At 50.0% G+C, this 69,974-nt stretch overlaps 3 protein-coding genes across 17 annotated transcripts; 1 reads left to right on the forward strand and 2 right to left on the reverse strand.

Moving 5' to 3' along the window:
• Positions 1–8,063: 8,063 nt before the first annotated feature.
• On the forward strand, positions 8,064–13,321 carry SFRP5 (secreted frizzled related protein 5). The gene is made up of 3 exons (XM_032134938.2): positions 8,064–8,746; positions 10,319–10,396; positions 12,209–13,321. Exons 1-3 carry the CDS (start codon positions 8,224–8,226, stop codon positions 12,553–12,555), a joined length of 948 nt encoding a protein of 315 aa, XP_031990829.1. The 5' UTR covers positions 8,064–8,223; the 3' UTR covers positions 12,556–13,321.
• Positions 13,322–19,206: 5,885 nt separating this feature from the next.
• Positions 19,207–43,009, reverse strand: ZFYVE27 (zinc finger FYVE-type containing 27). Of its 13 annotated transcripts, none has more exons than XM_032134959.2 (13): positions 42,816–43,009; positions 41,462–41,659; positions 36,958–37,028; positions 35,159–35,345; positions 31,987–32,082; positions 30,775–30,887; positions 29,901–30,040; positions 28,933–29,004; positions 27,518–27,538; positions 27,213–27,357; positions 22,766–22,812; positions 22,355–22,436; positions 19,207–20,862 (listed from the first exon to the last, which is right to left on the reverse strand). In XM_032134959.2, the coding sequence occupies exons 2-13, from the start codon at positions 41,656–41,658 to the stop codon at positions 20,798–20,800; spliced, it is 1,236 nt and encodes a 411-aa protein (XP_031990850.1). In that variant the 5' UTR covers position 41,659; positions 42,816–43,009; the 3' UTR covers positions 19,207–20,797. The 13 variants fall into 13 exon arrangements, 11 of the variants coding, with proteins under 11 accessions (XP_031990850.1, XP_031990836.1, XP_031990860.1 ...); XM_032134945.2 differs by having other exon boundaries at positions 28,933–29,019; XM_032134969.2 differs by having other exon boundaries at positions 42,812–43,009.
• A 19,477-nt stretch (positions 43,010–62,486) lies between these two features.
• MARVELD1 (MARVEL domain containing 1) lies at positions 62,487–67,239 on the reverse strand. Of its 3 annotated transcripts, none has more exons than XM_032135030.2 (3): positions 65,547–67,239; positions 64,616–65,274; positions 62,487–63,409 (listed from the first exon to the last, which is right to left on the reverse strand). In XM_032135030.2, exon 1 carries the CDS (start codon positions 66,715–66,717, stop codon positions 66,196–66,198), a length of 522 nt encoding a protein of 173 aa, XP_031990921.1. In that variant the 5' UTR covers positions 66,718–67,239; the 3' UTR covers positions 62,487–63,409; positions 64,616–65,274; positions 65,547–66,195. The 3 variants fall into 3 exon arrangements, with proteins under 3 accessions (XP_031990921.1, XP_031990929.1, XP_031990912.1); XM_032135038.2 differs by having other exon boundaries at positions 62,487–62,978; positions 63,089–63,409; positions 64,616–67,239; XM_032135021.2 differs by having other exon boundaries at positions 64,616–67,239.
• Between the last annotated feature and the right edge of the window lie 2,735 nt (positions 67,240–69,974).

Here is a 69,974-nt window from a genome sequence, read left to right on the forward strand (position 1 = left end):
AAAAAAAAAAAAAAAAAAAAAAGAACTTTACCCTAAGAACAGTAAGAGCCACTGAGGGGCTTGAGCCAAAGGGTGAGACCATCAGGTTTGCAGTTTGAAATGATCTTGTTGGCTCATGCAGAGTGGAAAACTGAGACTGCAGAGGGAGCAGGGAAGATGTGAAGAGAGCAAAGGGAGGGAGAACACTGGGGGATATCAGAGAAACTGGCAGTGAAGAGCTACAGGATTTGGCGATGGTCTCTAAAGACCACTGTCATGCCCACATTAAATAATATTAACTATTGCCTAGGTTTTCTTGTAGGATTTTAATGCTGCTATAAAGACACATGCACACGTATGTTTATTGCGGCACTATTCACAATAGCAAAGACTTGGAACCAACCCAAATGTCCAACAACGATAGACTGGATTAAGAAAATGTGGCACATATACACCATGGAATACCATGCAGCCATAAAAAATGATGAGTTCATGTCCTTTGTAGGGACATGGATGAAACGGGAAAACATCATTCTCAGTAAACTATCGCAAGGACAAAAAACCAAACACCGCATGTTCTGACTCATAGGTGGGAATTGAACTATGAGAACTCATGGACACAGGAAGGGGAACATCACACTCCGGGGACTGTTGTGGGGTGGGGGGAGGGTGGAGGGACAGCATTAGGAGATATACCTAATGCTAAATGATGAGTTAATGGGTGCAGCAAAACAACATGGCACATGGATACATATGTAACAAACCTGCACATTGTGCACATGTACCCTAAAACATAAGTATAATAATAAAATTTAAAATAATAATAATAATGATAATAATAATATTAACTAACAATTATACAGTGCTTACTGTTCACTGTCCTAAACAATTTTTAAAATTAACTCTAATCTCAACAATTCTCTAAGAAATTATTGTTATTAATATCCCCATTTTACAGATGAGGAAACTGGAGCACAAAGAGGTTAAATAACTTGCCCAAGGTCATGTGGCATTGCTAAAATCAGAACCCAGTCTGGCCCCAGAGTTCACGCTCTTAACCAAAACATTAGACAGCCTCTCCAATGTGCTTCTAACCAGTGTTGCCAACTGGCCACAGCCCAGGGACTCCAGGTGCGCTGGGAACCCAGGGAGAAGAGGAGAGCAGTATTCAGCCTTCTCTCCATCCATAGCCCCGACTAGAGAATGCCAGCAGTGCCCATCCCATCCCACCTGCCTGCATGCTTCAGACGGGCACACTTTGAGCTGGACTCAGCCCCAGGCCCAAGAGAAGCCTCGCCTCTGCTTTTGTTCCTCAAGCCATGTGAGATCAGGACAAGTCGGAGAGCCTCTCAGTGGCTAGGCTCATGGAAGGGAGGACCGAGGCTGGCCTCCCTGGTCACTTGATTCAGTGGCCAGTAAGTATCGCTCAAGCCCCTCTGTAACCAGCCTACCCAGCAATGCTGAGCAGGCCTGCCTGAACTGCCAACCAGAGCACAGGCTGCTCAGCAAGGAGGCCCTGCACAGCTGGGGGCCTCTGGGACAGACTTTGCAACTGACAAAAGCTAAAATGCAGGAAAGTAAAACAACTGGAGGTATGGTAGGAAGAGCTTTAGACTGCAGGCTCAGGAAAGCCAATTTCTAGTTTCCTCTTATAGAAAATGGTGGGGGACCAGGAGGGCAATGCTTGGGGACAGTAGGCGCCTGCCAGCACTGATAGTTTCATTAATTAGACCGCTCAACCCAGTTTTTTAATGGGCACTTAATGGCAGCTGCTATGAAGACACCACCCTGGCAGAGGAGCACTGGGATTGTAAAAGGCAGACAATTGGCCGGGCGCGTGGCTCACACCTGTCATCCCAGCACTTTGGGAGGCCGAGGCGGGTGGATCATGAGGTCAAGAGATCAAGACCATCCTGGCCAACATGGTGAAACCCCATCTCTACTAAAAATACAAAAATTAGTTAGGCGTGGTGGCAGGCGCCTGTAGTCCCAGCTACTCAGGAGGCTGAGGCAGGAGAATGGCTTGAACCCAGGAGGCAGAGGTTGCGGTGAGCCAAGATCGTGCCACTGCACTCCAGCCTGGTAACATAGCGAGACTCCGTCTCAAAAAGAAAAAAAATAAAAGGCAGACAATTCCAGGAGTCTGAAATAATGACAAGACCCTGTCTTACCACTTCAGTCATCCCAGCCCTCCTGGGGGCCCAGGCAAGCCTGTGCTGACAAGGCCTCCTCATAGCCCGGGACAGGGGAGGCAACAGCGACCCTGGGGGCCTCCTTCCATTCCTCGGCCCCACCTCCATCATCATCCCAAGCCCCTTCCATTCTCATTGGATCCTCAAGATAAACCCACAGAGAATGCAGGGCAATGTGGTCCCCCCCACCGCACAGATGAGGCAACTGAGACTCAGGGTCTCAGTAAATTAAAAAGTATTTAAATTACTTTTGCTAGTAAATTAAAAAGGTGTAACTCAGGATATTTTGAATCCCAGCTTGGTGCACTCCCCACTGCCCCACACTGCCTCTCCTGGGGGCCTTGTCAGGAGGCATAAACAGGGCAGATCTCCTGGCTGGTGGATCTGCTGCAGCACTGATCACAGTCCTACACAAGACACTCTGCAGGGTGCTGCTGTCACTCATTATCTCAGGAAGCCTTCAGCAACCAGCACTACCAGTACATAGATGCTATTAACTCTATTTTATAGATAAAGAAACTGAGGTTCAAGGTCCAACATACACAGGCCCAAGGACACACCACTAGGAAGTGCTCAGAATTCAGCACAGGTCAGTCTGACTCTAAAGCCTAGACTGTGCCTGCCGCACTACATACGTTGCCTTCCCGTGCCTGTGTACTCCACAACAACAAGGACCAAGTCTCTTTCACATCCATACCTGGCCCATAGCAGGTTCTATTTAAGTGTTGGCTCATGAAATCATTATTCTTAAGGCCTAAGGCATTAAAAGGAACAAAAAAGGATATTTCATACAGATAGAAGTTATAATTCAACCAGAAGCTATAATAATCATGAAGCTTTATACACCTGACAACACAGCATTAAGGTACATAAAGCAAAAATTGATTTTAAAAAAAGGAAAAATTGCCAAACCCATATGCACAGTAGATTTCATATACCTCTATCAGAAATGGACAGATTAAGTAGCCCAGCAGTTCTCAAACATTTTGGTCTCAGAACCTCCTTGCACTCTTAAAAATTGAGACCCCAGGCTGGGCACGGTGGCTCACACCTGTAATCCCAGCAGTTTGGGAGGCTGAGGCGGGTGGATCACCTGAGGTCAGGAGTTTGAGACCAGCCTGGCCAACCAACATGGTGAAACCCCGTCTCTACTAAAAATACGAAAATTAGCCGGACATGGTGGCACGCATCTGTAATCCCAGCTACTCGGGAGGCTGAAGTGGGAGAATCGCTTGAACCCAGGAGGCAGAGGTTGCAGTGAGCTGAGACTGCACCACTACACTCCAGCCTGGGCAACAGAGCGAGACTCCTCAAAAAAAAAAAAAAAATTGAGAATCCCAAAGAGATTTTGTTTACGTGGGTTTATACCTATCATTATTCACCATATTTGGAATTAAAAATGAGGAAAAAGTTAATGCATTAATGCATTTAAAATAATAAATGTTTATATGTTAATATGTTAATGTAAATTTTATGTTTATATGTTAATGTAAATTTTTATGAAAAATAATTGTATTTTTCAAAACAAAAAATAATTTTAGTGAGAAGAGTGACATTGTTTTACATTTTTGCAAATCTCTTTAATGTCTGGCTTAACAGAAAACAGCAGATTCTCATATATGCTTCCACGTTCAGTCTGTTGCCATATGTTGTTTTGGTTGAAGTATATGAAGAAAATTTGGCCTCACACATAAATGTAGTTGGAAAAGGGAGGAGTATTTTGATGGCCTTTTCAGTTAATTGTGAGTATGCTTCTTTGATACTACCCCAAAGATTGACACGTGTAGTTTCTTTCCTTTTTTTTCTTTTTTTCTTGAGACAGGGTGTCGCTCTGTCACCCAGGCTGGAGTGCAGTGGCGTGATCTTGGCTCACTGCAACCTCCACTGCCTCCCCTCAACAAACCCCGCTCCCCAACCTCAACTCAAGTGTTGATCCTCCCACCTCAGCCTCCTGAATAGCTGAGACCACAGGCACACACCACCACGCCTGGATATTTTTTTGTATTTTTAGTAGAAACAGAGTCTCACCATGTTGCCCAGGCTGGTCTCAAAACTCCTGGGCTCAAGCAACCCACCCACCTCGGTCTCCCAAAGTGCTGGGAATACAGGCATGAGCCACCGTGCCTAGCCTGACATGTGTAGTTTCTTAAATGTAATGCAGAATCTGAAACCATATCAATAAGTTTCTCTTACCCAATTACCTTAAAATCCATTGGACTATCTTGTACCTTGAATGGGCATTTGAATTACGTACAGTTTTGACCCTGTGTACCCCTCCGGAAAGAGTCTCGGGGTCCCCCTAGGGAACACTGACCACACTTTGAGAACCATTGAAATAGACAATAAAAGAGTAGAAAAATGTAGAATTTGATAACATAATTAGCAAGTTTGATCTAAGAGGTATTTATATAGAACTTTGCTCACAACAAACCATGAATACACATTTTTTTGAACAAATGGTCCCTTTTATCAGCTGGGGGAAAGGTCTGGACAGGCTGTGGATGCTCCAAGATGGACAGATGCCCAGCACAGTGCCCAGGTGTTCCACCTGCTGCTTAGGCCCTGGTTCAGCCTCAGCAAGAAGGGGCACTACATCAGACAGCAGCCTTCTCCTGCCCAGGCTGCAGAACCAGGTCAAATGGCCACAGAGAGAGAGCTCCCCTGACAACAGCCCCATGGTGCAGCCCTCACCTCAGCTTGGTTCCTGTCAAGTTTCCCTCCTTGCATTCACCCTGTCCTGTGTCAGGGGCCCTCAGGGGTCCCCACGACAGAGCTGCCAGGTAAAGACTGTCCATGCTCTTCTTCCAGGAGGCTTTCATCCAGGCCCCTCTGCCCGTTACAGCCCTCGGAGCTGTCAGGTATGGACTCACAGCTCTCTGGTCATGCGCAGTTCTTACATAACCATCAGTAGAAACAAAGCCCTGCTCTGTCCAGGCCAGGCACTGGGACACCAAGAACAGCACAGCCGACCAGTTGCCCAAGGAGGCAGCACCTTGCACAACCACCTGGGGTGGGGGGGGGGCTCTAACACCCCTGTCAGTGCCCAAGGCCACACCTTCCCTGGAGGGCAGGAGCCTGCCAAGCCTGGAGGAGTGGGAGAGTCAGGGTGCAGGGGCAGAAGTGCTGTTCAGAGCCCCAAACCAGAGCCAGAGCCAAGGAATCCAAGGGCTTTCAGAACACACACCATTTTCTTTTTTTTTTTTGAGACAGAGTCTTGCTCTGTCTCCCAGGCCGCAGTGCAGTGGCATGATCTCAGCTCACTGCAACCTCCGCCTCCTGGGTTCAAGCAATTTTCCTGCCTCAGCCTCCTGAGTAGCTGGGATTACAGGCACGCACCACCATTCCCGGCTAAGTTTTGTATTTTTAGTAGAGACAGGATTTCACCATGTTGGCCAGGCTGGTCTCAAACTCCTGACCTGAGGCGATCTGCCCACCTCGACCTCCCAAAGTGCTGGGATTACAGGCATGAGCCACCATGCCCAGCCACCACTTTCTTGTTTTAAGAGACAGGGTCTTGCTCTGTTGCCCAGGCTGGAGTGCAGTGGTGCAATCACAGCTCACTGTAACCTCGAACTCCTGAACTCAAGCAGTCCTCCCACCTCAGCCTCCTGAGTAGCTGGGATTGCAGGCGCATGCCACCATACCCAGTTAACTTTTCTAATTTTTGTAGAGATGGAGTCTTGCTGTGTTGCCCAGGCTGATCTCAAACTCCAGGGCTCAAACGATCCTCTCACCTCAGCCTCCCAAAGTGCTGGGATTTACGGGCGAGAGCAACTGCACCCAGCCCACACACCACATTTTTACCCCAAAGTCACACGTCCCTTGGGGATCTAACATTCCTAGGTGTTCATTCTGTGTGTTGGCACTGTGCAGGGGGCTTTCTTTCCATTCACCTTATTTGCTTCTCACAGTAACTGCTGAAGAAATTCCATTTTACAAAGAAAGAAATCAGGTTAAGTACTTGCCCAAGGTCATACAGCTAGTATGTGGCCAGGATCTGAACCTGGCTCCATCGTCTGCAGAGCCCAGGCTCTCGCACCATTGCTATACTGCACTGCCTGGCCCTGCAGAGACCAGTCCTTCACCTTCTGAGTGGCCATCTGCATAACCTCTTCCTGCTGGGGGCTGGGAGAGGGAGAGGGGAAAAGAAGGCCAAAGTTTACTCCACCTGGACCCCACTAGGTCATCCTGGACATCAAACACGGCCTGTCCCACCCTTGGGGCTCAGTGGGATGAGGCTTCTCCTGCCTCCTCTGCCTGCCTTGTGTCTTTTTCTTACAACTAGATCAGAAGGAACAGAGCCATGTCTTTTGCACCTCTGTGTCCCCATGCATACCCTACCCCATGCCTTGCAGACAGTAGGTACTCCACGCGTTTTCCATGAAGATTAAGGAGTGGTCCCTCACCCCTCTCCACTACCACTGCAAGGACAGACCCAGAGGAAGACAGGAGCCCTGGAAACATCCATTAGTGGGACTAAGGGGAGAAGCAGAGGGGGAAAGTGCCCAGCACTCCTGCCTTCCAGCAGAGCCAGCCCCCAGCTCCCCACGCCCTTCTAGGAGACACCTCCCCAGGGTACCCTCCCCACCAAAGACTGGGAGGTCAGTTGTCAGGCTAGGCTCTCAGGAAGGAATTCCCCTCTCTTCAAGCCTCCAGTCCAAATTCCACTCTAGGGAGAGCCAATGAAAGGCAGGACTCAGACAGGAGAGAAAGGCACCAAGCATGGGGCTCCTGAAGGTCCCCTCCCTCTGATGCTTGCCTGGGTGCCCCGCTCAGAGACACCATCAATTCCCCCTCCTCCCACCGCGTTCCCTACCATGGGTTGGAAGTTATCTTACCACAGAGTGGTTAAGCCCTGGCCTTTGGAACCCAACACCTGGATTCAAATCCTAGCTCCTTCACATATGAGCTGTGTGGCCAAGGGCCAGTTACTTCACTTCTCTGAACTCCCTATCCCCTTGGTCATTAGGCCTACAGACTCAGAATCCAGGCCTCCTGGTTGTTTCTGGGCTCTGACTCTCGAAACAGACTATCTGGGTTCAAATCCCAGCTCTAATCCGTGCTTAACCTCTCTGCCGCAGGATCTTTATCTGTAAGGTGGGGACAATAATAGTACGTACCCACCATCTAGCATTATTGTGAGAATTAGCTGAGCGAGTTTATGCAGTGTGCTCAGATCAGACTCGGCAGACAATTAGCACCCACTAAGTATTGGCTATCATTAGCAATAGCTGATAAGCTTGGAACGTACCTTGCACCGCACCTTGCACCTTGCACCATCCCTGGCAGGTAGTAAGAGCTCACTAAATAGAAGCTATGATTACCTTCACCCCCACTAGACTATCCTGGGCCTGGAGATGGGTTCTGGGTCATATCCATCTTTGATTCCCCAGCAGCCAGCATGGGGCCTGGCACCAAGCTCAATGAAGACCTGCCAGGAGGACCAGAAGATCCAGGAGGGTGTGGGGTGGCACGAGCCCCTCATCAGGGAGAAGAGGAACCGAGGTGTCGGGGAAGAGAAAACAGAGCAGAGGGAGAAAGGCCAAGGCAGAGAGATAAGCAAGTGAAGTGAGTGAGAAAAGGAACAGGAGAGGCTGTGGCGGAGAGAGATAAGGAGGAAGGATGGAGAAGGCGAGGGTCGACGAAAATGCCCAGGGAGGCAGGGAGACCCGGGGAGAAGCGCTGGGCAAGGCCAGGGACGCTGCAGGGGAGCCGAGCCGGGAGAGGGGCGCAAGACCTGGCGCTGGGCGGGACGCGCGGGCAGGGTGCGGGAGGGGCTGAGGGCCGCCCCCACTGCCTCCCCGCCTTGGAGCTGGGGCCAGGCGGCCGGAGATTGGCTGGGGCGCACGGCGAGGCCCGGGCTGGAGCCCCGAGGTGGGAGGCGCCAGGATTAGTCCGGGCGCCCGGAGCGCAGGCTGCCACCCACCTGGGCGACCTCCGCGGCGGCGGCGGCTGGGTAGAGTCAGGGCCGGGGGCGCACGCCGGGGCACCTGGGCCGCCGGGCACCGAGCGTCGGGGGGCTGCGCGTCGCGCGCCTGGAGAGGGCGCAGCCATGCGGGCAGCGGCAGGGGGCGCGCGGACGGCCGCGCTGGCGCTGCTGCTGGGGGCGCTGCACTGGGCGCCGGCGCGCGGCGAGGAGTACGACTACTATGGCTGGCAGGCCGAGCCGCTGCACGGCCGCTCCTACTCCAAGCCGCCGCAGTGCCTTGACATCCCTGCCGACCTGCCGCTCTGCCACACGGTGGGCTACAAGCGCATGCGGCTGCCCAACCTGCTGGAGCACGAGAGCCTAGCCGAAGTGAAGCAGCAGGCGAGCAGCTGGCTGCCGCTGCTGGCCAAGCGCTGCCACTCGGATACGCAGGTCTTCCTGTGCTCGCTTTTTGCGCCCGTCTGTCTCGACCGGCCCATCTACCCGTGCCGCTCGCTGTGCGAGGCCGTGCGCGCCGGCTGCGCGCCGCTCATGGAGGCCTACGGCTTCCCCTGGCCCGAGATGCTGCACTGCCACAAGTTCCCCCTGGACAACGACCTCTGCATCGCCGTGCAGTTCGGGCACCTGCCCGCCACCGCGCCTCCAGGTAGCGCCGCCGCCGCCGTCCCCGCGCGCTCCGACGGCCCTGCAGCTCCCCTAGCACAGCTCTGCGAACCCCCGAAGAGGTTCAGCTCCCCCACCGCGCACACACACACACACACACACACACACACACACACACACACGCTGTCGTAGCTCAGCCCAGCGCCCCCAGAATTATCTCCTGCAGTCTTCCGCCTTCCCACCTCCCCAGGGAGTGGCAGCGTAGTGCCTCCCTGCGGCTCCAGACCTGGCTCTCGTTCCCTGGAAACCCCTAGCACCCCTCTCAGTACCCACCCAACCAAGCTGCTGACAATCCCCCAGTGCCGTCCCCCAATCCTGGGAAGTCCTGATAAATGCTTTATGACCCCTCTCAGCCCAAGAATGCCTGGGGTCGTTAAACAATGCCTTTCACCTGGATCCCGAGGCACCAAAGCAAGCATCACCCCCACCCCGTGTTGGGACCTTGGGAAGAGAGGAGAGGTGAGGGACGGGATGTGGGGAAAGACTGGGGACTAAGAATGTTCCTGGACTATGATCTGCGTCCGTTTTCTGTACCTGGAACCCTAAGATCTCCACCCTCTTCCCCGGTTCCCCTGGCTGGGAGTCATTTGGGTAAGGCTCAGTGCGGAAGGAAGAGCAGATTAGGCTCTGCCCCTAAAGAGAAGCCCTTAGGCAAGTTGCTTGACTTCACTGAGCCTCAGTTTCCCCATCCATAAAATAGGAAGCCATCCCAGGCTCATGAAACCTATGAGATCCTAAGTCCCTCCTCCCACCCACACCCTCAGTCCCCTGAACCCTAATTTCTCCCTGGTCTCAGCCTCCCCTTTTCTGTACTGGTCCACATAGCTCTTCCAGGCTGGCCCCATGCCCTCTCCCCCTTCCTCCCTGTCTGCTGTCAGACTTGAGTAACCGCTCTGGGCCTCGGTTCCCTTTTCTCCAAAATAGGAATAAGGGCTGGGCACGGTGGTTCACACCTGTAATCCCAGCACTTTAGGAGGCCAAGGTGGGTGAATCACTTGAGGTCAGGAATTCTAGACCAGCCTGGCTAACATGGTGAAACCCCGTCTCTACTGAAAATACAAAAATTAGCCAGGCGCGGTGGCACACGCCTGTAATCTCAGCTACTCGGGAGGCTGAGACAGAAGAATCGCTTAAACCTGGGAGGCGGAAGTTACAGTGAGCTGAGATTAGAGAGCCACTGCACTCCAGTCTGGGTGACAGAGCAAGACTACGTCTCAAAAATAAAATAGGAATAAGAATCCCTACTTCATAGGCTGAGGATGAGAGGAGATAAAATTTAAAAGACAATGCACATCATGGCTGCAGCCGCCAGGGTCGTGGGGCAGTCACTATGCCCACCTGGCAATTTTGTCACTGCACAGCCTGTCTGGTGATTGTCAATCACTCTGTGAGCAGGTAGTGATATGATTGCCATCATCCCATTTCCTGATAAGGAAGTAGAGGCTAGGCAAGGGGAAGTGGCTGGTCAGTGAGGAAGCCTGCACCCCAAGTGGCTCTTGGAACTCCAATCCCCTCACCAACTGTCCCCCAACCCCACCCCACTTTCTCTCTTCAGTGACCAAGATCTGCGCCCAGTGTGAGATGGAGCACAGCGCTGACGGCCTCATGGAGCAGATGTGCTCCAGTGACTTTGGTGAGTGTGGGGCCCACGCTGCCACTGCCCCATCATCACCCCCAGCCCCTCTTTCTTGCCACACACGGGAACATCCATGTCCACATCCATCACAGTGAATCCCAACAGTTTTTGCATCATGGCTCCCGTTTGGAAGCCAGTGATAACCATAAACCCTTTCCCAAGAGAAATGTACCTCTTTCTGCATCATCTCAGGACCATCATAAGTCCCTCAAGGCCATGGGCCTTGGGCCTCAGAAACCACCCCGGCCAGGGCTCCCACAGCCCTCCCTTGGTGTCGTTTTCAGAGGACCCTCCATGACTGGATCATCTCTGTGGATAGTGCAGGCTTAGCCCAGAGATGGATGGAGCCAGGTGGGGAGTGATGGCTCTAGGATGGAAGTGGAGCACCCTTGTCCATGGGTACCTCCACCTGGGACTCAGCACACCTCCTGCCAGCAGAGCTGTGGTCATCTGTCCCCACAGCTTCATCCCAGAGCCTTCCCATTTTCTGGGACAACCCAGCCAAGTTTGGTCAGGACCTGGCTCACACATGGGCCACGCAGTCCAGTGTGTGATCTTTGCCAAGTCAGTTCCCTGTTTTGTGTCTTAGCCTCCCTGTCTATAAAAAAAAAGAAAAAAGGAAAGGATAATGAAGTCCTTTCTTCAGAGGAGTCTTTTATGTTGGTAGCCTGTTTGGAAAGAGAATACTGCTATTCCTAGGGGTGTATGTATGTGTCAGAGAGAGAAAGAGAGGGGGAAGGGGACATAAAGAGAAGGAACAAGATTTTATGACAATTTCCTGCCAAGAGTGGGCAGAGTTATTCTCTGACTTCTCTCTGGCCCCACAGAGATGGGGGCCCAGAAGCCTGAAGAAGGGAGAGACCAGCCCGAGGGACTCCCCACCCCACCCTGAGGCTCAGGACTCCTTAGGCTCTCTACGTCCACTGCAGGGTGACCTGCACCATGGCTCTCTGGCCACAGACCCTGCCTTCATCCTAGCCCCCCAAAGGAAAGGAGTTAGGGTCTCAGTGCCTCCAGCCACACCCCCTGCCCCACTCCTAAACATAGCACAAACACACTCCCACCCACTGTACAATCTCTCTCACACACACAAACACATTACTGTACAGTGGTGTGTTCACACCAGCAAGAGCTGAACTGTGTGAATCTATTCCCAGCTCCACGCCCAGTCATGCAGTCAGTTGTAGTGGGAGTATTTACCCCATGGATGTCAATGAATGCAAAGCAGGGCTCCCTGTCCACAGAGCCGGCTGTTAAATATTTGCCAGCCCATCACTGTTCCAACCACACTCACTGTGTATGCATGCACACACATATACACACCCCATATATACTCCATACCATACACTCACACACAGCCAGAAATCCCAATGGGAATCATCCCCAGAGATCAGGAAGTCCAGCCTCCCTCCATCACAATGATCCCCTTCCAAGCAGTCGGCCCCAGTCCCATCCACTCCTTATCCCCCTCCCTGGGGAGCCCCACACGCTGCTCCATCAAGAGCTCTCCACCCTGCCTTTGGTGTCTCAGAAGGGCTTGGACTCTCGACTCTCACAGGTCACAAGCTCTCTACCCCTCATTTCCCCTCTCCTGTACCTTGAGGATGAAACGTGATGTTGTCCGTGAGAGTGCAGCATGATAAGTGCTTCATAAATATGAAAATGTGCCCTACGAGCTCCATCCTTCCAAGCCCTGCAGGACATCAGGCTCCCCAAGCCCTAAGGTCCAGAACACACCAACTCTGGGCCCACCAGCATCCCACGCAGATCTGACCATTCCCAACTTGCCCCTGTACTTTCTTCCCACAGTGGTCAAAATGCGCATCAAGGAGATCAAGATAGAGAATGGGGACCGGAAGTTGGTTGGAGCCCAGAAAAAGAAGAAGCTGCTCAAGCCGGGCCCCCTGAAGCGCAAGGACACCAAGCGGCTGGTGCTGCACATGAAGAACGGCGCGGGCTGCCCCTGCCCGCAGCTGGACAGCCTGGCGGGCAGCTTCCTGGTCATGGGCCGCAAAGTGGATGGACAGCTGCTGCTCATGGCCGTCTACCGCTGGGACAAGAAGAATAAGGAGATGAAGTTTGCGGTCAAATTCATGTTCTCCTACCCCTGCTCCCTCTACTACCCTTTCTTCTACGGGGCAGCAGAGCCCCACTAAAGGGCACTCCTCCCTGCCCTGCCAGCTGTGCCTTGCTTGCCCTCTGGCCCCGCCCCAACTTCCAGGCTGACCCGGCCCTACCAGAGGGTGTTTTCACGAATGCTGTTACTGGCACAGGGCCCAAGGGATGGGCACGGAGCCCAGGCTGTCCTTTTTGACCCAGGGGTCCTGGGGTCCCTGGGATGTTGGGCTTCCTCTCTCAGGAGCAGGGCTTCTTCATCTGGGAGAAGACCCCAGGGTCTCAGAAAGCAGGCAGGGGAGGAGAGGGTGAGGGAAGGGTGGAGGGGCTCAAGGCACCCTGAGGCAAAGGTTTCAGAGTAGATGGTGGTGTCAGCTCCAGCTCCCCTCTGTCGGTGGTGGGGCCTCACCTTGAAGAGGGAAGTCTCAATATTAGGCTAAGCTATTTGGGAGACAGTTCTCCCCACCGCCCCTGTATGTGTCATCCTAGCCCCCCAAAGGAAAGGAGTTAGGGTCTCAGTGCCTCCAGCCACACCCCCCTGCCTTCCCCAGCTTGCCCATTTCCCTGCCCCAAGGCCCAGAGCGCCCCCCAGACTGGAGAGCAAGCCTAGCCCAGCCTCGGCATAGACCCCCCTCCGGTCCGCCCGCAGCTCGCTTCCCGGGGTTCATTCCTCAGCCTCTGCTTCTCCCTTTTATCCCGATAAGTTATTGCTACTGCTGTGAGGCCATAGGTACTAGACAACCAATACATGCAAGGTTGGGTTTTCTAATTTTTTTAACTTTTTAATTAAATCAAAGAAAACAATAATTGGTTTAGACCAGGTGGTTTCTTTGTCAGCTGGTTCCCAAGAGGTTGGGGGAGAGGGAGGTTTAGAATGGAGCTTCAGAAAGAAGCCCCTATCTTAACCCATGGCCTGGCCACATAGACCTCCTTGGAATGCCTAAGAAAAGCAAGACCTGTGTTTTTGTAGTACATAGCAAGGGTCACCCTGTCATTCTGACCGCTAAGTGAGGGATGGAGATGGCCGTTCTTTTGTCCCTGAGGAGGAATGGAGGTGCCAAGTTCCCCAGCTTTCTCCTACAGTCAGAAGACTCCCATGATCCTGCAGCAGCTCCCCGAGGAGGTCAGGGCCCGATCGGAGGAGTCCAAGAAGGTGGGGCCACAGGGAACTATCGTGAAAAGCCTGAGGCCGAAGACGTGTCACACCTCCCCTTCGGTTTTCACACACCGAGGACACTGCTCCTTACCTGTCCCTGGTCCAGCAGCATGAGCATCACCTGGGAGCTGGTTAGAAAGGCAGCATCTGGCCGGGGGCGCGGTTGCTCATGCCCGTAATTCCAGCAGCTTGGGAGGCTGAAGTGGGAGGATCCCTTAAGCCCAGGAGTTCAAGACCAGCCTGGGCAACATAGTGAGACCCTAACTCAACAACAACAACAAAGAAATGCAGACCTGCTGTATCTGAATCTGCATTTGAACACATAAACATTAGAATCATCTAGGGAGCTTTTACAGAATCCTGCACCCTACTCTAATGCAATTAAATCAGAATCTCTGTAGGGTGTCCAGGAGTTGGTGTTTTTAGATGCTCCCTGGGGTGATGTGTAGCCAGGATTGAGAACTACTATCTAGATAAGGTGACAACTGAGACAGGGAGAGGGCAAGGGGCTGAGGGGGTGCCCCAGTGGGCTCAGAGCAGATGGAGGCTGCTGCCTTGAGGTGGATAGGCAGGGAGCGGAGACAGCTTGGGAGACGAGAAGCCACCCCCACTCTAATGGGCAGACTATGGACAGGGCAGTGCCAGGAAGGAGCTCCCTGGGCGGGGGGTCTGTCAGCAGATGCCAGATGTACCCAGAGCAGGGGGCTGGGGCACCCCCTGAGGGGCTCTCCCCACCAGTGGGGGTAAAGCTGGGATGCTGTCCAGTCAAGGCCTGGTGTTCCTCCAAGACAAAGGAGCCTCGTTCTCTGGAGCTGAGGAAAGCCTTGGCTTCCGCTCCCAGAGGCGAACGTCACCTCAGGGAAATGACTCCAGAGGGGCCAGGGGCTGAGTTCTGCTGTGGGCCATGAGCACGCATTCCCCTGAGGTCTCGCTAGCAGGTGGTCCAACAGCACGCCCATAAATCACCCCGGGCAGGCAGGTGGCCTCACCGCAGGTCAGCAGCCGCACAGGCCGCCTTGTTCCTCCCTCACCCACCCGCGCCCAAACCCTGCCCAGCACACCTGGCTCCCTGAATCTGCGCCTTGTCTCCCAGCCTCCTACCCTGACCAAATGTTTATGGACACTTCTGTGGTCAACCAGGACCAGGGATGATTTTCCATGGCACACACAGGACTGGGTCTGCCCTGGCTGAAGTACTATGCTGACTTCTGCCAGATGCTGGCAGCCGTGGGGCAGCAGGGAGAGGGGAGGACTCCCTTAGTCCATCCCGTGAAGCCCAGGAAGGCACTCCCCTACCCCCACAAGGAGTCAGGGCCCAGCTTGAAACATCTGCTGTCCCCCAACATCTGCTGTCAGACTCACCAAGAATCTCTTTTCTGGGACCAAGAAGAATCTTCCCAAAGACCAGGGAGGTCCTTCCAGGCTCGAGCCCCACCCTTCATTCCCTTCAGTCACACAAGGCTCCCTCCCGCTGGCTGGAGACCCAGCAGCTGTGCTGTCCCAAGAGCACCTGCGTGCAGTGAATGATGCGGCCCCCAACCACACATAACAGAAACCCCAGGAACCAAAACCCCAGCTTCTCCACACAAGAGGGGTGGAGGTGGACAGGTGGGAGGTCTATGTCCAACTGCCTTCCTGCTCTGCCATGGGGTGACATTTGCTCTCGTGGTTATAGACAATGCCTCCTTCCAACTTCACCGCATTCCAGACAGCAAGGCGGGGAAGGGCGAGGAGCACAGCTTGTCAGCTGCCCCTGGCCCCTTTGATCAGGAAAACAGAAATTTCCCCAGCAATCCCACCTAGTAGATTTCCACTTCTAGCTCACTGGCCAAAACTAAGTCACATGGCCACCCCTAGGTGCAAGAGAGCAAAGGAAGTCAAGCTTTTTCAGCTGGGGACAAAATCAGAGTTCTAATAGAGAACAGGACAGACTGGAGAGGAGGCAGCTGAACACTCCAGGTTGGGGTGAGAAGAGGCAGATACAGTCCAGTCCTGGCTTCTAATCCTGTGACTTAGTGACTGCGTGACATCGGGAATAGTGCCCAGCTGTAAAATGGAGTAAAAATGTCTACTTCACAGGGTTGCTGAGGGTTAAGTGGGAAAATGCATGAAAAGTACAACACATAGCATGTAGATGTCCATTAAATAGTAATGAGTATTTTTATTAACCAAAAGCCATGACCTAGCAGTGCCTGTCCATAGTAGGTGCTCAGTAAAATTCCTAACTGATTAATTAATCAACTAAGAAACAATACTGGCAGGAAGGCAGGGAAAAGACAAGAGTATCTTATCTAAAAGCCAGAACACTACTTTCAGAAGAGAGCTAGAACCTACATTTGGGGTTTTGCTTCAGAAATACAGGTGGTGGTGTAAGCCAGTATCAAGCCAGTATCAATAAATATCAAGGCCATGATGGGTGGCAGGCACTACTCAAAACACTTTTGCATTCTCTGATCTTTTCTCTTTTTTCCTTTTTTTTTTTTTTTTTTTTTTTTTTTTTTTTGAGACAGGGTCTCACTGTGTTGCCCGGGCTAAACACAGTATTACAATCGTGGCTCACTGTATTCTCAACCTGCCAGGCTCAAGCGATCCCACTGCCTCAGCCTCCCAAGTAGCTGGGACCACAGGAGCATGCCACTATGCCTGGCTAATTTCTTATTTTTTGTAGAGTTGAAGTCTCATTATGTTGCCCAGGCTGCTCTCAAAACTCCTGGACACAAGCAATCCTCCCTCCTTGGCCTCCCAAAGTGGTGGGATTACAGGCATGAGCCACTGTGCCTCACCCAGCTTTTGCATTCTAATTTAAGCCTCCCAACAGCCATTTCAGGTAGTGGCATTTCAGTGATGGTGGCTGAGGCTCAGAGAGGTTAAGGAACTTGTTGGAGGTCACACAGCTTGCACATGGCAGTGCTAGAATTTGACTTCATGCTCTTAACCACTATACTACTGTCGGTAGTGGCAAAGCCAAGGTCGGGGGGTGCAGGCAGCCATGCTTCTGCCAGCCTGCCTCACAGGAAGATTTCTGGGAGCCCTGTTCCAATCCCACTCCAAGGATCCTGACAGAGGCAGAGGAGCCAGTGGCTTTTCTCCTAATTCCCAAAGACAGCCCACCCCCAACCCCTTCTCCCCTCTCAGCCCTGCCAGCATCCAGCCTTAGGTCTCCACAAAGGAAGCTCACATCCCACAACTGTTTAGTCGGCTGTAATCCTGGCTGAAGTTCACTCCTGGGGAAATGCAACGTGGGGGATGGTTGCTGCTGGAATGTGTGTGGCTGGGACCCCATGTCCCAGCCCAGACAGCAGGCTGTGCTGGGGCTGTGAAGAACACAGGCAGCCAGGGGAATCCGGAATCCCCAGCCCCCAGCTGTGCCAGAGAATGGAATGTGCTGCTCTGGGGTGTTGAAACATACCCAACCAGGCCGGAGGTGGGGTTGCTGGGAGCTGGGGGAGCTCCGGCCACAAGGCTGCCTCTGTTCTTGAGGCTGAGCCTGCTTCGCTAGGGCTGGGGGTGGGAGGGAGGAGAGGAGAGAGGCCATGCTTAGTGGGTAGGCCTTCTTGTTAGCTCAGTGGCTAGCTCCTGGAGCCAGTGGGGGCCAGGCAGACAGAGGGGAGGGTGACACCCAGGATTGCTCTGTTCCTCCAAAGTTTCTCTTATGAGGCCTCTACAAGCGCACGTGGCATAATTCACATCCCGGCTCCACGACTTACTAGCTATGTGACCTTGGGCAGGTTCCCTAACCTCCCCACACCTCCTTTTATTCATCAGTTAAACAGAGTTAACAACAGAACCTACTTTTGGAGACTGTCATGAGGTCTCGATGAGACGATGCACTCAGCATGGTGCCTGGCACAGGTGCTCCATCCATGTAGGTGTTACCCTGAGGGCCACCAGCTGTAAGACAGATGCTGGGCCAGGGCCTCTCTTAGGGGGAGCCTCAAAGGTTCCAGGGAGACAAGGGGATGAAGACAGAACTTCATATGGCTTCAGCCCCAAGGGCTGAAAATCCTGAAGATCCCAGAAACCACTGCCAGCTCAAGGTCGGCCATGGCTCACAGGAGGCTGCTCAACACAACCAACCACAAAAAGGATCGGCAGAGCCCTCAGCCCACACCAGGCTGTGGGAGCTGGAGCCCCAGACCTGTCCCAGCAGACGCCAGGGCTGCAGCAGAGTCTGGTTCCCCATCCCCTCCCTCAGGGACCTGAGAACAAATTTTTTTTTTTTCAAACATGGACAGTTTGTCTTCCAGGCCACCCGTGTGCAGGTCCTCTCCATGCTGTGGATGCAGCCAGTTGTAAAGCACAATCCCTCCGTGACTTCGCTTCCCAGTGGTACCTGCAATTTAAAGTTATGTCCCCTGCCTACTCTCAGGGGTGCCTCAAGGGGACAAGGCCCTCTAGCGTCCCCTTCTCTAAGGCTGTTACCCAAGGATGGAAACTCATGCTTCTCCCATCTCTGTAATCCATGCCTGCAGGCACAGGCTTCAAGTTACTGCTGTTACGGTCGAGATTTCACCAACATTTGGCATTTTCATTTTCCAAAAATAAAATGCATTGACTGCTCTTCCAAACTACACTCGTGCCTCTCTGATACTCTTCTCTGAAGAATAATCTAAAATTACTCTCTGGTTAAAAAAAAAATAAATCACTGCTCTAAGCCACCCAGGACAGAGCTGTTTGTCCCCTGAAGGTGGCCAGGATGACAGGAGCCAGCGTGTCCAGCATGCCAGGCACCGGGTCCCATGCCTCCTGTGGACTCTCATTTCTCTCACAGCACCCGCACGAGCTATGCATCACCATCAGGTGCACTTTCCAGAGGAGGAAAGCACAGTAAGCCTGGGGGCAGCACCCCATGCCAATGGGCCCCAGCACCGCTCCAACAGATGGTAAAGGAGGCCAAGCATGGAGCTGGGCCACAGCATGCACCAGGCACCACCCTCTATTGCTGCGGGGACTCTGCTCCTACTTCAGGGGAACAGTGCCTACCTCAGAGTTGTTGCGAGCAATAAATGAGATACTGCACGCAAAGCCCTCACCAGTGCCCAGCACCCAGCCACCCACCACCCACCTGCCCCAGCTCAGGGCATGGCTTGCACTTCCCGTCTCACGTCCAATCTTCTTTCCTGCCGCTCTCAGCCTCCCTGAAGGCTGATCCTTTCTGGCTTTCTCAGAGGGATTAGTTAAAATCTTTCCATTGTAAAGCCTGCATTGTTTGGCGTTTACCAAGTTCTAGTCCCAACCCCAACCCCCAGTGCTGGGCCCTCACAATTTGGTCACAAGACTGGGCCTCAAGTCAATCCGACAAGCATGTGCTGAGCCTCTCCAGCGTGCAAGGCACAGCTTTCCTCCTCTTGGCCCCCAGCTCACACCCAGACCAGGCTGCAGCCCCCACGCCCCTGCCACCACGGTGCCCCAAAGGCCCACCCCTCAGCCTGGTCCTGCAGGAACTGCCCAGGCCTGCAAAACTCCAGCAGTGCCAGAGAGATCTGGTCTTCCAGCCTCAGGGAAAATGCCAACACAAAGACATGACAAAAACAAGAAGCTTGAGGCCTTTTTATTGACAATTCTCCATAGACACAGAGATCCTTTTAGTTCCTCTCCAGTGTAAAGAAAGCACGGGGTACTGAACTCTCCTCTCTTAACAGGACACAGAGGCGATACGATACCAAAGACTGCCTGGCTCCCCAGGGCTGTGGCACCTCCACTGGCCTGGGTAGGCCCCTGGCTGCACAGCCCCAGCTATAACTGCTTGGCTCAGCAAGAAAGTGGGCCTAGGATGGGTCCCTTGCCTCCCCAACCTGCCTCTCTGGACCCCTGCTCCTTGAGTGTAGAAACCTCTCAGTCCCCTCATGGGTCCTGGGTCTCAGGCAGCCCATGACTCCAGGGAAGATCCTAGGTAGGAGACCCCCACCCCCAATTCCTCCTCATCCCATTACTTGTACTACATGTTCCCAGGAACCATGCAATAAATAAATAAATACTTTAGAAAGGCAGGGCAGCTCCAGGGAAGGGAAGGGATGCCTGAGCCAGCTCATGGCTAAGGGAGAGATACTGAGCCCGTAAGAGTCCAGCAGTGAACATGAAACTGTTGGAAAGAAAATGGAGACCCCCAAGGGGCCTTATCCCATAACTGAGACTGTCCTCCAGGGAATAGCCCTGGAATCCAGGACCCAGCCCAGCGAGATCCTACACTTCCCAGGCCCCCAGGGGTCAAGGGCTTCAGGACCTCTGCTCCACTCACCTGGCCTCCCACTCCATGGGACAAGAGGCAGGGAAAGGAAACTGGAGTGCTGGGCCAGTGGAGGACTGCCCTAGACTCTGGGCAGAGGGTGCAGAAGTTGTGATCCGAGTGCCGTGCAGCTGCTCCAGGGGAGCTGGGGACACTAGGGCATTGTGTGGGCTCAGAGTCTGTGAATTGAGGTGTCTTCGAGGGGAGGCTGAGGTCTGTCCAGCTGTTGGGGCTTCCCCAAGCTTTCCTCCACTTAACGCTGAAGGACTCAGCCAAACCCTCCTACACACGTTCTCCTCTCGGAGAATCTGGGAACTTCAACCCTGTTTCTAGAAGCACCCATGGTCTTGTTAGGCCTGGCCACACCCTCTGATGGGGAAATGATGAGATCCTGGTGCCTGGAGGGACATTCAATCAGCAGAGATGGGGTGTGGCACTCCCCAGCCCTTCTGCAGCTCTGAGGCTGAAGGCCTGGCCCAGTACCCTGCAGGAGAAAAACCTCTTTTCCCAACCTCAGGTCTGGAATTCCCAGGCATAGCCACACTGACCCTGGTCATCAGACCCCAGTCAGACCTGGCCTAGTTCGCTGCTGCCCTCTGGTGGCTACTGCCTGCCCAGCCCTGAGTCCACTCGCTCAGTCCCAGGCAGAGCAGGGCAAACATGCCAGGCCCTCCAGGGGCTCCTCTCCCCAGGGGATTGAGAGCAGCCATTGCCAGATACTCTCAGGGGTGGAGAACAGCTCCAGAATCCAGTTGGAGAGAGCGAGGAAGGAAGAGGAAGCCTACCTAGCATTCAGGCCACATTTGCCCAGCACACACCACAGAGAGCCAGGGGTGGGGAGGGTGGGGGGCCTACTGCTGGCCCCAAGGACGGGTGCCTGGTTGGACCCTGGCCTCTCTCCTCACTTGCTCAAGGTCTGGTTACACGAGGCGCACACAAACACAGTCTCCCTCTGGGCTTCAGGGGCTGAAAAGGAGGAAGAACTTGGTGAGACATTTCCTGGCGCCCTTTGGTTCATGGCCCCAACTACTAGAACCACCCTCCCAAACGCCCCACACAGACCCCCCACCCAGCCCAGACCCTCCCTGCCCAGCTTGCTAGCCTGCCTGCAGACTCTTCTTTCCATGGGAACTAGGGATCCTGGGGGTGATAATGCCAACAGCAGGCCGCTTCTGTGCTATGAATTAGACATTATTGTGGCACCAACAGAACACCTTCAAAAATTTTTAAATAAAACATCAAATACAAAAATTAGCCAGGCGTGGTGGTGCACGCTTGTAATCCCAGCTACTCAGGAGGCTTAAGCACAAGAATTCTTTGAACCCAAGAGGCGGAGGTTGCAGTGAGCCGAGATGGTGCCACTGCACTCCAGGCTGGGCGACAGAGCGAGACTCTGTCTCAAAAAAATAGAATAGTAAAATATCACAGTGAAATTTCCCAAAATGTTTTAACAGTGGTTACCTCTGGGTGGTAAGATTACAGGGTTATTTTTCTCTTCCTTCTTCTTCTGTATAATAATTTCCAAATTTTCTAGTTAGTAAGCATATGTTACTTGCATCGGAAGAAAAAAGAACTTGGGCTGGGGGCTGTGGCTCACGCCTGTAATCCCAGCACTTTGGGAGGCCGAGGCGGGCAGATCACCTGAGGTCAGGAGTTCGAAACCAGCCTGATCAACATGGAGAAACACCGTCTCTACTAAACACAAAATTAGCCGGGTGTGGTGGCACATGCCTGTAATCCCAGCTACTCAGGAGGCTGAGGCAGGAGAATCGCTTGAACCCAGAAGGCAGAGGTTGTGGCGAGCTAAGGTCGTACCACTGCACTCCAGCCTGGGCAACAAGAGCGAAACTCCGTCTCAAAAAAAAAAAAAAAACTTGGTTTAACATTATATTACAAAACGGTACATGAAATGTGACCACATTTTTCAGGAATATGCATGCGCTTTTATTCTACATGCAAGCTAATGAGCAGCAGGGTCCACGCCCGATTGTTCTCTCAGGAAGAGATCAGGAATATTTTTTTTCCTTTTGCTTATCTGTGTTTTTTATTTACAATATGTATGTACAGCTTTTATAAAAGGAAAAAAAGGAATTTTTAATTTTGTTCAAAGTGCCAAGGAAATAAAAGATTAAAATTGCGGCTGGTGATTGACTCCAGAAAGGCAGGAGCAGTGCTGGGAGCTGCGGGGGTGTTGCCAGGGCTCTTGTTTTTCAACTTTAGTGAATCGGCCACAGGTATTCATCTTATTACCCTTCACAATTCACAGGTACATCATATCTATTCTTCGGCATGTACCAAACGTTTCAGGATTTTGCTAAAGGGGATGGAGGAAACGTTCCCGTAGGCCTGACTACAATCCCAAGTTCCCTTGACCTCTGACACCCTTGCCCCTTTGCCACAATGTGGCATCCCCTCGGCGGGATACCAACCAAGCCCTCCCACCACCTGCACCACTCACCTGTGGCCCCCATGGAGGACTTGGGCACCTTAAAGGAGCAGCATCGAGAGCAGAAGCTGTTTCCACAATTACTGCAGCTCCGCTGCAGACAAGAGCCAAGGTCAGATGTGTCCCCCACCCTCAGGCACCTGGAGTTCTCAGCACCTCCCTCCTTTCCACCAGCTGATCCCACCCAAGGAAACTGGGACTGGGGGGTGCCCAAGTGAAGCAGGAAAGAGAGCAAATGGAATGCCCCCTGGGGAGGCTGGAAAAGGTGGCACAGGACCAGGGGAGGGCACACTCATTCCAGAAAGCCACTGCCAGGCCCAATGTGACCCGAGCCAGACTTCCTCAATGACTCCCCTCAACTCCTCCCCACATGACAGCCCCAAAGACACTGTCCCCAACAAATGCACCCTCACAGACACTCACCCTCTTCTTCAGCACTGAGAAGGTGGCCGAGCAGCCCGTGCAGTTCCCTGAGAAACAGAGGCAGCAACTCAGACCCCGCTCATCCCAGGACTCTCACGCTCACCTGCTCCTGGCGCTTCTAAATGGGACACTCAGGACACCAGCCCAGCCTCCTTGGCTGAACACAGTGAGCCAGGGAGCAAGGCCAGATTCGGAGCCAGAAAGAAGGACTCAAACTAAGAAGACTGATAGCCCCTGAGGACTGATGTCTCCAGCCATACATAGCTACCAGTCCCTGAACCCTTCCAGAGCTGAGTGGCCCCACCTGCAGGTTCAACAGAAATCAAAGAGCACCCAGCAGAATCCACTCCTGGAAAGCCAGCTAAGCTGGCAGGGGCCTGACCACAGGCATCCCCAAATGACACCTGCCTAACATGACCCTTTCCGGAGCAATGCCTTACAAATACTCCACCCACAGGCTAAAGACAGAAACTCCTAAAAACCCAAACTCCTGCTTTCTGTCCCCTGAAGACTGCAGGAGAGAAACTCAGAGCCAGGCACATTCCGAGAAGACATGAAGAGTAGAATGCTCAACTGTGAAGACACGAAGGGTAGAATGCTCAATTGTGGTGGGCAGTGAGTGGCATGGGGGGATGCAGAGCAGGGCGAGGTCCTGCCTAAACCACCAGAGATGCCAAGATGGCCAAGTGCCCAGCAACAGTGGAGGGGCAACAGCAGCTTAGAAAATGGCTAGAAGACAACAAGGGGGTGTAAGGGGAGAGGAAAGATAGGGAAGGAGGAGGTTTCGGGGATGTGGGGCCCATAGGCCTGCTGTGACCCAGCCAGACCACCTGTCTGGGCAAGTACAGAACACCAGGCCTCACTTTCACAGAAAGGCCCCAAAGCTTTATTGATGGCTACATGTGGTCCCTTCCTCTGTTCAGCCAAAATCACTTGAAGTTCTTGCTAAAGGAGACTCCCTAGGTTCAGGAAAAGGAAGACCTCAGCTAGAGCCAGGGGAAATCTGAGGCCCAGGTGCTTCAGGTAAATGCCCACCCTGTCAGTCAGCCAGGGAAAGAGAAGCCTACTGCTGGTGCCAAACCAGGAAACTGGTTGCTCCAAGATTCTGTCCCTACACTAAGAATTTGGGGAAGGCAGCCTGCCCCAGCCTCTCCTTAGCAAGGGACGCAGGGGAATGGGACAGGCAAAAGGAGCTACTCAAAGACTGACACTGGCCTGAGCCCAAAGGCTCCTCTAAACTGAATGGAATTTCAGGGCCAAGTACCCCAGGGCAGCCAAGTGGGCTGGTGAGACAGCTGTGAACCCACCCACAGGCTGGAGCCAGGGAGGGCTCTGGGAGCTAAGAGCAGCTCAGCCAGGTGATGTTCCCTTCCAACACCTACCAACTCTTTCTGCCCCTTCTCGGCAACAGCCTGGATTCACCCATCCTCACTCACCACGTGACGATGCCACTGAAGCCATGACAGCAGGGGCACTAAGGCCCAGTGGGGCCTGCCAGGGCAACAGTCATGGAGCCTCCAGGACAAAGCAGGGCCCTCCCCACCAAGACCTCTCCCATACGGAGGCCACAGAGAAGCTCCTGTGCAGTCTGCCCTCATTCTCCCCATGCACCCCCTCATCCACTGGCAGGGGTAAATAGAATAGCCCCCATTACAGTCCCCCAACATTCACATGTGGAATCCTAACACCCAAAGCAGGGCCCCTGGGAGGTGACTGGGTCATGAGGGTGGAGCCCTCGTGAATGGGATTAGTGCCCTTATAAAAGAGGCCCCAGAGAACTGCCGTGACCCTCCCACCTTCTCGTGAGGACACAGTGAGAAGGTGCCGTCTATGACGACGGAAATGGACCTCACCAGAACCTGATCCTGCTGACACCCTGATCTTGGACTTCCAGCCTCCAGAACTGTGATGAGAGATTTCCATTATTTAAAAGCCACCCATGGCCGGGCGAGGTGGCTCACGCTTGTAATCCCAGCACTTTGGGAGGCCGAGGCGGGCGGATCACAAGGTCAGGAGATCGAGACCACGGTGAAACCCCGTCTCTAATAAAAATACAAAAAAATTAGCTGGGTGCGGTGGCAGGCGCCTGTAGTCCCAGCTACTTGGAGAGGCTGAGGCAGGAGAATGGCCTGAACCCGGGAGGCGGAGCTTGCAGTGAGCCGAGATTGCGCCACTGCACTCCAGCCTGGGCGACAGCGCGAGACTCCATCTCAAAAAAAAAAAAAAAAAAGCCACCCAGCTTAGTGTATTTCGTTATAGTCGCTGAAATGGAGAAAGACAGCCCCCAAAGCAGCTCCCCTCGCCCTGCTCTCAGGACCCAGATTCAGGAGCAGAGGCCGCAGGAGCAGAGCTGCTACACCTACCCTCACGGCAAAGGGCTTGGGAACATCTCAGAAAATGGAAAGTAGTGAGTGGTCTTGAAGGATGAGGAACTAAGAGGAGTTGAGGAAAAGAAGCACTTTCTGCCTTTGCCATCCTTGAGGGAGCCTGAAAAGGCCTCTGCCCATGCTGGTAGAGATTATCCAAATCAAAAATCAAATACAAAAGCGGGACAGGCATAAAACAAGGGACTTCACACACGAGGGCAAAGGGAAAACGGAGAGGGAGGATGAAGAGGTAGAAAGAAGACAAGAGTCGAATCAGACAACCTGAATTTGAGTCACAGCTCCATCATTTCCAGGCTAAAGTCTCTGGGCAAAGCACTCTTTTTACCTCAGGTTACTCATCTGTAAAATGGGAACAGCTAAGTACCTTTACTTAGAAGTTGTAGAAATAGACAAATTATTTGCTGGACCAGGGTAATACTTCTTGTGTGTAGTGTTACTGGGCACTGCTGGAACCTGGCTGCTCTGAGCCCTTAAGAACTGCCTGCTCCTGTCACACCTATGGTAAGGATGAAATGAGATCACACATGTGCAAGTATGGAGGGTAAACAGATCACTGAACATACAGAATGCCCTACAGAAGTCAGCGGCAGCATAAATAAAAGAAAGGGGCCGGGCGTGGTAGCTCACATTTGTAATCCTAACACTTTGGAAGACCAAGGTACAAGGATCACTTGAACCCAGGAGTTCGAGACCAGCCCGAGGAACAAAGTAAGACCCTGTCTCTACAAAAAAAAAAAATCAAAAAATTAGCCAGGCATGGTGCTGCATGCCTGTAGTCCCAGCTACTCGGGAGGCTGAGCTGTGAGGATCACTTGAGCCCAGGAAGTCGAGGCTGCAGTGAGCTGTGATCATGCCACTGCACTCCAGCCTGGGAGACACAGTGAGACCTTGTCTCAAAAAAAAAAAAAAAAAAGAAAGAGATCTTGAATAACTGGGGAACATTCACACAGCAGAAGGAAAGAGCCTGTCCAGGACATCTAATCCTGAGAAAACAACTACCCTGGCTGCCGCAGGGGTAGGAAGGCAGGACCCTGGGGGCCCTGGGTCAAATTCCTCAAGATAAACTCCATTGTCTTCTTCCAGGGCACAGACCCTGTAACTCACTTGACACCAGAACACACAGTACTGCCCCCCCTCCCCTGCTCCCATCTGACAGCAGGCAGGAGGGCCCTTCCTCAGGAGCACAGCAGCTCCCAGGTCAACCTAGCTACTCTAGGTTTCCACCATAATTGTACAAGACTCAGCTTCCAGCGCTGCTGATCTAAGCCAGGTCTCCAAGCTGTGCTAACTGTCAAGTCCACCCTTCTCCAAAGCTGCCTTCCTTGACCGCTCTCCCCCGACCCTCAGTAAAATAAGGACTGGCTAGGGAGAGGTGAACTCAGGGCTCTATCACGTCCAGAGAAACAATGTTTGCTTCAACTTGCTTCCAGCTGGATCAGAAAGACCAAGACAGGATCCTAGGAACCCACACAGGGTGGGTCAGGGCCTCCCACATTAACCACACCCACTACTCACTATGAACCAACCAGCACTGTGCTAGCCCTTCATAAGTACTACAGTCTCATTTGACATGAGACCTGTAACAACCCTATGAGGTAAGAATGATGATCCCTCTTTTACAGAAGGGGAAACTGAGGCACGGGGTGTGAAATAATTTGCTCAAGGACACCTGGCTGAGCTGGGATTTGCAGCAGGTAGTGAGACTCTACTCTGTTCCTCACCATCATGCTACACTGCCTTCTGAAGTTCTGTCAGGATTACAGTTCTCTGCAGTCCTGGGATGGCATTTCCCAAACTGAGTTCCTTGTCTTCCCACAAGTGAATATCCAATCAGGACGGAGGGACAAGAAGGAACCCACACCCACTCCCTCAGCAGTCCTGCCGGGCATCTGCTAGCTCCCCGGGGTCCCACGCTGTGGACACACCTTCACTCCCTGCTCTTGTCACAAGTCAGTACCCACAGTTCTGAGACTCTGCCCCTGTGGCTGGGTGTCCCCCGCTAGAGTCCCAGAAGTCCACCCCCACTCCCCCGCCAGCCCAGCCCTGTCCCCTGGCCGCACCGAAGTTGTTGGTGGGGTAGCGCTTGCGGAGCCGCTCTGTGAGCCGAGACACCTTGCTGCGCAGCACCTCATTCTTGCTCAGGAACCCGTTGTCCTGCAGGGCCAGCTCATCCTCCGCTGGGCACGGGGCGCCCTCATCATCCTCCTGTGGGAACAGCTCCTTCCAGTCCTGCCCACCTCTTGCAAAGCTGCAGGACCCGTGTGCAGAGGCATCCTGCTCGGCAGCCCCCACGAGGTGTGGCAGCAGCCGGTTCAGCCACCCTCCCTAGCCCAGCCCCTGCCCACCCACCAAGGCTTCCACTTACCAGCACCACCAAGTGGGTCTCCTGCCTCCCAAGGTGCGGGGAAGAGGAGAGAAAACAGAGAGAAAAAGATAGCAAGAAGAAAGAAGCTGCCTGGAGGGGCCCCCAAGCAGAGGGAAGCATGGAAGCGCTGCTCTGAGCTCTGCACACTTCCCAAATGGTGACGTTGACAGACACCCCCCACAAGAGGATCCCAGCATCAAACAGCCTTGAAGAAAGCTGGGTACTACTGTTTCTCAAACTGGGTGAAATTAATTTAGTAGGTCTTTATTTGAATAGAACAGAAAAAGAAATAAAATATCCCTTACAACGTATTTTCAGGAAACTTTTGTTTCACTTAAGTTTTACATATTTTATAGACCTAAGTGTGAACTGGGTCAAGATGCAAAATGTGTTCCTTACTATGGGTCATGAACAAAAATGCTTGAAAATCCCTGCTCTACATATTCCCTCCACCAAGATTCACAGTCTACAATCATATATCAAAGTTTTGGAGCAATCTTTTAGCCATCAGAAAGTCAAATGCCTGCGTGGCCTGGGCTGATGTATGATTGAGGTGAGTTGGGGTAAATCACAGGCCTGGTGGAAATCCATGAGGTGTTTTTCTTATATCTCAATTTCCCATTTTACAAAGAGAAATAAATAAAGAGAAATGATATCCTACTCTAAGAAAAACAAAAACGCAAATGTGACAAATGGCAACTGCCACTTGACCTCAGTGACAAAATACAGCAGGTGGTGTTGAGGACCACCTGTAGCCACAGCATGTGACCTGCGTAAAGGCGACAGCAGCTCCTTAGCTACACCTACCGCTGCAGACTCAGGGCTACCAGAGAAACTGGAAACCTGCAGTTCTAACAAAAATCTCTCCATATTTAAACATTGCTCAAAAAATTATTTTGAAACTTTGCATGCCAAATAAAAACACTTCTGCAAACTACCAATTTGAATTACCATCCTAAAATCAAGAAGGCTGTTTCACTTCCCCTGACCTAGCACTTGGCCATGCAACTACTTTCTCCAACCTCCCCTCCCTGCCCTGCAAAGGGACATCTTACGAAACTCACTCTGCAGAAGAGCGGAGACCCAGGGCAGTAGCCTCCTCAAAAGCTGCCTTTCCTATATCAAAGGCACCAAGCCCACGGTCTCCAGCAAAGGCCAGAAATCATCCAGCTCCCCTAGCAGGGCATTAACCGGAGACTTCCAGAGCCACTCTTGCCCTGGGCACCCAGGACAGCTGGCTCAACCAGAAACAGGAGTGGGGAGGGGTTCAGTGGCACTCTTTCAATCAGTGAGTTCTAGCTCACAGCAAGTTTTAGCTTCTCACTTGCACATTAAAAAACAAAAACAAAAAACAGCTCCAGGACCACCCAATTTCTGGCCTGCTCAGTAGAGGATGCTGGGGAAGGGCCACCCACCTCAATCGCATCTTTAAACTCCTCATCTGGCTCAGCCTCCTCAGCCTCCTCCACGCTGCCCGGCGTGAGGTCCTGGGAAGAGAGACTCTATGACAGAAGGAGAAGGATGGCAGCGCTGCTCCCTAAGGTAGAGGACCACCTCCCCGAGCCAGCATCCAGGCTACCCAAAACACCACAAAATGGCACAACTGCAAGAAAGAAGAACTCACAGGAAGGAGCAACCTCTAGCCTGGCAGGGCAGGGGAGATGGAAGCACGAGCACGACTGGCCCTACAGCGGCCACATCGCACAGTGGTTGAGGGCACGAGCTCTAGAACCACAGGGCTGGGGTCTTAGACCCAGCCCTGCCACTTAACAGCCACTCCGTGCCTCAGCCTTCTCTTCCACAAATGAGAATGATCTCCTTCTCAGAAATAACCAGCCTGGTGCGGTGGCTCACGCCTGTAATCCCAGCACTTTGGGAGGCCGAGGCAGGCACATCACTTGAGCCCAGGAGTTTGAGACCAGCCTGGGCAACGTGGCAAAACCTCACCTCTACTAAAAATACAAAAAAAATTAGCTGGGCGTGGTGGCACCTGCCTGCAGTCCCAGCTACCTAAGAGGCTGAGGTGGGAGGACTGCCTGAGCCCAGGAGGTGGAGGTTGTAGTGAGCTGTGATTGCCCCACTGCACTCTAGCCTGGGCGACAGAGGGAGACCCTATCTCAAAAAAAAAAGAAAAGGAAAGAAAGAACCTGATGTGAATATCTATCTATAAAGCACTTGGAGCAGCATCTGACACAGGGTAAGCACTCAATGAAGCATGGAGTAGCTGTTTTTATTACAATTATTATTATTGAACACTTCAGGGGAGATAAGGCCTGGGAAACACAGGAACTACAACAGACGCCAGCCCAGGAGCCAAAAACAAGCTGATAACGGGGGGCCCACAAGCGGCCACAGCAGGCTCTGCCCTGACAGTGGCACTTACCTCCGTGGGTGTGAGGGCAGGCGTGCTGTCCATCAGATCACCCTTCCCCCCAACATCTGGTGGTGGAGGACTCTCAAAGGCATGCTCTTCCTGCTTTGGGTTCATCCTCTGCTGCAGAGATGCCCTGTACTCAGACACAACTACCCAGGGAACGGAGAACAGGGTAGGAGGCAAAAATGAGACACTGTGAGTGGCACTTTGGGGGTATCCACTTCTGCAGCTGGCTGGCCTCTCTTCCCTCCACTACAGGAAAGAGTCACCCTCCTAACTCTGAACGAGTCACCTAACTTAAGCCTCTTAAACAAAACTTAGATACCACCACCTGCCCCAGACAGCTACAGAGATTAAATGTAGTAATGCTCAATAAATCATGGCTTCTGTAATTAATAACTCTACCACAGGGAGGAAAACAAATACAGCAATCACCCAAACATATGTACAGACTCAGGCCTCTGTGACTCAGTGCCTCTCCAGACTGCCTCAGCGCTTTAGAAGCCAGACAACAGACGGGTACTCTGGGATCACACAGAGATGTGGTAGCAACTACAGGTGGCTGCACCCCAGGGGATGGGTGGCAGCTTTGGGAAAACATCCTTCCCTCATCTTCCAGAAGCCATCATATCATGTAAGCGGTGATGCATCTGCCTTGGGAAGGGAGATGGGGGCCCAATGGTAGCAGCCTCCCCTGGTGAGACTCCAGCTTCATCTAACATCTCAGAGATGCAGAGCCCATGGGAGAGGACCCCAGTGTGGTGCTGCCCCTTGTGGAGACACAGCAAACTGATGATTAGCTATAGAGACAGAAGAACTGGGGAAACTAGCCTAGCCCTCAGAGCCAGCTTGAGCCCTGTCTTTCAGGCCCTTCAGGGCTTACCTCGGAAGAACTCCACATTCCCCAGGAAGAGCGTGCTGTTTAAAAGGGTGAGGACCCAGCAGAGTGGCAGCAAATACAGCATGCAGACTGTGCCCAGAAGAGCTCCATAGAACCTGGATGACACGGAAGAACCACAAGAACAGAAATTCATAACAGCAGAAGGAGACGAGTTTGGAGCACACCCACAGCAGGGTCCAGGTGAGACACAGCTCCGGGCACATTAATAAACTGACAAGAGCCGCTCATCAAACCAGCGGAAAATGGCGATGAAGACTGAAAACTACCAGTCACCGGTGCAAACACCTGATGCTGGTGAGGCCAAGGTGGTGTCAGCTGGTGGCACATAAACTGGTTCAACCATCATCACTCCTCAAGGTCTAGACTCTGAAGTCTAGAGTTAGACAGACTGGGATTTGAACCCAGCTCTGCCACTTCTCATTCTGAGAAGTCTCTTGGTTCTCTGGGCATGGCTCCCTTCCCGTGTAAGATGGGGACTAAAGTAGCGCCTACCTAATGGAGTTACTGTAAGAGTGAGATAATACAGAGGAAGTGTTGAGCAGTGCCTGGCACCAGGTGAAGACAACAAATATTAGTTATCACTATTATTCATATTAAAGAGCCTCAAAAACACCCATTCTGTTTGATATGGTAGTTTCATCCTTGAATTTATTCTAAGAAAAATTTTCTAAAAGATTAAAGCTAAATCCACAAAAATGTTTACCATGGGGTTAGTAATGAAAAGAGAAACTGACTAAATCTGTAACAGAATGGTTCCATAAATTATATTTGCCATCTATGTTAATCTGGCATTATAAATAATTCCAAAGGCTATACAGGAACAAAGAAAATCACCTTTAATATAATAAGTGGAAAACAAAAGAAAAATTGAACATACACTATGAAACTCTACATCCATAAAGCAGATGCATATGACAAATTCTAGCAGGCAAAACAAGAGATTCGGCTGCATGGTGGATTATATGGTGAGTTATTTTTCTATTATTATTTTTACCACACATAAAAGAAAGCATCTAAACAAAAGCAGTACATTAGAGCCCACAAGCATATGTGCAGATATACACACAAGAGCCCAGGAGACGAGCTCTTCCCCTGAGGTAGGTGGGGCAGAGGTCCTCTCATGGCAGCTGGCTTTGCCCGGGTTCAAGCTGCAAATTCCTATAGGGTAGTGGCAGGAGAGGAGGGGTCACTCACTGTGAGGACACGACGGGGTTCTCCCAGTGCAGCACGCGGTAGGCGGCTTCACAGGTGCAGCACAGGCGGCTCAGGAAGGCCTCCAGCTGGATCAAGCTACAGACACAGGGGCTTTGGTGAGTGGGCAGGACAGAAGCCCTGGGAAGTGGAGCCTGGGGCCTTGCAGGTGCAGTTGGCTAGGGATGGTCAATCTCTTTAAACACACTCACCATGTGCTTAAAGAGAGAGCGGTCGAGAGAGCATGGGAGAAACCGGCCTGGCTAAGCCACCCCAGCTACATTTCAGTCCCCTTTTTGGAGCCTCTTGCTGCGGTGGAAACAGTATAAATGTTCCTGCTTTGGTCTCTTCCTAACTGTGGATGTCAGGCAGGCTACTGAGTTTCTCCGGGGCTGTGGCTTCCGCATCTATAAAATGAGGATCAGAGGACCCACCTCACGGGTACACAGCAGCTGTCAGAATAAATGGCATGATATTCTCCACCTGGGATGTGAAACAGACTCACTTGGGGAGTTCTGGTTGTTGTTCTTTTAAACATGGGTGAACCACAGAAGCCATGAGCACAATCTGAACCCAGATCTGGGTTTCTGAAGGGAAACCAGGAAACATGGAGACAAGTTGATTCCAGGGCTGGGGCAGGGAAGTATAAGATGAATTTGACCATCCTGCTGTACCATAAAGAAAGGAAGCATTCAAAAATGACAGGGACCGATGCAAACAAGAGCCAACTCAAAAGAGCTCCTACTGGCCAAATCTAGGACAATTTGAGATCAAAATAAATAATGACAGTAATAGATTCTAACTTATCAAATGAAATATACATCTATGAGTTCATACTGATAAATAAGAAGGAAGAACTTTCTTATAGTAGAAAGCCAGCTAAAAAAAAAATGTAGATAGAATAATTAGAAGATCATCTTTGCAACCATCATAGTAATAAACTGATTAAGGCAAGACCCATCAATGGATTTTTAAAGCAGTGGATAAATGTTTGATGAGGAACAAGATATTTACATAGTCTCAAAGTATCTCCCCTCAAATTACACTAATGAAGAGTAAAATGATAATTTACAGTATGGATGCCTTAACCAAGTGATCAAAGTCAGTATTTCCTGACATCAGGTGCCTCCTGATACAGATGTACTGAACATGACACATCACTTGTCACACCCTAAATCTGATCACAAGGAACCAAACAATCCAAAAATTAGGGAGATTCTACAAAATAATAAGCTTGTACTATTCAAAAATGTCAAGGTCACAAGAAACAAGGACTGAGGAACTGCTCCAGATTAAAGAAGACTAAAGAGACATAAAAAAATTAAACGTGATGTATAATCCTCAACTGGATCCCAGATCAGGGAAACTGATACAAAGAACTTTATTAGGACACCCACACTGGCTTACATCTGTAGTTCCGGCACTTTGGGAGGCTGAGGCAGGAGGATTGCTAGAGCCTAGGAATTCGAGGCCAGCCTGGGCAAGACAGTGAGACCCTATCTCTACAAAAAAATTGTTTTAATTAGCAGGGCATGGTGCATGTGCCTGTGGTCCCAGCTACTCAGGAGGCTGAGGCAGAAGGATCATTTGAGTCCAGGAGGTCGAGGCTGCAGTGAGCCATGATCATACCACTGCATTCCAGCCTGGATGACAGAGCAAAACTCCGTCTCAAAAAGTAAAAAAAAGAAAAAAATTAATAAAAGAAGAAAAAGAACTTTAATAATACAACTGGTAAAATCTGATTACGAATTATACATTAGTTATCAATGTTAAGTTTCCTAATTTTGATTACAGTTCTGAGGATATGTAAGAGAATGTCCTTGTTCTTAGGAAATACACGCTGAAGTATTTGGGATAAACAGTCACGTTTGCAACTTACTTTCAAATGGTTTAAGAAAAAAGAAAAGAATATGTATATGTAGAGAGATAGACGAAGCCAACATGGCAAAATGTTAATAATTGTTCTATTTGGGTAAAAGGCATTCTTGGTATTATTCTTGCACTTCTTTAAGTTTAAAACTATTTCAGCCTGGGTGCGGTGGCTCATGCCTGCAATCCCAGCACTTTGGGAGGCCAAGGCAGGCAGATCACTTGAGGCTGAAGTTTGAGACCAGCCTGGCCAACATGATGAAACCTCATCGCTACTAAAAATACAAAAATTAGCTGGACGTGGTGGCACACGCCTGTAATCCCAGCTACTCTGGAGGCTGAGGCACAAGAATCGCTTGAACACAGGAGGCAGAGGTTGCAGTGAGCCAAGATCGCGCCACTGCATTCCAGCCTGGGTGACATAACAAGACTGTCTCAAAAAAAAAAAAAAAAAAATATATATATATATATATATGTAAAAAAATAAAAAATATATATCTATAATATATATATAATATAAAACTATTTCAAAGTAAGAAAGTATTTTTTTAAAAAACTACATATCCAGGCCCCACTCCAGACAACTGATTCGGAATTTCTGGGGTGAGGCCCAGCCATCTGTTTATAACTTTTCTTGCCCCTACTCTATCTCAAGAGAATTTACACCTCCCTTCCCTGGAGACCCCACTCCAAGGAAGGGAGGTGTAAATGCCCGCTGCTACTGAAGTTGTTGGATGAATATTTTTCAAGTCTTAAAATGCTTCCTCAGAAGTACCAACTCTGTCATGTTTAGGAAGTTTCTCCACAGTGTAGTGATGATAACTAATATCTACTCAACACTTCCCCGGTACCAGACACCTGTTCAATCTTCACAACCACCTTCTGAGTAAGCCCTATTATCATTCCATTTAACAGATGAGAAACCTGAGACACAGAGAGGCTAAGCAACTTGCCCAATGTTACACAGCAAGTAAATGGAAGAGCTGGGATTTGAACCCAGGCAGTGGCTTATACATGCACATGCTTAGTCAAGACCCTAAAATGTCTCTCCAGCAGAAAGAACAGAAGCTGTGAAAACAGCTAGATCTAGATTCTCATCCCAGCTTGGCCACTTTCTAGCTAAGTAAGCCAGCCTTTTTCTTTACCCATAAATGGAATATTAGCTACCTCCCAGAACTGTTAAAAAGGTTAAATGAAATAACAGCTGTGGTTTGCCTAATATGATGTCGAGCACACAAAGCTAGCACTTAGTGTCATGGCTGCTGTTACTGTTCCCCCACCTCCCTGGCCTCTCTTCCATACTCACAAGCTCTTCACCTCAGCCACGGCCTCAGGACGAGACAGGCGAACTCTCTGCAGGTCCTCCTGCCTCACGCTATGATACTTCCTCCGCATCAGCTCGGACTCAGGCAGTCGTGCCCGGCAAACCTCCTGAATGTAGCCCAGCAGGGCGGGCACTGAAATCATCAGGGCACCTACTGAGTACCACGCACCTACAGAATCAAAAACACTGCAGGTAACACAGGTAAGCAAAGACCAGGAGTCGGCCCACCCAGACGCCCACTGCTTGTTCCTCCCCTCCTCCAGGGCTCTGCCAGTCAGGCCTTCCCTGATGGCCCTGTATGACACAGTGTCTAACCCCTACTCTCCAGCCCCCTTAACCCAGCTTCACTCCTCATAGACCTTATCACCACATGACACATTGCAGGCATGTCTGTTGTCTCCTCTACTGAAGTAAGCTCTTGAGGGCTGGGATCTTTGGTCACTGCTGTGGCCCCATCCTCACTTTTAATACATTTTAAGATGCTGCTAGCACACAGGAGGCTCACGCTGGAGTGTGACTGCCAGGAGCTCCTGATGCCTGACACTTGGACCTCTGGGCCACTAAGGAAGACTGGAAGCCTTTCGTTCAGCTTTTAGGACACTGCAGACGACTGTGCCTTGAGAAATGGCGAAGCCGAGATAAAATTCAAAGAAGGAACTTCTTCCATATAACATGGCACCCCAACAACAAGCTAACAGAGCAGCAGGCCCATAATAAATGCTTATTAAACATCTGTCATAGGAACTGATTTACTTTGGGAGCATATATAGAAAAATCAATAAATAAAACTTTATTTTAATATATTAAAATAAAATCTTTTTATTTTATTTTAATAAACCTAGGAAGTTTTGAACAGGTAAAAATGAGTCCAACTAAGAAACAGAAAATGAGATCTTATATGAACTGGATTTATTTTCAACCTACTCAATCCCTATCTCCAGAAGAAACAAAGAAGACACCTGAGAAATACAAGGTAAGTATAAGAACAAACACATGAATAATGGCCCAGCTCCTCCAAACATTCTGTCCCAGACTCTTTATTCTCACCCTGAGGGGTTTGGCTTTTTATGTGGCCATCTGCCAGCACCAACCACAGATAGGGTAGGGTCACGGTATGCACTGTAGTAAGAGGTTCATAGGAGACATTACCCAGGACCCCAACAGACACCCATGTGTCCACACTTCTATCTCAAAGGCTTCATGCCACCCTTCACTGCTGGTGACTGACCAGCAGCTCCCGCTAGGCTCACTAGCTGAACCAGAGAAAAGCAATAGATATGGCAAAAATCCCTTATCAGCTCCTCATCCCAGTACCTTTACCCATGCCATGTCCCCAGATGACCCTTGAATCAGCTTGAAAACCAAAATGGAAAAAGGTCAATGCATCCTCAGCAGGAAGTCAAGAAGGAAACAACAATAATACTGAGAGCAGCTATAATGCACTGGCTGCCTCTTCCACGCCAGGCACTGTGCTAAGTATTATGCCTAGACTGTCGCATTCCTCACAAATACTCTAGGAGGAAAGCATCATTTTTATCCTCCCTCTAGAGGTAAGGAAAATTAGGCCTTAACAGGGGAGTTCAATAATCTGCCCAAGGTCACAGGAGGCAGCTCAGCCTGGATCGTCACTCTGGAGCCTGTTTCTGACTCCAAGCAGACACAGAGGATCACTAACTCCAGGGCAACAAGGGCAGCTCCCACACACAGGGTGGGGCTGCATCCAGGTGTTCTTCCCCCACATTCATTTACAAAAACCACTGGTCCCTGAAGGCAGTTCTTACCCTCATTCAAAGTGAGGAACAAGACGTTGAGGCCCAGGCAGGTCAGCAAGGAACACAAAGGCATCTGCCACCTACAATACAGAGAGTCCTGATCACTACAGAGAGCCACTCCTCCAGCTGGGGAGGGGAGACCGGGCAGCACAGATGGGACATCAAACCAGAGGAGGAGGCCTGGAACACAGAAGGTGAAAGAGAAACGAAAATGGGGCCTCTCACTTGGACTGGTGACCAGGAGAGGTGGTAAGATGTCACACATTAGCACCTGGGGTGAGGAAACTGGTTGGTCTGTAGTGCTTTCTCCCAAAAGGAATAAGAATTTATAAAATATCAGTTAAGAAACCCAGTTAATACCATTTAACCTGTGTTTTGTAAGGTTGTATTCTCCTTAAGAGGTGACACTGACAAACATTCTTAATATTTTCCTCTATTCTTTTTTATAATTTCATAAGAATATATAATCATTGCACAAGATTCAACTAACACGGAAATCAAGAAAGAACAAATTGTGGACTTCTTTGACCCCATTTATGCCTTTATCTTCTTATGTCTGTGTTTTTGAAAATTTGAGAGTTTATCTGAGAGCTTATTTTGAATACCTATTAATTCAAAAGGAGAAACAATAATAAAGATTTTATTTTAATATATTAAAAATCAAGATGAAAGCAGGGTGCAGCATTCACTTAGCAATCACACCTTAAGTGAGCTGGAACAGACGGAAGCAAACACAGATACATCACTGCCGCCACCACCACCACCACCAAATGGCAGTGCAGAAACCCCCAAATGGGGAAGAAGGAAGACCAGAGACTCAGGTTGCTGAGAACAAGCAAACGCTGATGGCTCCGTCCCTGATAAAGGACATTTAGTAGGGAAAGAGGAGCACAGATGCAACAATGAAGCCACGACACCCAAATTCTAAAGGCAGTGTCAATATATAGGTGAGCCATTAGGAGAGAGACAAATATCAGAAAAATAAACAGGTAAATTGCTGGCAAGCAAAGCAATGAATGTATTTTCTTTTTTTTTTTTTCTTTTGAGACAGAGTCTCACTCTGTTGCCCAGACTAGAGTGCAGTGGCGCAATCTTGGCTTACTACCACCTCCGCCTCCTGATTTCAAGCGATTCTCCTGTTTCAGCCTCCCTAGTAGCTGGGATTATAGGGGCACACCACCACACCTGGCCAGTTTTTGTGTTTTCAGTAGGGATGGGGTGTTTCACTATGTTGGCCAGGCTGGTCTCAAAACTCCTGACCTCAGGTGATCTGCCCACCTTGGCCTCCCAAAGTGCTGGGATTAAAGGCGTAAGCTACCGTGCTGGGGCTAAATATATGTTCTTGTGCTCTAATTGGAGTATTTCAGAGTTACTGAATGAGGTTAACTAATTTATGCAGGGCTTTTACTTTTTATTATTATTATACTTTAAGTTCTGGGATACATGTGCAGAACGTGCAGGTTTGTTACACAGGTATACACATGCCATGGTGGTTTGCTGCACCCATCGACCCATCATCTACCTTAGGTATTTCTCCTAATGCTATCCCTCCCCTAGCTCCCACCCCTCAATAGGCCCCGGTGTGTGATGTTCCCCTTCCTGTGTCCATGTGTTCTCGCTGTTCAATTCCCACTTACGAGTGAGAACATGTGGTGTTTGGTTTTCTGTTCCTGTGTTAGTTTGCTGAGAATGATGGATTCCAGCTTCATCCATGCCCCTGCAAAGGACATGAACTCATCCTTTTTCATGGCTGCATAGTATTCCATGGTGTATATGTGCCACATTTTCTTTATCCAGTCTATCATTGATGGACATTTAGGTTGGTTCCAAGTCTTTGCTACTGTGAATAGTGCTGCAACAAACATACAGGTGCATGTGTCTTTATAGTAGAATGATTTATAATCCTTTGGATAGATACCCAGTAATGGGATTGTTGGGTCAAATGGTATTTCTGCTTCCAGATCCTTGAGGAATCGCTACACTGTCTTCCACAATGGTTGAACTAATTTACATTGCCACCAACAGTGTAAAAGGGCTTTTACTTTTTAATAAAATTTATGAGTAAGGGAATGAAATGACATCTCTGTCTTTCTCCTGAAATTCAACACACTCCACCTGTACCACCCTAATTAGGCCTCAGAACCTCTAGTGGCAGCTACCAGGGTAAAAGCGAAATAAAAGCCAATCCCATTTTGGAAATAAGAACATCACACCACCACTCAAGTCACTTTCATTTTAAAGCTTCTTCCCTTCTATAAAATGTCTTTACTGACACTTTGGTCCCAGGAGACCCAAGCAGTAGAGTAGCTGATCCCAGTAGTCTGTTAACAATTTACTGCAGCTCTAGGCTCCAGACCTAATAGCCAGAGCCCAAGATTAGGTCCCTCTTCAAAGTCAAATCCTCTTTACTAAGAAAAAAACAATCAAAAGCACAAACTAATGTGACAGCCACTTTCACAGACCAGTGCTCCCTCTCCCAGCAGCACAGAAACCGCAGGCTCCTGGGGGCTTTTAGGTCCAATGCTCCTCCTGCATCCAGCTTTAACCAATCCTACTACATCCTCCAATTTCTAATTCCATAAAATGGAAAAACCCTAACACATTAGTGTGCTAAGACACACTACGGACTAGTAGAGGAAAAGGAGAAGGGCAGGGCAGGATACACTTAACTTTCGTACTTTGCCACAAAAGGGCAATACACACACATACAAAGAATGTGCCAGGGGGCACAGCCTCTCTCCTAAAGAAGACCAAACTTCACATCATGCTGAGATTATAAAAGCAGAAAACAGCCTCTCCTCATACTGTCTCCCTACCCCTTGTGCCAAGAGCACAGTGATCTTACAGTAGAGAACACAGCTCTGGACCACTGACTAGCTCACCTCTATGGATACAGACATAAATTAGGTGAACAAGAAAAATGTAGGGCCTTCGCCAGAGAACTAGTAACAAATCATCCACTATTTCCAGGCTGAGGCATGGATAAATACTCAATGGCATCCTCAGAGGTTAACATAACTCCACTCACCCTGCTTCCTACCAGTCTCTCTCATGTATTTTAGAGGATTGAGGGCCTTTATGAGAATCTGATGAAAACTAGAAGCTTTTCCCTAGAAATATACACATGTGCAGACACACAATTTTACGTGCAGTTTCAGGGGATTCACTGATCCCTAAAACTCACCCATAGGCTCCAAGTTAAAAACCTCTGCTCTTTAGGACAGTCAGGTATTTGTATGACTCCTGATGCAATGCAACACCAGGGGCACAACATCTACCTCTGCAAAAAAAAAAAACAAAAAACACTTTTCTAACTTGAATCAAATCCAACCTTTAAATCTAACTTCTAGTCTGCACCACGAGGAAGAAACCAGACAAATCTCGGTAGTAAATTCTCCAGGAAAGTCAGTTCAGGCTCAGTCTCTTCAGCAAATCAGTGTCATGCGAGAGACTGTTTTAGACTGAAAAAAGACTTAAAAGACATAACTACAAACAATGCACACTCCTGGACTGAAATGTGATTTAGCCAAAATAGATGGTACAACTGAGGAAATGGAATATGAACTGAGTATAGGATGATATCAAGGAGTTATTAATGTTGTTAGGTATGGTATTACTTTGATCTTGAAAGAAATGTCCTTATTTAGAGATAAAAACTGACATATTTAGAGAGTAGAATGCCATATAAGTAATTTAAAATAATTTTAACATAATAAAATGAGCCAAAAGAAAAAAAGAAAATTATAGAGAATGAAAATCAAAGCAGGATAGGAGGGAAAAAATTAAGATCCATAATCTCTATAAATGAGTGAAAATGGGCTGGGCACAGTGGCTCACACCTGTAATCCCAGCACTTTGGGAGGCTGAGGCAGGAGGATCGCTTGAGCCCAACAGTTCAAGACCAGCCTGGGCAACACAGCGAGACCCTCTCTACAAATTTTAATTTTTTTTAATTAGCCAGGCATGGTGGCTGAGGTAGGAGGATCGCTTGAGCCGAAGAGGTTGAGGCTACAGTGAGCCATGATCACACTACTGCATTCCAGCCAGGACAACAGAGCAAGAGTCTATCTCAAAAAAAAAAAAAAATAGTGAAAATGGTATCTGCTTATTCACAGGTTTTTGTGTTTCTTTAATTTTTGTTCAAAATTATATCCTAATTTTTTAATATTAATTATGCTAATATTGGGTGCAAAGGAAAAAATTAAGCCTGCTGTAAGCTGTAGAAGGCCTGATGTTCAAGGTTGTCCAGCAGTCCAGAGGAAGGAGCTTATTCAGTCACAAAGAAGAACCTGGCTGAAAGGCAGGATCATTCCCAGTATCTGCCTTTCCTGGGCTGGGCCTGAGGCACAGGGTAGGCCTAGATAAACCCAGAGGCTGAACAGACCTCCCAGAACTGCTCCTCACTAGGGCAGAGAGGACAGCCCAGCCACTGCCTAAATGGTCAGTGTTAAGTTACTACAGAGCAGGACGGCAGAAGGCAGAGGAGAACAGAGCAACTCCACAAAGTCTGTACCTGAGCAGGTATCGAACACCATCACCTGCATCCTTCAAGGGTTCCAGGTAGATCTCCAGCCTCTTGTAGGAGAGAACCAAGTTGAAAAGGTCAAACGCTGGGGACTTGGTAGGAAAAGGTGGAGACTCCAGGGGAGCCTCGAGCATCACGCTGGGGCTCAGCTCCGGCCCACTCCCCTCACGTTCTGATGCCTGCATCCTGCAACCATAATAATTCCCAACATTTGCATTGCACGTCTAGTCCTCAACACACTTCTACCTACTGCTTCAGGTGGTGCCCACAGTAAACCTGTGAGCAAGGCAAAGTGAATTATTCAGACCTAAAATCCTGTTCTTTGGACTCTCCATCCAATGCTCTTTTCCCCAAAGATCCACCAAAACTAAAAATCATAAAAACCAAGCATAAATGATCGCCGCAGCGAGGCAGCCCATGGGCTGAAATGAAATGATGTCCTGGAACATTTTTCTCCCACTCTTTACCTGGTTAATTCCTACTCATCCTTCAGGTATCAGCTTAAACATCACTCCCTTACTCTGGGAAGTCTCTGCCAACACCCCCAACTCTGGACTGGGAGACCCTCCCCAATGCTGCCAAAGGATCACGTACTCACCCTAACAGAGCACTTATCACATCACATCGCTTCTTGGCCTTGTGGCTAAGATCAAGTGCAGGGCACTTACCACGTCAAAGTAAAACTCCCTGCTCTTAACTGGCCTCCATTCACGACTGTTTCTGTACACAGTGGGTGCTTAACAAATGCCTGCTGAATGAGTGAATGAAATACCGTGCTCCAGGACTCCCGCCCCATCTCTAACCCTTTCCACTCCCTTCGGTGCCCAACAACTTCCTGGGCCATCTCTGCCCAGGGCAGTCAGCATCAGAACGCCCCATTCCCGTCTGCCCTCTCTGATAAGGAAACTCAGGAGCCTTTACGGTCTTTCCCAGTTCAAAGTCCTACCCTCAACGCTAAGCAGCAAACGAGGGGGCGGAACCCCGGCGAAGAGCAACATAAACCAGTCCCAGGCAATTAGCCGCGACCTGATGGGAGGGTGAGGGGATGGGACAAAGGGGCTAACGGGAGCCCGAAATCCCCGCAGGCCGAGCCAGGGCGAAAGGGCACAGAGCGGCGCCAGGTTCCAGGAGCCCAGGAAGGGGTGAGGTAGGTCGGCGCCCGCACTGGCTTTGGCCAATACCTCTGCAGCCAGGGGAGCCTGATGGAACCCGTGCGGCTGGACAGGGAAGGCCACGCCCAACGTCGCGGGGCCAGCAGGTGGCGGCCCTAGCTGCGCCCAAGCGCCCAACTACACACAGCCTGCGGAGACTCTGGGACGCGGGGGGGCAGCACCTCACCTACCCGGCCGCTGGCTCAGTGACGGAGGTGGCAGGGTCGGGCAGGAGCAGGAGGAGAGCCACTGGGCCCCGGAGCTTTTCCTCAGGCCCGCCGCGGCCGAACGCCGCTCCTACCGCCAGAGCCGTTCTGAAGTCGCAGGTCCGAAAACCTCCTCCGCCTACGCCGCTGCCGCCACCGCCGCTTCCGGGACGCGAATCGCTCTGCGGCTGCGTCCTCATGACGTCATCCAGCTCGGGGTTTAGCTCCGCCCACCCCAGCACAGGTGAGCACCCTTGCCAGCAGTGCGCCTGCGTGCCTTTCCCCGCGCGCTCCAGGCTGGAGTTAACTCTGTCCTTGGCAGGACGCGATTCACAAAGCCCTGAGGACCCTTGGGAGCACGTGCTTGGCGACCTTGCACCTCGTTGCCCTGCCTCGCCGCAGGGAACAGTTGGCGAGAGGCTTAACTGCAGAATTTACGTCTTCATCCTCTTTCCAACTTTGGAACTGAACTGGGAACTGTGTGTGAGCCCAGGAAAGACGGAAACTGTACCCTGTATGAGATGCCCAGCAGAGCATGCAGTTGTTTCCTGAGTAGCTAGTGTGTACAAGGTCCTGTGCAGGCTTCTCCCAGCTCAGTTCACTTCACACCGTGTGGCCCAGTTAATTTCCCTTAAAGCACACATCCGATGACTTTACATTAGTGACTTATCGCTCAGGCACGGAGGAGCCAAGCACTGGACCGGACTGAGCTCTTTTTAGACGTTATCTAGTCCTCCTCCAACAACCTATTAGGGTTGTCGCCATTTTACAGATGGGGAATCTCAGACGTGTTAAGGAACTTCTTCAGTGTCGCAGCTAAGAAGCAACTGGGAGCTGGAATTTGAAGCTTATGTGTCATCTGACCCCAGCGCCCCAACCATACCACCACCCACCTTGGTCTGCATTTCCTGGTCTCATCCCCTGCCATCTTTCAGCTGCCTTTAACTTTGGCCAACTGAACCCTTCCATTGTTACCCTCAAATGCCCCTGGCACTCAAATGTCTGTATCCCTTCCTTGAGTGCCCCAGCTGGAAGTAATCACTTCCCTCTTCAAGCAGCCACAGAGCTTTATCTGCACCTCTTCCTCCATTATCTCCTTTCAGAAAGACAGGCCCACCCCTCCAGCCAGGACTTAGCTGTGCTCCAGGGTCCAACTCTTATTTCCTTGGGGCTTTGCTCTAACAGGCCTGAAATCTTGACTCTTGCTAACTCTTTTTTTTTTTTTTTTTTTTTTGAGACGGAGTCTCGCTCTGTCACCCAGGCTGGAGTGCAGTGGCGCAATCTCGGCTCACTGCAAGCTCTGCCTCCCGGGTTCACGCCATTCTCCTGCCTCAGCCTCTCCGAGTAGCTGGGACTACAGGCGCCCGCCACCACGCCTGGCTAATTTTTTTGTATTTTTAGTAGAGACGGGGTTTCACTGTGGTCTCGATCTCCTGACCTCGTGATCCGCCCGCCTCGGCCTCCCAAAGTGCTGGGATTACAAGCGTGAGCCACCGCGCCCGGCCTACTCTTGCAAACTCTTAATCATCATGAGAGACAAAATTCATGGAAAATTTCTCCTTTAGCCTAACTTTACCCCCTTTTTCCTACCTGAGTTGGAAGACTCACTGTAAAGTGCTCTCTACCGCTGCTTCCTCGCCCAATTCACTACTCACTGCACTGTGGTCCTGCTCCCCTCCATATTTCTGGGCTACCTGCCTGCTCACCTGTGACATCCTGGCTGCTAAATCCAATGGACACTTCCCAGTCCTCCTTGCAGATGACCTCGGAAGCATCCGACTCTCTTTCCTTCTTGGCACCATTGTCCACCTTAGCTTCCATGACACCACCCTCTCCTTCTCTCTTTCTGACCTTCAAGGTCTCCTTAGGGCTTTTCTTCCTACCCCTCAAATGCTGGGGCTCCTTTTGCCACCCTTCTTTCTCAAGACACTCCCTGAGGATCTCATTCACTCTTGTGGCTTCTGTCGGCTAATGTTTCCCGTGTCTATGTCTCCAGCACCCAAAGCAGTACCTGGCACATAGTAGGTATTCTGTTAAGAAGGGTTGCAAGATGTTACCATTGGGGGGTAGTCTGTGGGATCACCCTGTGTTAGTTCTTATAACTACGTATAAATTGACGATTGTCCCAAAATTAAATGCTTACCCTATGTAGGTATTTTTCTCAAAGCTCCCTGCTTTAGTTGACTTTGTCAATTACCTGGCATGCGCCAGTCCCAACATGAGTAAGGTAGGAGGGCTTCTCCTCAGATGAGTTGCTTGGTTGGTTTTTCCAGCTGTAAAATGAGGATAACCATAGTGGTAACCTCAGTGTGGGGCTGTGATGAGAATTAAATGAGCTAAAGTATGTAAATTCCTGGCATGTTATAAGTGTTCAAAAATTGTTAGCAATCATTGTGATTTTTATTTTTACTCAAAGCCCTACCACCACCACCCCAGCCCAAAAATCAGACAAGAATCCACGAAAGGCCAAAATGTAGAAAGATCCAATTCCCACACATACCACTAAGCCATATACAGAAATCCACTCACCACCCCTTAGAGAAATGGACTGAGCTTTGTGGCTGGGCCAGGCCCATCTGCTGGACTCTGCCTCTCCTCCCTTAGGATGAGTCTTTTCCCTAAAGGCTCCTGGGTCTCTCATGCAGATAGCCTCTGAAGGCCCCTCTTCTTCGTTTCCTAACCTGGCCTCTGGTCTGAATTCCAGGGTAGGCCATCACCACTCCCCACCCACTCCCATCCCCCACCCTGTCCACCCCTCTGTATCTTTCTCAGACCACTGTCTTGCTGGATAGTTTCAGTGGCACCCTGTGACCTCCAGGATAAAACCAAAGCCTGGTGTATTCAACTCTGGCAGTTCCCGGATGTGTCACATCTTCTCCCATTACTGTACCTTTCTACAGACTACTCTCATTTTTTTTTTTTTTTTGAGATGGAGTTTCGCTCTTGTTGCGCAGGCTGGAGTGCAATGGAGAATGAAGAAATCTTGGCTCACTGCAACTTTTGCCTCCCAGGTTCAAGTGATTCTTCCGCCTCAGCCTCCCAAGTAGCTGGGATTACAGGCATGCACCACCATGCCTGGCTAATTTTTTGTATTTAGTAGAGATGGGGTTTCACCATGTTGGCTAGACTGGTCTCAAACTCCTTACCTCAGGTGATCCACCTGCCTCGACCTCCCAAAGCACTGGGATTACAGACGTGAGCCACTGCGCCCAGCCCCATATTCTTTAGTTGGCCAGCTCTTATTCTTCCTCCAAAATTCAGCTCAGATCTCACCCCTGAAGAAAGACTTCTCTGACACCTTCACCATCAGCAGCCACTGTCTGGATTAGGTGCCCTTCTGATTTGGCTCTGTGGGCCTGCCCCACCCCAGCACTTGGTGGCTCCTCCTCTCTCTAGACAGTGAGAGTCCTGAGGGAACTGCCTATAATTTCTGTATGTCCAGCATCTAGTACAAAGGAGGTACCAACAAATGTTCCTTGAATGAGCGCATGTGTGTCAATTTCCTCTTGGAGCACAGTATTCACATCTCTTTCAACAAAAGCCCCAGAACAATGCCCATTTCTTTTTTCTTTTTCTTTTCTTTCTTTTTTAAATGTAATTTTACTTTATTTTTGAGATAGGGTCTTCTGCTGCTGCCCAGGCTGCAGTGCAATGGTGCAATCATAGCTCACTCTAATTCCTGGGCTCAAACAATCCTCCTGCCCCAGCATCCAGAGGAGCTGGGACTACAGGTACACAACTCTACACCCAGCTATTTAATTTTTTTTTTTTTTTTGAAACGGAGTCTCACTCTGTCGTCAGGCTGGAGTGCAGTGCCACGATCTCGGCTCACTGCAAGCTCCGCCTCCCGTGTTCAAGCGATTCTCCTGCCTCAGCCTCCTGAGTAGCTGGGACTACAGGCACACACCACCACGCCCAGCTAATTTTTGTATTTTTAGTAGAGATGGGGTTTCACCATGTTGGCCAGGATGGTCTCGATCTCTTGACCTCGTGATCCGCCTGCCTCAGCCTCCCAAAGTGCTGGGATTACAAGCGTAAGCCACCGTGCCTGGCCAATTTTTTTTTTTTTTTTTTTTTTTTTTTTTTTTGTGGAATGAGGTGTCGCTATGTTGCCCAGGCTGGTCATGAATCATTTCTTAAAACAATGACTGTGAAACCAGCAAGAATGAACTGGACAGAAATTCTACCCTCTGTGAACTCTTAGTTCAACAGAAGACGCTGACTTGACTGAGCCATGATACAAAGCAGGGGATCCTATTGTAACAGTAGGAGCAGAGAGAAGAGACAGACTTAATCTAAGTGAGAGGATGGGGAAAGTTTTCTGTTCAACAATGTAGTATTTAAGCTAAGGAATCCCCACCCTTCTTAAGAAGAATAAATTTTTTTTCTTTAATAACCTAAGTACCAGTCAGGCACAGTGGCTCACACGTGTAATCCCAGCACTTTGAGAGGCTGAGGCGGGCAGATCACCTGAGGTCAAGAGTTTGAGACCAGCCTGGCCAACAAGGTGAAACCCCGTCTCTACTAAAAATATAAAAATTAGGCCAGGAGCAGTGGCTCACGCCTGTAATCCCAGCACTTTGGGAGGCCAAGGCAGGCAGATCACAAGGTCAAGAGATTGAGACCATTCTGGCTAACATGGTGAAACCTGGGCTCTACTAAAAATACAAAAAAATTAGCCGGGCGTGGTGGTGGGCGCCTGTAGTCCCAGCTACTCCAGAGGCTGAGGCAGGAGAATGGCGTGAACCTGGGAGGCGGAGACTGCAGTGAGCCGAGATCGTGCCACTGCACTCCTGCCTGGGCGACAGAGCTAGACTCCGTCTCAAAATAAATAAATACATAAAAATAAAAATTAGCCGGGTGTGGTGGCACGTGCCTGTAATTCCAGCTACTTAGGAGGCTGAGACAGGAGAATTGCTTGAACCCAGGAGGCAGGGGTTGCAGTGAGCAGAGATCATGCCACTGCACTCCAGCCTGGGCGACAGAACAAGACTCTGTCTCGAACGAATAATAATAATATATATATCCCAAGTAACTGAAATTCTCCCACTGGTAATTTACTCCAAAGGTAAATTTTAGTTTCTTTGCAATTCCTCCTCCTTGGCCTCAGGCTGACAGTGGAGAGTAGTAGTATTTGTTTTCTCTTCCAGCAGCTATAGAATTGAGGGATATTATTCAAGAACTTCTAGACATTATTTGGAGGGAACATTGGAGGATATAAGAAGGCTCTAAAAATCAGAAAGGGACAATAGTCGTGGCCAGTAGCAATGAACAAAGGCCTCCCGTTATAATTAAGAGACGGACCAGCTTGACTGTGCTCTCTCAAGTCTAATTCTGATTTTTCCATAATCAAGTTCTAGTTCCTTCTTTCCCTCCTCCAGCATTCTGCCTCAACTCCGGGTGCTACTGATGTTTTCCCCTAGGTAGCAGACAGGTGGAAGAGACTAAGGGAGAAAATTAAATAATCGCTGAAGATAATATCTTACCTTGACATTTGCAGAGGTTAGTATTTGCTTCAATAAGCAAGTGTGCTTATGGCCCACATACTTGACTCATAAACCTCACTGTGGCCCTTGGAGAAATACTAGATGGAAATGCTGAGAACAGGCTGGAGAAATCAGCGAAGACAGAAGGGAATGTTTAAGCATGCCTCCTCCACCAGATGGCTCCCTTGCCCACTCTTATGGAGAAACATGGCGTTTCAGAAGCTTTCACCTCCAAGTTTCCAGCTTTAACCTCTCGTGCCAGCCTCAATGCATTTCTCGCCATTTCCACACTATGCCAGATATTTTCATGCTTCTAGCTGCATTGGTTATCTCTTGCTGTGTAATGAAGTATTTCAAAACTTAATTACTTAAAACAACATTAAGCATGTATTATCTCACAGTTTTTTGGGTTCTGGGTGTTTTTAGTCAGAAAATCAAGAGTAGCTTGGTGATGGTTTTGGCTCAAGCGCTTTCATAAGGTTGCAGTCACATGTTGGCCAAGGCTGCAATCATCTGAAGGCTTAGTGGGGCTGGAGGATCGGCTCCCAGGGTGGCTTCCTCACACAGCTGACAAGGTGATGCTGGCACTCTCTCATAGTGACAAGATGGCAGAAGATGCCAGGTCTTCTCGCTTGGGGCTCTCCTGAGGGCCTCTTGAGTGTCCTTCTGACATGGCGGATGCCTTAACCCAGAACAAGAGATCCACCAGGGAGCCAGGAAGGAAGCCAAAGATCTCTTCTGATGCATCCTCAGAAATCACACACCGTGTTTTGTTGTTGTTGTTGTTGTTGTTGAGATGGAGTCTAACTCTGTTGCCCAGGCTGGAGAGCAGTGGCATGATCTCGACTCACTGCAACCTCTGCCTCCTGGGTTCAAGCGATTCTCCAGCCTTAGCCTCCTGGGTAGCTGGGATTACAGGTGCCTGCCACCATGCCTGGCTAATTTTTGTATTTTTAGTAGAGATGGGGTTTCACCATGTTGGCTAGGCTGGTCTCGAACTCCTGACCTCAGGTGATCCGCCCACCTCGGCCTCCCAAAGTGCTGAGATTACAGGCGTGAGCCACCACACCTGGCCTCCATCTCTCTCTCTTTTTTTTAACTTTTATTTTTGTTTTAGGGGTACATGTGCGGGTTGGTTCCATAGATAAATTCCATGTCATGGGGATTCAGTGTCCATATTATTTTGTCATCCAGTTAACAGGTATAGTATCTGTGTATTTATAGGTAGTTTTTCAATCCTTAGCCTCCTTCAGTTTTCCATCCTCAAGTAGGCCCTGGTGTCTCCCTGGTGTCTGTTCCCTTCTTTGTGTCCATGTGTATTCAGTATTTAGCTCCCATTTATAAGAACATGCAGTGTTTGGTTTTCTGCTCCTGTGTTAGCTCACTTAGGATAATGGCCTCCAGCTCCATCCATTTTGCCGCAAAGGCTACGATCTCATTCTTTTTACAGCCTTGGTATATATGTACCATATTTTCTTCTTTTTTTTTTTTTTTTTTGAGACAGGGTCTCACTGTGTCACCCAGGCTGGAGTACAGTGACACAATCATGGTTCACTGCAGCCTTCACCTCCTTGGACTCAGGGGATCCTCCCACCTCAGTCTCCCAGGTAGCTGGGACTACAGGCACGCATCAACAAGCCCAGCTAATATTTGTATTTTTTTTGTAGAGCTGGGATTTCACCATGTTTCTCAGGCTGGTCTCGAACGCCTGGGCTCAGGCTATCCACCTGCCTGGGCCTCCCAAAGTGTTAGGATTACAAGCGTGAGCCACAGCACCCGGCCTGTACCACATTTTCTTTATCCAATCTACCATTGATTCCGTCTCTATTAGGCACCTATCACCTTGCATTCACTCTATCTCTTGAACATGACTGTATCTCCATTGTTTCCTAAGTTCCTAAGGACAGGGAAACACATTTAACATTTTGGCAGCCTCAGTTTCTACCAAGTATAGAGCTGTGGCATAGTAGTGTGTATAGAGTATGTGGCATTCATACTCAATGAATGCTTGTTTCAAAATGAATAAATAACATGGAAAATAAGAAGTTGGTGGGGGCTGGGCACGGTGGCTCATGCCTGTAATCCCAGCACTTTGGGAGGCTGAGGCGGGCAGATCATGAGGTCAGGAGTTCGAGACCAGCCTGACCAACATGGTGAAAGCCCGTCTCTACTAAAAATACAAAAATTAGCTGGTCATGGTGGCACACGCCTGTAATCCCAGCTACTCAGGAGGCTGAGGCAGGAGAACTGCTTGAACCTGGGAGGCAGAAGGTTGCAGTGCCACTGCACTCCAGCCCAGACAACAGAGTGAGACTCTGTCTTAAAAAAAAAAAAAAGAAAGAAAGAAAGAAATTGGGGATGTGGAGAAATTGGAACCCTTGTGCAGTGTCAATGAAAATGTAAAATGGTATAGAAAGCATTGTGGCAGTTCCTTAAAAAACAGAATTACCATTTGATCCAGCAATTCCACTTCAAAGAATTTAAAGCAAGGTCTCAAAGAGATATTTGTACACCCATGTTCAGTCGCAGATTATTCACGATAACCAAAAGGTGGAAGCAACCCAGGTGTCCATCAATGGATGAGTGGATAAACAAAATGCGGTATAAACAGAAGATGGAACATTATTCAGCCTTAAAAATGAAGGACATTCTGACACATGCTACAGCATGGATGACCCTTGAATACATTATGCTAAATGAAATAAGCTAGTGACAAAAAGATAAGTACTGTATGATTCCACTTCTATGAAGTACCTAGCATATTCAAATTCAGAGACTGAAAGTCGACTGGTGGTTGCCAGGGGCTGTGGGGAGGAGGAAATGGGGAGTTATTGTTTCCTGGTTCAGGATTTTAGTTTTGCAAGATGAGAAGAGCCATGGAGATGGATGGTGGTGATGGTTGCACAACGGTCAGTATAGACCATGTTGTTTAACAGTATGAATGGACTTAATACCATCGAACTGTACACTTGAAAATGGTCAATTTTATGTTATGTGTATGTTACTACAATTAAAAAAATTTTAAGAGGCTGGGCGGTGTGGCTCATGCCTGTAATCCCAGCACTCTGGGAGGCAAAGGCCTGCGGATCACTTGAGGCCAGGAGTTCGAGACCAGCCTGGCCAACATGGTGAAACCCCATTTCTACTAAAAATACAAAAATTAACCAGGCATGGTGGCGCTTGCTTGTAATCTCAGCTACTCAGGAGGCTGAGGCACAAGCATTGCTTGAGCCTGGAAAGTGGAGGTTGCAGTGAGCTGAGATAGCGCCATTGCACTCCAGCCTAGGTGACAGAAGGAAACTCTGACTCAAAAAAAAAAAAAAAAAAAAAAAATTAAAGCTGGGCACGGTGGGTCACACCTGTAATCCCAGCACTTTGGGAGGCTGAGGCGGGTGGATCACGAGGTCAGGAGATTGAGACCAACCCCATCTCTACTAAAAATACAAAAAATTAGCTGGGTGTGGTGGTGGGCGCCTGTAGTCCCAGCTACTCGGGAGGCTGAGGCAGGAGAATGGCGTGAACCTGGGAGGCGGAGCTTGCAGTGAGCCGAGATCACACCACTGCACTCCAGCCTGGGCGACTGAGCAAGACTCCGTCTCAAAAAAAAAAAAATTAAAAATTAGTGAATGATATAAACAAAATATATTCTATCCGTTCACTGGAATATTATTCACCATAAAAATGAGTCTTGAGATCATATTGGAAGACAAAAAAAAGAAATGAGTTATTAATACATGCTACAACATGAATGAACCTTAAAAACATTGTGCTAAGTGAAAGAAACCAGACATAAAAGCCACATATTATTCCATTTATGTAAAATGTCCAGAATAAACAAATCTTTTTTTTTTTTTTTTTGAGACAGAGTCTCTGTCACCTAGGCTGGAGTGCAGTGGCATGATCTTGGCTCACTGCAACCTCCGCCTCCCGGGTTCAAGCAATTCTTCTGCCTCAGCCTCCTGAGTAGCTGAGATTACCAGGCGCCTGCCACCACACCTGGCTAATTTTTTTGTATTTTTACTAGAGATGGGGTTTCACCATGTTGGCCAGGCTGGTCTTGAACTCCTGACCTCAGGTGATCTTCCCACCTCAGCCTCCCAAAGTGCTGGGATTAAGGCATGAGCCACTGCACCCAGCCAGAATGAGCAAATCTATAGAGACAGAGTAAATTAGTGGTTGCTAGAGACTGGGGGGAGGGAGGAACTGGGAGTGACTGCTAACAGGTACAGGGTTTCTCTTTGGGGTGATGGAAATGTCCTCGAATTAGATGGTGGTGATAGTTGTACAACCTTCTGAATATACTGAAAACTACTGAATTGTACACTAAAACTGGGAATTTTTGGCCAGGTGCAATGGCTCACGCCTGTAATCCCAGCACTTTGGAAGGCTGAGGCGGGTGGATCACCTGAGGTCAGGAGTTCAAGACCAGCCTGGCCAACATGGTGAAACCCCATCTCTATGAAAAATACAAAAATTAGCCTGGCATGGTGGTGAGTGCCTGTAATCCCAGCTACTCAGGAGGCTGAGGCAGGAGAATCTACTGAACCCGAGAGGCGGACGTTGCAGTAAGCTGAAATCGCACCACTGCACTCCATCCAGGGTGACAGAGCAAGACTCTGTCTCTAAATAAATAAATAAAAATAAAACCGGGAATTTTTATGTTATATTATGTGAAATTTTATGGTATATGAATTAGGTTTCCATTTTTAAAATGAATAGATGCAACAAAACAAAAAAAGAAAGAAAAAACGAACAGACAAATGAAAGAAATATTTGACTGGTATGTATCTTTAAATTCTCCTTAATATTTGGATTTTCTTATCGTTTGACCAGTGTATATTTTTGGATTAACAGTTCGGTGTCATTGCCCTAAAAAGTGTTCAATAAATACATCTTTATGTTCTTGTACCTGGGAAAGAAGTACTCATGAGTAGTGAGTTTTCCAGCTGTGAGACAGTGGTTGTTGGACAAACACAGCAAGGAAATGACTGTCTGCAGTTACATTCTTACCCAACAGCTCTTGGCAGCCATGAAAACAACCATTCATCAAACACTGGCACTAAAAGAGTCTCACAGAGCAAGGCAATGAAAACCTCAGCAATAAAACCTTGTGCCTCCCTTGAAAGCGACGATTAACTGTCCACCAAAAAGTCCTGTGCCCCCTACCATGATATAGAGTTGTTGCTAAGCAGCAGCTGCCTGGCTAGGGACTACATTTCCCAGCCTCCTCTGCTTGTAGGTCAGGTCCTGTTACTCCCAAGGAGGTAACCTTCTCCTGCCTCTCCTCCCTCACCTGAGAGCTCAATGCAGAGCAGATGGCCAAGCCACAGGGTGGAAGGAGCCTGGATCCTTGACTCACCCTATGGTGGAGCATCTCCCTCTGCCCCAGAGTAGCCACAGTGGGCAATTATGTAAGGAAGAAATAGATTTGCATATGAATAACAAATAGATTTTCATTATATGAAGCTGCTGAAATGCTGAGGTGTATTTGTTATAGCAGCTAGCCATCAGCATTTATTCATTCCACCAAATGACTACGTATCATGTGCCTTTCATGTGATTATAGAGATCAAGAGCCTGGAATTCTTTCCTGAAAAGCTTACAGCCTAGTGGGACAGACACCCTGAATAAATATACCACCAATGGGAGAGCAGTATGTGACCCACCAAAAAACCTGAATACACCAATTATCATTTACAAAATTGAAAGAATTAAAAATAAAAAGAAATAAAAATGTAAAACCCAAAAGGCATCAGGCCCAGATTATTTCATAGACAAATTTTATCGAACCCATTTTTTTTTTTGAGGCAGAGTCTGTCTCTGTTGCCCAGGCTGGAGTGCAGTGGTACGATCTCAGCTCACTGCAACCTCTGCCTCCTGGGTTCAAGCGGTTCTCCTGCCTCAGCCTCCCGAGTAGCTGGGATTACAGGTGCCCGCCACCACAACCAGCTAATTTTTCTGTTTTTTTGGAGAGGCAGGGTTGATCTCTACTAAACTTATTGGTCTAGTAAATAAATACATAAAGATATATTTATCGAACACTTGTTGACCAGGCTGGTCTCGAACTCCTGACCTCAGATTATTTGCCCCCCTTAGCCTCCCAAAGTGCTGGGATTACAGGTGTGAGCCACCGTGCCAGCCAGAACCCATTTTTTAAAATGATATAGTTAAACTATTCCAGAGCATAGAACAGTATGAAAAACTTCCTAATTTAGTCTGTGAGTCCAGAATCACCCCCTGTGGTACGAATGCCAACCAAGAACACGCACACGCACACACACACATACATACACACACACACACACACACACACACACCAGATTTCATCTGAAATACAGACAATTTTAAAATAATAAAAACAGGCCGGGCGCGGTGGCTCACGCTTGTAATCCCAGCACTTTGGGAGGCCGAGGCGGGCAGATCACGAGGTCAGGAGATCGAGACCACAGTGAAACCCCGTCCCTACTAAAAATACAAAAAATTAGCCGGGCGTGGTGGCGGGTGCCTGTAGTCCCAGCTACTCGGAGAGGCTGAGGCAGGAGAATGGCGTGAACCCAAGAGGCGGAGCTTGCAGTGAGCCGAGATCACGCCACTGCACTCCAGCCTGGGCGACAGAGCGAGACTCCGTCTCAAAAATAAAAAAATAAATAAATAAAATAAAATAATAAAAACAATAAGCCTACCACACAAATGAGCCATTCCACTGCTAGCTATCTACCCAAGAGAAATTAAAGCATATGTGTCCATACAAAGACATGTACATGAACGTTCGAAGCAGCTATATTTGCAATAACCAAAAATTTGAAACAACAGAAATGTCCATCAACAGGCTAAACAAATTATAGTATATGTATATATTGACTCAGCAATGAAAATGAACTACTGTTACTTCAGCATCATGAATGAATCTCAAAATAATTAAGCTGAGTGAAAGAAGCCAGATACCGCCCTCTCCCAAAAGGAGCACATACTATACATTTCATTTATATAAAACTCTAGAATTCTATAGTCATAAAAGAAAGCAGATCAGTGGTTCCCTGGGGTGGGGGAGATGGGAAGGAAAGAAGAGGGAGTACAAAGAGCACAGGGAAGCCTTTGGACATTATGAATATGTTTTTTTTCTCTCTTTTTTTTTTTTTTTTTTTTGAGACAGGGTCTTGCTGGAGTGCAGTGGCATGGTCATAGCTCACTGCAACCTCAAACTCCTGGGCTCAAGTGATCCTCCTGCCTCAGCCTCCATAGTGGCAGTGAGCTGAGATGACTCCATTGCACTCCAGCCTGGGTGACAAGAGTGAAACTCCGTCTCAAAAAAAAAGAACACAAGAAAGAACAGTAGACACCAGTGAGAAAGAAGGATCAGCCTAGGCTGGTGAGATTATCATTCCTTAGGTGAGGGAGACCCAGAGTGGAACGGGGTAGGAGGGAATTCACATTTATGGGCACTAACTATGACTGTGGGTCAGGCATTGAGCCCAGCATTTTGTGTATATCTTATGAAATCCTCCCAACAAACATATACTGCTGAGGGCTGAATTGCACTGACGAAATTGCCAGGCACGCCTCATCTCATGAAGCTCTTTCAACAGCCCAGTGAGGTAGGTACTAATATTATCCCTGTTTACTAAGTGAGGAAGCTAAGAGGCAAAGAGGTTTCATAAATTGCCTAAGACTGGACAACTAACAAGAGATAGAGCTCACCTCTGACGTCACAGCCTGAGCTCACCCAAAAATTAGAACAAGTCATGCTAACTGCCTGGGAGACACAAAAGGAGACAGAACAGAGTACAGGACAAGATTGCAAAAGGCAGAGGCTTTAGTATCCAGAGTTTGGAGTCAGGTCAGGTGTCCACACCTCTGGCACAGGGCCACGAGAGGGAGGAGGGGCTGGGAGGCCTTCTGACATATCCTTCTCACATCCTGCGGACAGAAGGACGGTCTCCAGGGAATGGGAGAGTGACCTCGGCATAATAAGCTGATTATACCTAAAGGTAACTAGCTAACTTCATTATAGCCTGGGAAGAGAGAAGTGACATAATTCAGATTTGTAATAACTTTTTTTTAAATATATACAGGTTCTTGCTCTGTCACTCAGGCTGGAGTGCAGTGGTGCACTTATAGCTCACTACAGCCTCAACCTCCTGGGCTCAAGCAACCCTCTCACTTCAGCCACCCATGTAGCTGGGACTACTGCTGCGTGCCACCATGCCCAGCTAATTTTTTTATTTTCTGTAGAGATGGAGTCTTGCTATGTTGCTCAGGCTGGTCTCGAAATACTGAGCTCAAGCAATCCCCCTGCCTTGGCCTCTTCAAGTGTTGGGATTATAGGTGTGAGTCACCACGCCCAGCCTATCACCCAGACTGGAGTGCAGTGGCACGATCTCAGCTCACTGCAACCTCTGGCTTCCGAGTTCAAGCGATTCTCCTGCCTCAGCCTCCTGAGTAGCTAGGATTACAGATGCCCGCCACCATGCCCAGGCAATTTTGTGTGTGTGTGTGTGTGTGTGTGTGTGTGTGTGTGTGTGTGTGGTAGTAGTAGTAGTAGTAGTAGTAGTAGTAGTAGTAGTAGTAGAGACGGGGTTTCACCATGTTGGCCAGGCTGGTGTTGAATTCCTGACCTCAAGTGATCTACCTGCCTCAGCCTCCCAAAGTGCTGGGGTGACAGCCATGAGGCACCGCGCCCAGCCTCCTGGCCTATTCTTTAGTCTTTCTTTCCTGCATTAGCTCAAGATGTAAATATTTCAAAACTCAGATGAAGTTTGGATGAAGTATTCGGATGGCTGGGGAAAAGCTTGTCTGCTGGGAAATCCTTGAAGCAGCATGGTGGCATGGTGGCACAGACCTGAGTTTGAATCTTGTTTCGGTCACTACGTATTCAAGTGCCAGGGCACATCATCCTACCCCTGTGAGCCTGTTTCCACGACTGTTAAATGGGGGTATTTGCTACTTCGTGGAAATAAGAGGATAAGTGATGTTATATAAGGCACCCATTATGTTCTTGGCTCGTGGTAGGTCCTTCCTAAAGCTAGTTCCCTTTCTCCCTCTTCCCAGCCTTGACTCAGAAGTGCTTCACAACTGCGGGTCAGAGCACTGCCTTCAGGCGTCCTGGAGATGGCAGCAAGGATAACTTGCCTCCAGCTGGAGGGACAGGCAAGTATGAAGCCTGGAGGGTCAGCCTCCAGCCTCCAGCAGCTTCCTGTCTCCATCCATGCTGCGGAAGGAATGGCACAACCTTGGTGCCTACCAGATCCCAAACAGCCACCCCGTTCAAAAGGAATGAGGTACCAGGTGTGGCAGTTCATGCCTGTAATCCCAGCACTTTGGGAGGCCAAGCTGGGTGATCACCTGAGGTCAGGAGTTCGAGACCAGCCTGGCCAACAGGGTAAAACCCTGTCTCTACTAAAAATGCAAAAATTAGCTGGGCATGGTGGCACGCGCCTGTAATCCCAGCTACTCGGGAGGTTGAGGCAGGAGAATCGCTTGAACCCAGAAGGCAGATGTTGCAATGAGCCGAGATCGTGCCACTGCACTCCAGCCTGGGTGACAGAGTGAGATTTGGTCTCAAAAAAAAAAAAAAAAAAGGAATGATAGGAATGAGGCCATGAGGCCATGGATTAGGGAGGGCAGAAAGGCCTTCAGATTAGAAACCAGTCTGGAATTTCCATGGGCTGTTGAGGCTGGCCTGGGTGGGTCCCACAGACCTCCTGCCAGGCATGTCTTAAGTGCTCTTCTTGGGTTCTGACCACCTCCCCAGCATACTTTGCCCCACCGGGCCCAGAAAGTCTCAGGCCCTCCTCATCTCTTTCCAGCTGCCCCCACTAACCCTAGTCCCTGGGACTCCTGTCCTCAAGACTGGCTATGGAGTGGGATGCAGCCACTCCAGGGCTCCTCCCATCCTTGCTACTCTTGGCAGCATAAGTGTTAGAAAGGGCACAGGCCTGGGGAAGCATTTGCCCTCACTATGGGTTTCCTCATCACTAGAAAAGGACCCACCTCCTTTTATGGGTTTTATTAAGATCTCTATAGGGAACAGCCAAGGGACTAACAAAGTTAACCAGTGTAAGAAAGTTATAAAGGCTCCAGAAAGCCCCGAGAATTCTTGCAGTCCCTGACTACTGTTTCTATGGACATAGAGAGTTAGAACTATATTATTGTTACATTTAAAAAGTAAGTTGTACAGGAGTCTCTGTGTGTGTGTGTGTGTGCGTGCGCACACATCCATAAATGTTTGACTAGTTATAAAAACTAGAGAGGTCAGGCACGGTTGCTCGTGCCTGTAATCCCAACATTTTGGGAGGCCAATGTCGGCAGATTGTTTGAGTCTAGGACTTCAAGACCAGCCCGGGCAACAGGGTACAACCCTGTCCCTACTAAAACACACACACATGCAAAAAAATTGCTGGGTGTGGCGTCATGTGTCTGTAGTCCCAGCTACTTGGAAGGCTGAGGTGGGAGGATCACCTGAGCCCAGGAGGTCAAGGCTACAGTGAGCCGTGATCACACCACTGCATTCTAACCTGCACAACTGAGGAAGACCCTGTCTCAAAAAGTAAAAAGAGGAGGGAGAGTTAATAGTTAACAATGATTTTGGTGGACGGATCACCTGAGATCAGGAGTTCGAGACCAGCCTGGCCAACATGGTGAAACCCTGTCTCTACTAAAAACACAAAATTAGCTGGTTGTGGTGGCACACACCTGTAATCCCAGCTACTTGGGAGGCTGAGGCACTAGAATCACCTGAACCTGGGAGACTGAGGTTGCAGTGAACCAAGATCATGCCACTGTACTCCAGTCTAGGCGATAGAGGAAGACTCTGTCTCAAAACAAAATAAAACAAAACAAAACAACAACAACAAACACATGATTTTTCTCTAGGGTATGAGATTGGGATGGTCAAGGCCAGGCGCAGTGGCTCACGCCTGTAATCCCAGCACTCTGGGAGGCCAAGGTGGGCGGATCACGAGGTCAGGAGATCAAGACCATTGTGGTTAACATGGTGAAACCCAGTCTCTACTAAAAATACAAAAAAAATTAGCCAGGTGGCCGGGTGCGGTGGCTCATGCCTGTAATCCCAGCACTTTGGGAGGCCGAGGCGGGTGGATCATGAGGTCAGGAGATCGAGACCATCCTGGCTAACACAGTGAAACCCCATCTCTACTAAAAATACAAAAAATTAGCCGGGCGTGGTGGTGGGCGCCTGTAGTCCCAGCTACTTGGGAGGCTGAGGCAGGAGAATGGCGTGAACCTGGGAGGCAGAGCTTGCAGTGAGCCGAGATCACGCCACCGCACTCCAGCCTGGGCGACAGAGCAAGACTCCGTCTCAAAAAAAAAAAAAAATTAGCCAGGTGTGGTGGCGGGCGCCTGTAGTCCCAGCTACTTGGGAGGCTGAGGCAGGAGAATGGGGTGAACCCAGGGGGCAGAGCTTGCAGTGAGCCAAAATCGTGCCACTGCACTCCAGCCTGGGAGACAGTGTGAGACTCCATGTCAAAAAAAAAAAAAAAAAGGAGAGATTAGAATGGTCAAATGACTTCTTTTTACTTTTTTTTTTTTGACACTGAGTTTCACTCTGTTGCCCAGGCTGGAGTGCAGTGGCATGATCTCGGCTCACTGCAACCTCTGCCTCCCGGGTTCAAGCAATTCTCCTGCCTCAGCCTCTCGAGTAGCTGGGGACTACAGGCGCATGCCACCATGCCCGGCCAATTTTTGTATTTTTTGGTAGAGGCAGGGTTTCACCATGTTGCCCAGGCTGGTCTCGAACTCCTGAACTCAAGTGATCCACCCAACTTGGCCTCCCAGAGCATAAGCCACCGCGCCCAGCCTCTTTTTACTTTTTGTTTTTTTCATTGTTGTTTTGAGGGTCTCACTCTGTCACCCAGGTAGGAGTGCAGTGGCACAATCATGGCTCACTATAGCCTCGACCTCCCAGGCTCAAGAGATCCTCCCACTTCAGCCTCCTGAGTAGCTGGGACCACAGGCACACGCCATCATGCCCAGCCGATTTTTTTCATATTTTTTGTAAAGACAGGGTTTTGCCATGTTGCCCAGGCTGGTCTCGAACTCCTGAGCTCAAGTGATCTGCCCACCTCAGCCTGCCAAAGTGTTGGGAATTACAGGCATGAGCCACTGCACCTGGCCTAGCTTCTCTTTTTACTTTTTACGAATCTATACTGGTGCATATTGGTATTATATTTTCACGGATATATATTGCTATTTTATTTTACAAATAACTATTGTGACCAAATAAAAAACCCGTAAATAAATCATGCTAACCAAACTTTTATCTCTCATATTCCTGCTGTTTCCTTTTATCCCTGAAAATGTTCATTAATTCTCGTTTTTTACCGCTGACCACCCCACCTCCATCCCTAGAAAAGCAGAAAAGTAATAGACATAAACCCTGAGATTTCCCACTCATAGGAGCTCATTATGTCTCTGAGAAGCAGTGTCTTATTTCAAAGTGCACTAAGCAGGAAATGCCAGATTAGGCCATTCCTAAACACCTGGTCTCCTGGAAGGAAAACCAAACTCCCCATAAGCTCTAGAGCCTGCCAGAGGACCACAGGGCTTAAAGAAACCTCTGCCTTCCAGTCCTTGCCCTGCCGCTAGCCAGCTGCGTGACCATGGATAAGGCCTTTCCATTCTCTGGGCTCCATTTCCTCTATTGAATGAGGTGGCAGATGTGGGGGGCAACAATGCCAACCTATAAGACTACTGGGAAGGGGCTGGGTGCAGTAGCTTACACCTGTAATCACAGCACTTTGGGAGGCCGAGGCGGGTGGATCATGTGAGGTCAGGAGTTTGAGACCAGCCTGGCTAACATAGTGAAACCCCGTCTCTACTAAAAATACAAAAATTGGTAGGGCGTGGTGGTGCGCGCCTGCAGTCCCAGCTACTCGGAAGGCAGAGGCTGAATTGCTTGAACCTGGGAGATGGAGGTTGCAGTGAGCTGAGATCATGCCATTGCATTACAGCTTGAGAGACAGAGCGAGACTCCATCTCAAAAAAAAAACAAAAGACTACAGGGAAGATCAAATAGGGTAATGCAGGGGGAAGCACATTTTCAACTGCAAAATGCTCCACCGCTAAAATAGAGTAGAGCAGGAGCTTACCAGCCTTTGCGGAAAGCAGAGCCACTTTTTACTTTGCCTGAAATTCACGGACAGGAGAGGGAAGAGGGGAGTAGGGGAGGGGCCTTGGCAGCTGATGGTGTTTCCCTCCGCCCACTCTCCAGTCACAAACCAAATTACCAAGAGTGTGTGTGCCTGTGTGTGTTTGTGTGCGCAGGCACTGGAATGGTTCTTTCAAAGACAGTGGGTGTGGCACACACATGTGGCATCAGATCCCAGCCTGGAGCTGTTCCAGGTGAGTTTTGAAATATTCCTGTTTCCTGGCTGCAGATGTCACGCCCAGGGCACAGAGAGGAGGAGTGTTCCAGGTGAGTTTTGAAAAACCCTGTTTCCAGGCTGCAGATGTCACGCCCGGGGGCACAGGGAGGAGGAGCCTGGGAGGAAGCCTCTTAACTCTGCCCTCACACCCTTTCCAGGGCATCCGTCAGCAGCCAGCAGCTGGCTGGGCAAAGAATCTCTGGGGAATCGGGGGAAAGGCAGGTGGGGTGTGGTCCAGGAGGCAACACTAGAGCAGGCCACAGTGGTGTGCAGGGAAAAAAGCAGGGCCTGGCTACGGGAGACCCCAACTCTGCCCCTAATCAGTGGTGTAGCATCAGGCAGGTTGCCACCACACCCTGGACTTCATTTCCCCTTCTGTAAAACGATGGGGTTGGACTAGAACAGGACCCTCTAACTCCACAACCACGGTCTTTCTGCGCACACAATGAGAGGCAGTGGAGCTCCCTAACAGAGAGCCCATTGAGAGCAGGGACAAAAGCCTCTGGAATTCCCTCCAGCCTCCATCAGGGACACAGGCAGTTTTCTTCCCTCTGGTTTCTGTCCTCAGGCAACCCCTGGTCCAGGCTCCTAACTGCACTGGAGATCTGTGAACTCACTCTCTTTCCCTCCTGGAAGGAAAGAGGAAGCCAGAGAGGCAGAAAGGAGGCCAGCAGGGCATGAGGCACAATGAGATAGAATGGGAAGACCTCACATGGAGGGATACTATGGAGGACCAGGAGAGAAGACACACACACCAAGAGCAAACAACCAAACTTTATCCAGAAAAGCATATTTGTAATCACCACTAAACAATGAGGCACATCGGTCCCCTCTCCCCAACCACCCTCACTCTTCCCAAACCCACTCTTTCTTTTGGCTTTTATAGAACACTGTAGAAATCCTTTCCTGAGTCTGCAAATGGCCCCAGACTGGGATGGGGGCTGCCCAGAGTGGTCTTAGGCTGGACTGAGTCCTGGTGCCCAGAGAGGGAGGCCTATGCAACTGCCTCCAGTATCCAAAAGTTCTGGGGGCAGGTCGGGTGGCCACACCTATGGCACAGGGTCTTGAGGGAGAGTGAGTGTGGTGGCGGTCTTACGTGTCCTTCTCATACCTGGCAGACAGAGTGAGCACAAGCCGCTGGAAGCCAAGCAGGAAGGCACATCTAGAAAAGCAGCAAGCTCTGGAATGCTACAGGCACGTGTGGATGGATGAGGCTCCATGGCGGCCAAGGAGATATCTGCTCCTGAGTAAGGTCACCTGACCACAGACAGCACCAGGGGCTAGGGGGCCAAGAAGGAGATCTTGAGAAGGATGGACCTGAGCTAAAGACGTAACTTAGATGGTGATCTGAAAAAAGGAAAAAAGAATAAAGGCTGGAACTCAAACCCACTGTTTAGGGTACAGGAGTAGACAGCTAAGTTCCAGGTGTCCAGAATCTTGTGTCCAAATCATAGCACAAGGAGAACAGGAATTCTCTTGAGTTAAGGCAAAATCAATCTTCACCCATCTGGGCTCTTCCATTGCATGGTATGGAAAGGAAGGGGCTGGGCAGAGGTCATTCCTCTCCCCATCTCCCCCTACTGCCAGTGAAGACTCTGAAAGCTTCTGTAGGCCAAGGCCAGAATGGTGTTGCCAGCCCAGGGCAGCAGGCCCTGAGAGCAGTCGGTGTGACCAGCTCCGGGAATCTCCATGGCCTCAGCAACATGGAAACCTGCAGCAGGAGAACCAAAGTCAATGGGCTTCCAAAGCACCCCAGCTCTCTCACCCCAGGCTCTCACTGCACCAGCACTTGGGGCTGAGGGAACTCCTAGTCTCAAGCCTCGGCCCCCGAAAGTGCTGGGATTACAGACATGAGCCACTGCGACTAGCTGTGAATGTTCTTAATGCCCTTGAACTATACACTTAAAAATGGTTAAGATGGTAAATTTTATGTATATTTTACCACAATTTAAAAAATAGCTACATTAACAGTATCTAACATGTACTGATACCCTACTATATAGAGTATAGCCTGGTCATGAAGAGGCCAGGCTGCCAGGGTTCAAATCCTACCTCTACCCCTCATTAGCTGCGAGACCTTGGGCAAGGTATTTAACCTCTCTGGGATTCATCTTCCTCATCTGGAATATGGGAATGACATTAGAACCCACCTCAATAAGGTTACTGAGAGAATCAATGGACACCTGTAAAATGCTTTGAGACGTGCCAACCACATAATAGAGCTACATAGGTGCTCTGATGGCAACATATCTAGAACTACATTCATGCTTCACATACCCTGAAACTACACCTTCGCAACCTCCACAGAGAAATCTAACACACGTGCACTTTAGCTTTAAAAACAAGCTCACAAAAACACATGGCCTCCCCTCTTCTAGTTTCTAATCCAGAGAAGGTTGAGCCTTTTCAAACAGCAGACCTGGCCAGGCACAGAGGCTGAGATCTGTAATCCCAACACTCTGGGAGGCTGAGACAGGAGGATCTCTTGAGTCCAGGAGTTCGAGACCAGCATGCAAAACACAATGGGGCCCTGTCTCTACAAAAATTTAAAAATTAGCCAGGCGTGGTGGTACATGCCTGTAGTCCCAGCTACCTGGGAGGCTGAGGTGAGAGGATCACTTGAGTCTGGCAGGTCAAGACTGCAGTGAGCCATAATCACACCACTGCACTCCAGCGTGGGTGACACAGTAAGACTGCCTCAAAAACAAAACGAAAAAGAAAGTAAAAATAAAAGAGCAGACCATTGAAGGATTTAGCAAAAAGGTTGAATTTTCACAACTCCGTAGATATTGTGGTTATTACTTTCACCTCTCCAACTTGCTCTGAATAAAAACCCTTTAACTTTTGGAAAGGAGTAGGCTCTGTGCTTTTTATTCAAATGCCCAGGACCCCTCCAGAAAACCAAGAAGCGTCTTACCTTACAGGCCCAGCCAGCAGGTCACCCCAGCGCCAGAGAGTGGTTCTTCTCTTTGGTAAGGGAGACCCACCCTGCCAGGTCAGTGCCAGGATCTCTTGCAGGTGACTTTCCTTTAGACTGGGAAAACCATCTGAATAACTTTGGCTTCATTTCTCCAACAATGTAAAGGAATGTTCAAATTCCCCAGTTCGGGTCTCTGGCTAGAGGCAGCAATCTACTTCCTCACTGGGATGGGTCCCCTCCCTCTGCTAGAGAAATTCCCTGGGGAAGAAAGAGAAGGCGCCCCCCAAATCTTCAAACAGAACACAGCCAATGGGTTGGGCCCTTAGGCATGAATGAGAGCCCGGACAGCACAGGGATACTCGGAACCTCAAGGTGGAAATACTGCTCCAGGCCCAGGAGCAGTTAATACAGTAAACTAAATTATTTCTGTAACAGCGGAACTTCTCAGAGTCTTTGATAAGCTAATGAGCATCTCCAAGAAAGGGAGACAGCACCGTTGACAAACCCATCTGGCCTTGAAACCCTCTCTTAGGAGAGGCGGCTCCTGAGCCAGGGGTCCTGACTCACCCACCCTTTCAATGCAAACAGCGCTGGACTGCAAGTCTGGGTTCCAATCTTACTCCGGCTGTTCCCAAGAGCAGGCTCTGGGTCCCCATCTGTAAGAAGGGGTAGGATTCACCTTAACATTCCACCATGGTCGTGGAACTCCTAATGCAAACAGCTATGGGGGGGGTGGGGATGAGGGGGGCGGCAGAAGCCTGTGAGGAAGGCTGGGAAGAGACTTGTGTCACAGAGAGGCCAGGACAGTTAGTGTGTGTTTGGGACTGGCCTGCAAAAACCTTAAGGACAAAGGCGGAGTAGGTAGAGGCAAGAGGAGACTCCACAAGTGTAAGGGTACAGCCCACTGGCTTCTCCTATCGGTCCCCACCTCGGCGGATGGGCCCCACCCCAAGGCTTCCGAGCACAGAGAGACGGGCTGGGAGGGGCTTCGCAGGACGCCAGCACAATCCCCAGCTAAAACCAAACTCGTCGCTCATCCTGGGACCAGCCAAGGCCTGTCCTCAGCTCCGCCCGCGGCCCAGCGCCTGCGTTTTACAGCACCGGAGGCTGGACGAGGGGCCGGGGAAGGGAGTGCTCTTCCGACCACGGGGCGGGAGGGAAGGGGGCAGCCAGAAGCCTGGTTCCAATTTGGGAGCCTCCCCCGGATCTGCGCGGCGCCTGTCCACGTCTTAGTCTCAGCAGGGAAGGGAAGAGGAATCGCGAGGTTTCGCCTCGGGGCGGCTCGTCTGCGAGTGTGTGTCCGCCCCTCGGATCGCAGCCTGCGCTTGTCCCGGGAGACTGCGCGTCCGGCGCGGCGGTCGGGATTCTGGGCTGGGATTCTGGGCGGCGGCGGCGCTGCCGTCGGGCGGGAGCTGAGCGTCAGGGTCCCTGGGCGCGGGCGACAGTGGAAACGCTGGAGGGCAGGGAGAGGGTGCCAGGGCGCACCCGTGCGGGGCGGCGGCGGGGGGAGGGATTAAGGAGGCTGGTCTCCGGGGGTTCCCCCGCCCCGATCGGGGCCGCGGCGGGCGCAGGCGGCCTCACGCCACCTCCTGCTTGCCCTGGCAGCGACGCCCGCATCCATAGAGCGCCGAAAGCAGGTAGAGGCCGTGGCAGACGCCGCCGCAGACGGCGGCTGCCAGGAAGGCGTGGTAGGCGCAGGGCAGCGGGTAATCCTTGAGGTTGCAGTAGCTGTGGCGCTGCATCTGGTCGCTCATGATGCCGGTGGCAGCGCCGTAGAGTGCGGCCGCCAGCACATCGTGCGCCACGTTGACCATGAGCCAGCGCGAGCCCAGCACGGGGACCAGCTCGTGCTTGCCCAGCAGCGTGAGGAAGTAGAGGCCCAGGGTGAGCAGCCAGAAGAGCACGGACACGAAGAGCGCGAAGTGCACGGGGCCCTGGTACTTGCTGGTGGCGATAGTGATCCAGAAGGCAGCGCCGGCCAGCAGCTGCAGCAGCCGCAACACGCCCAGCGGGCTGCGCAGGAAGGGCCGCTGCAGGCGCACCGCTCCGCGGGCCGCACGCGCCTGGGGCGGCGGCTGGCGCGGGGGCGGCGGGAGCATGGCCCCCGGGCGCGGTGGCGGCGGCGGCGGCGCCCCGAGTAGCGGAATGGCGGCGCCTTGCTCGCGGGGGCAGCCTGGCCCGGGTACCCGCTGCGCCCGCCGCGGCCTCCTCTCCTGGCTCCCCTCTTAGTCCTCTCTTCCTCTCCTCCTTTCCCCACCCTTCCTCTCCTCTCTCCTCCCCTCGGCCCTCCTTGCCTTCTCTCTCCCGCTCTCCACCCTTCCCACCCGCCCCTTTCCCTTCCCCTTCCCCTCGGCTGTCTCCTCCCCCGCGCGCTCCTCCCGGCTTCCTGCCATCTCTCTTTCCGTCTCGCACACCACCCTGGCGCCCCCCTTTCCCCTCCGCGCCAGGCCCCCAGCTCGGATTCCTTCGTCCTCGAGCCAGGGCAGGGCTCATCTCCCAGCCTGACGCGGGCCTTCCGCCCTGCCCGCCCGTGCACTGCTGCGCCAAGTTTGCCACATCTGGGGCCGCCCCTACCCGCCCTGCCTCCTCCTTTTCCCTCTTTCCTGCCATAGCGCCCACCCCGGGCCTCTGGGCGCGGGAGGAGAGCAGTGCTGGTTTTGAACTGACATCCACTGTCACCTGGACGTCCGCAGTCTCCTGCCAGGGCCCGCCTCGTCCTGTCCAAAGCTGTCCAAGTTCCCCGTGTCGGAGTAAGAGTCCATCACCCACCAGAGGCACCGCCACCCGTCCCACTCGGCACAAGCTTATTGTCCACACCCTCTTTTATCCAACCCTTCCTTGCCATCCTCCTGTCTTGCCCAGATTCAAAATATGCTACCTAACATGGCTGGGACACAAACCCAGGGCCAAGAGGAAGCAAAGCCCACGGACTTAACTGCTAGGCCTAACTGCCTGTGATGGAGGCTAACGATGCTTTACATTATTGTTATTCCGTGCGACCGCTTTACCTGCGTTCTCATTTAACCCTCAAAACAACCACAGAGATACACGCCACTCCCCTCATTTTGCTGAGGAGGAATGAAGCCTACCTGGGTTCAGACCAGGAAGCTGGTAACTACCGCCAGTCTCTCTTCTCTCCTTCATGCTCAACCTTTGTGCCCATGGCATCTTTCTTTTTTCTTTTTTTTTGGGGGGTGGGCAGCGGTAGGGTAGAGTACTGTTCTGTGATCCAGGTTGGAGGGCAGTGAAGCAATCTCTGCTCACTGCAACCTCCGCCTCCCGGGCTCAAGTGATTCTCCCGGCTCAGGGTCCCAAGTAGCTGGGACTACAGTCGCGAGTGCCACCACACCCAGCTAGTTTTTGTATTTTTTTTAGTAGAGACAGGGCTTTGCCATGTTGGCCAGGCTGGTGTCAAGCTCCTGACCTCAAGTGATCTGTCCCCCTTGGCTCCCAAAGTGCTGGGATTACAGGCATGAACCACCAAGCCGGGTCATGACAGCTTTCTAAAAGAGACCTGATGTTTGTTACATTGCTTCCCCCACTGAGACAGGACAGAAGCTGTCTCTTCTGTGTGGCCTATTTCACAATTTGTCCCCAACCAATTTCCAACTTCCTGGCTTGCCACTTCCTTCCCTTTCCCATGCTGCCACCCAGCATACCAACCCCACCAATCCTTTCCAATTTCCCAAGTAAACTCAGAATGCCCTGCATTCCCAGACCCCACTTGACATCAAAATTCCTATTTATCCTTCAAGGCCCAGTTTAAATGCTGCTTCCTTTTGGTCCAGCCTCTGAGGCTGCTCTTCTAGGCCCCCAGTTGGACCATCCTTCTGCAGCAGTGTTGAGTCGGCTACATCATAACTATTGGATATCATGTGTTATCCATCTTTGCCTGTGCCTGGCTCATAGGAGACTCTCAGTAAAATATGTGGAACAGATGACTGAGTGGCTGCAGAGGCAGCAATGAAACTGAGGGGGCCCCTCTTACCCTGGGGACTGTGCATGCTTCAGACCTACAGCTGACCCCACACTGCAGAGCTAGTCTTCATCTCCCGGTCATAAGATGAGTCCTCTGGCCTTTGGCCTGGCTGAGCAGGTCCTCTTCCAGCAGGCTGGCTCCCCTTGGGAGAGAAAAGCTATGTGGCTTCTCAGCGGGTAATGCCTCTCACTGCCAACTCAGCCCACTTGGAGAAGGCTCTGAATGCATTAAAAAAAAAAATAGAGACGGAATCTTGTCATCTTGCCCAGGCTGGTTTCAAACTCCTGGGCTCAAATGATCCTCCCTCCTCGGCCTCCTAAAGTGTTGGGATTGTAGGCATGAGCCACTGCACCTGGCCTAAATGCATATATGTGTATGCATTTATATATATAATGCATACATATATAAATGCATATATATATATTTTTTTTTTCTTTTTTTTTTTTATTATACTTTAGGGTTTTAGGGTACATGTGCACAATGTGCAGGTTTGTTACATATGTATCCATGTGCCATGTTGATTTCCTGCACCCATTAACTCGTCATTTAGCATTAGGTGTATCTCCTAATGCTGTCCCTCCCCCCTCCCCCCACCCCACAACAGTCCCCGGAGTGTAATGTTCCCCTTCCTGTGTCCATGTGTTCTCATTGTTCAATTCCCACCTATGAGTGAGAACATGCGGTGTTTGGTTTTTTGTCCTTGCGATAGTTTACTGAGAATGATGTTTTCCAGTTTCATCCATGTCCCTACAAAGGACACGAACTCATCATTTTTTATGGCTGCATAGTATTCCATGGTGTATATGTGCCACATTTTCTTAATCCAGTCTATCGTTGTTGGACATTTGGGTTGGTTCCAACTCTTTGCTATTGTGAATAGTGCTGCAATAAACATACGTGTGCATGTGTCTTTATAGCAGCATGATTTATAGTCCTTTGGGTATATACCCAGTAACGGGATGGCTGGGTCAAATGGTATTTCTAGTTCGAGATCCCTGAGGAATCGCCACACTGACTTCCACAATGGTTGAACTAGTTTACAGTCCCACCAACAGTGTAAAAGTGTTCCTATTTCTCCACATCCTCTCCAGCACCTGTTGTTTCCTGATTTTTTCATGATGGCCATTCTAACTGGTGTGAGATGGTATCTCACTGTGGTTTTGATTTGCATTTCTCTGATGGCCAGTGATGATGAGCATTTCTTCATGTGTTTTTTGGCTGCATAAATATCTTCTTTTGAGAAGTGTCTATTCATGTCCTCTGCCCACTTTTTGATGGGGTTGTTTGTTTTTTTCTTGTAAATTTGTTTGAGTTCATTGTAGATTCTGGATATTAGCCCTTTGTCAGATGAGTAGGTTGCAAAAATTTTCTCCCATT

The sequence above is a fragment of the Hylobates moloch genome, unplaced genomic scaffold (assembly GCF_009828535.3).
Source record: "Hylobates moloch isolate HMO894 unplaced genomic scaffold, HMol_V3 SCAFFOLD_3, whole genome shotgun sequence".
NCBI classification, from domain to species: domain Eukaryota; kingdom Metazoa; phylum Chordata; class Mammalia; order Primates; family Hylobatidae; genus Hylobates; species Hylobates moloch.

Excerpts from the sequence above, each read along its gene's own strand:
- ZFYVE27 (XM_032134945.2), bottom strand. The coding sequence starts at position 41,658 with ATGCAGGCATCAGAACGTGAGGGGAGTGGGCCGGAGCTGAGCCCCAGC. Across the intron at positions 32,083-35,158 it reads GTGGCTGAGGTGAAGAGCTT|CTTGATCCAGCTGGAGGCCT; the intron begins GTGAGTATGGAA and ends CTGTGTCTGTAG. Across the intron at positions 27,358-27,517 it reads AGACCCACTTGGTGGTGCTG|GAGGATGATGAGGGCGCCCC; the intron begins GTAAGTGGAAGC and ends CTGTTCCCACAG.
- MARVELD1 (XM_032135030.2), bottom strand. The coding sequence starts at position 66,717 with ATGCTCCCGCCGCCCCCGCGCCAGCCGCCGCCCCAGGCGCGTGCGGCC.
- SFRP5 (XM_032134938.2), top strand. The coding sequence starts at position 8,224 with ATGCGGGCAGCGGCAGGGGGCGCGCGGACGGCCGCGCTGGCGCTGCTG. Across the intron at positions 8,747-10,318 it reads GCCCGCCACCGCGCCTCCAG|TGACCAAGATCTGCGCCCAG; the intron begins GTAGCGCCGCCG and ends TTCTCTCTTCAG. Across the intron at positions 10,397-12,208 it reads GATGTGCTCCAGTGACTTTG|TGGTCAAAATGCGCATCAAG; the intron begins GTGAGTGTGGGG and ends TTCTTCCCACAG.